This window comes from Myripristis murdjan, chromosome 24 (genome assembly GCF_902150065.1).
Source record: "Myripristis murdjan chromosome 24, fMyrMur1.1, whole genome shotgun sequence".
NCBI classification, from domain to species: Eukaryota; Metazoa; Chordata; class Actinopteri; order Holocentriformes; family Holocentridae; genus Myripristis; species Myripristis murdjan.
This window is the reverse complement of record NC_044003.1, coordinates 67,376-119,760: the sequence shown is the minus strand read 5'-3', so window position 1 is coordinate 119,760 and position 52,385 is coordinate 67,376. Positions and strand designations below refer to the sequence as shown.

Here is a 52,385-nt window from a genome sequence, read left to right as displayed (position 1 = left end):
GTCCCTCAGGTGTAGGTAAACTGCAGAGTAAACTCACACACAACACACAACTCACACAACTCACACACAGCAAGTAATGTTGTGAGTACTTGCTTCCCTTATGGGGGCCTTGGTGAGGGTTGTGATTTAGGAAGTAATGAGCAGATGGATCAGAGGGAGGTGCTCTCTCTCATGCCAGCCGCACAGTATTGGGAAACTCTGCCCTGGGATAGGGGATGTTGCGGTATCTCTTTGTGGGAAGGCCCTATTTGGTTTGGTTTTAGGGTGTGGATTTAGATGTTAGGGTCAGGGTGAGGAAAGGAGGTGAGGGTTAAGGTTAGAGTGAGAGAAGGGTTAGGGTTATAGGCAGAGCTGCCAAGTGTCACGCTTTGAGTGTGACAGTCACGCAGTTTGACCCATTCTCACCCCACACGCCACACTTGACATTTCTTGCACTTATATTTCCCCATTCAATACTCTATATTTATTTTTTCATGATAATAAACTTTGGTCCTCGCAGCTTGCCGTAGTTTGAGTAACTCTGATTGACTGACCAAGATAACCAATCCCAGACCAAGTCATCAGTCCTTTGTGCCTAAATTTAACCAACCACGGAAAGTACCACGCAATATAAACCAATCAGCAGCAACGTAAGGCGGGTCTTGGCATCTCTAACCGCACACCTGTCAGATCCGGCAGACCCGTCGGTGTGCACGGCCACCCGGTCAGGTCAGGTCTGCTGGATCTGACAGGTGCCGCTCCGGCTGTCAGCTGGACGCTTTCTGAAGGAGGAAGTTACCTCCGAAACTGTCAAGGTAAATAAACATCCCATGTCTGATTAAAAGGAACAAAAACGTCTTTTAGTTAAAAGGAAGACATGATGAATGTATTTGAACTATACTGACTTATGATGACGTCGAAACATTGTGAAATTTTGGGGGAGCGGTGCCTGCTCGGTGCTGGCCAGCCCCGCGCAGTGGGCGTGGCCACCCGGTCAGGTCTGCCGGATCTGGTTGATTATTATTATCAGTTGATTATTGATTTTGCAATGCTGCAATTTGCAGTTAATCGCGCTGCGCGCATTAAACTATTTTGCAGAAGCAGGAGGACGACATGATTTACGTCGTATCCACATTCACGCGCTGCATGCATGACCGTGCACGTGCTCGTGCATGAGCGCCCGTACCGTACTGGAGCACACCCCCTCCAACCGTGCCAGAGTCATTTTAAGTTGATTAAACAGTCAAACGTTACTTTGGTGGTCTGTGGATTAATTTTTATGATGTTGATTGAAGTTTGCGTAGCCCATATAAATGCTCGGGAAATCTGTTGTTCAAATGAGATTAACCTGATCCATCGGGGCGTTTTATGTAAATATCCTACATTAAGATATTAATGGTATCCGTGTGCACCCGTGCGCAGCAAATTTTCTCTTTATAATAATCCTATGTCTGTTCTGTTGTAGGATATTAATGCAACGACCAGCAGTTATACAGCGTTAGTGAGTAATAACCATGTGGCTACTCCTGATGCCCGGGTGGCAGGACCTGTCACTGTTGGTTTAGTTTTATGCGATCACATCATCCTCATAGCTTTTGTATGTTACAAAAGATTGAGGCCCTTTCTCCCATCTGATTGGCTGCACCTATTGTTGGTTGTTTAATATAAAGGTTATTATTCAGTAGTTCTGAATCTGGGTCTGAGTCAAATTATGGCTACAATTCTACTCTAAACGGGTTAAGGTTGGGATTAAGGATGCTTTTGGCCTAGTTTGAGAGTAAATAGGGATCTAATTGTGGTTTTGTGCTTATATAATACTAAGATTATTTTCAGTTGCTTGGGATCAGGTTTTTGATTTGATTTGGGTTTAAAATTCATTAATGACCTGTGCATAACCTAAATAGACAAATTAACAGAAAAATAAAGGCTTTTTATTTTCAATTTTCAAAGATCGCACAAGCTAATTCTCTGTGGTGTCAAGTGTTTTGGCCGTTCACACACTTGACCCACTGGGCTGATCAAATCCCATTTGTTTGCATTAGGGTTAGTTTCGCCTCAGTTATAGAGACAAAAAGCAAGTTCCCTTAGTGAAAATAATTAACCTCTGACCCCTTAGTAACTTGATGTTAAATTAAATTATGTGATGTGTTCAGGTATCTCCAGACTGTCAGACATTTTGCATCTTCATACTGACATTGGTGTGAGTTTGGATTCTACCGACGCCGACGACCTGCAGCACCACTGATATAAACCACATCATGCTAACGTCATGGAAACATCTCAATCTGCTGACGTCATGGAAACATCTCAATCTGCTGACGTCATGGAAACATCTCAATCTGCTGACGTCATGGAAACATTTCGATCTGCGTATGCAGAAGCAGAACATTATAAGGCGGCTGTTTCAACCAGAGATTCATTTTGATTCTATGTTGTGAAATCTCTAGTTCCTCTGCAGGATTTGCTAACTGGTACAGAACAAGTCAACAGAGCATAGAAAAAACAAACAAACAGAGGAAGCGGCTCAGTTTGTCGCACCTGTCTGGTTGACAGTGGAAACTTCTGGAACTCTGCATCTATAACAAATCAGCATCCAGATAAACATCCATTCCATCTCCTGGAGTTTGCTCATCCATTTCCAGGCTCTGGAGAACTTTTCTTTTAGTTTGTGTGTCCAGCTGCAGTTGCTCTTGTTGTGTTTTGGAGTTGCAGGGCAGCAGCTGCTGTTCACCTGCCAAGGAGCCACAGGAGGAACACCGTCATGCTTCTGGTTTTCCAGATACATTAGAAATGCTGCAATGGGGGGCATGCAAGCACACAGCGGCTTTGCTCTGGTTGATTTTTGTTTTTGTGTTGTGGTGTGTTTGTTTGTTTGTTGACCAGCAAATCTACATAAAGCTGAGAACAACAGACTATAGATGACTACACAGCCACTGTCCTGTCTTACATAAAGTGTAATCTACTGTGTAGATTGTGTTACAGTTGAAAAATGCATCAGGTCCTTTCCAAACAATAAGACTAGGGACATTAAACCTCTGCTGCTGGAACATAACTGCCAGGTCCAACCTGAAGAGAGCCATCAGGGGGGCTAAGGCAGACAACAGGCAGAAGATAGACGGACATTTTAATGACAGAGACCCACAGTGGGCATGGGAAGGCATCCAGCAACTTACAAAGTACAAAGTCAGCAATGACAATGAGCAGCAGTGACTCTCTAGCAGAGGAGCTGAATAATTTCTTTGCTCACCTTGAGGTGAACAATGCAGACACCAGGAATAGGCTGATAACAACATCTGACAGCCCGACACTGCCAGCACTGATGATGTCAGGAGGGCGCTCCATGGCATGAACCCTGTAGTCCAGACTAGGGGGTTCAGTGGGTCCAGACTTTTTAACCAACCGTTCACAGATGGTCAGGATGGGGACTCACCATTCTTCCTTCCTGATAATCAACACTGGGGCCACACAAGGATCCTCTCCTGTTTTCACTTTGCACATGACTGCACACCAGCTCACAGCACAAATACCATAATCAAATTTGCAGATGACACAACTGTAGTTGGCCTGATACACAACGGTGATGAATCTGCATACAGGGATGAGGTCTGCAGACTGACGGATTGGTGCTCCACCAACAACCTGGCACTCAACATCCCCAAAACAAAGGAGACAGAAGGAGGAACCAGCTCCCAGAGGAGGCCCAGTGGAGAGAGCCCTCCTTTAAAATCCTGGGTGCACATGTCTCACAGGACCTCACGTGGACAAACATCACCTCCGGTAAAGAAAGCACCACCGCGGCTGTATTTCCTTTAGGCAATGAAAAAGCTGGACTTATCGTACCACATTCTTCTTTCTTTCTACGAGTGCTACACGGAAAGCATTCTCACCTACAGCAGACAAGAAAGCTCTTCAGAGTGTAATTAAATCAGCACAAAAAAATCATTGGCACTCGGTTGCAAACACCAGAGGATATTTACAGAACATGGTGCCTTTGCTGGGCAACAAATATCAGAGACTCATCACACCCTGGACACCACCTTTTCACCACCTTTTCTCCTTGCACTTGCACCTCCAGATACAAGAACAGGTTTTTTTTTGTTTTTTTTTAATCCAAATGCCATTAGAGAACTTAACTCTAATAACTGACCACACACTATTTCCGGTATGTGTGATATGCTCTGGCATGTGCAGTATGTGCAGGAATGTACAATATGTTTGTATTGTCTTTGTTTATAGACTTGTCTTACTACAGACTCTATATTTTAAACTTCTATTAATTATAGCCTTTCATGTGTATGTGTTTTTTATGTGATCCATTGAAGAGACCAATTACAGTGTACACTGTGCAATGACAATGAAGGCATTGAATTGTTTCCATATTTCAGCTAGAGTGCGGATACCCGACCCCGTCTGAACCCGCTGGGGTGGGTTCAGACAAAAATTTAGAAAATATGTTTGGGTGCAGTCACATTGGCGTTATTTTAGTGAAAAATGTTGGACCTGCTGTCTGCTCTGGGCAACTTCCTGTATAGTTCTGGAGTTTATATGACGACCCTGAAGGCAACACCAGGTGGTAACAACAATATTTAATTTATTTTTCAAATGCTGGAAAGCTCAGCATGAGGACTTCAAGACAATCTGGCAAATAGTGACTTCACCAGGAGCTGCTTATCCACTGACGGAGAACAGGAGTGACTGATTACTGGCAGGAACTGGCGGAAGTGAAGGGATACGATGAGGATACACACAGAAATACAAAATACAACAGGAAATGCACAAGAAACACAGAGTCCTTCAAAATTACGTCCAAAATCATGACAGTGTCTTTACTATTTATTACGTCTTTTTAATCTTTATTATTACGACCGTGTGTTTCAGGCTGTCTTTAAATGGTTTTATGTGTTTCATGCACAAGCCTCCCTCCACTGCCACCAGATTAATAACTGATTTACATTTACAAATGTCTATAAAACAACAACAAATAAGTACAGAATGTATTTTCTATACTGAGCTGTTTTATATTTGAATTAAAAAGTAATTTAATTTGAAAAGTGTCTGACAGTCCAGCCGCTGCTGGGTCAGTCTGACCTCCACTGACTGACCTCCTCTTGTTTTGTATTTGTGGTCTGAAGGTCTGAAGGTCTGCAGGTCTAGGCGTCTGGGGGTCTGATCGTCTGGGGGTCTGAGGGTCTGAGGGTCTGAGGGTCTGATGGTCTGAGGGTCTGGGGGTCTGAGGGTCTGAGGGTCTGGGGGTCTGAGGGTCTGAGGGTCTGGGGGTCTGAGGATCTGAGGGTCTGGGGGTCTGGGGGTCTGAGGGTCTGATGGTCTGGGGGTCCGGGGGTCTGAGGGTCTGGGGGTCCGGGGGTCCGGGGATCTGAGGGTCTGAGGGTCTGAGGGTCTGGGGGTCTGAGGGTCTGGGGGTCTGAGGATCTGAGGGTCTGGGGGTCTGGGGGTCTGAGGGTCTGATGGTCTGGGGGTCCGGGGGTCTGGGGGTCTGGGGGTCTGAGGGTCTGAGGGTCTGGGGGTCTGGGGGTCTGAGGGTCTGATGGTCTGGGGGTCCGGGGGTCTGAGGGTCTGGGGGTCTGAGGGTCTGAGGATCTGAGGGTCTGGGGGTCTGGGGGTCTGAGGGTCTGGAGGTCTGGGGGTCTGAGGGTCTGGGGGTCTGGGGGTCTGAGGGTCTGATGGTCTGGGGGTCTGAGGATCTGAGGGTCTGGGGGTCTGAGGGTCTGAGGATCTGAGGGTCTGGGGGTCTGAGGGTCTGAGGATCTGAGGGTCTGGAGGTCTGGGGGTCCGGGGGTCTGAGGGTCTGAGGGTCTGGGGGTCTGAAGGTCTGATGGTCTGGGGGTCCGGGGGTCTGAGGGTCTGGGGGTCCGGGGGTCTGAGGGTCTGGGGGTCCGGGGGTCTGAGGGTCTGGGGGTCTGGGGGAGCAGGGCTCCATGTGAGCAGCGGTGTCCTTCAGCAGGTCACAGTCAGCAGACAAATGGCCTCGTCGATCTAAATGAAATCTTGCAGCAAGGCTTATCGGCACTAATGAAATCAGCCTGAGAGCCGAGGGCTGCCGCGAGCCACGCCGTGTTTCTGTCAGGCCGCCGCCGGATCGAGTTAGCGGAAGGACAGGAAGAGGCGGAGTCACACACATCAACATCAGCTGTTCTTCATGCATGAAGCTGAGTCAGCAGATTCAAAGCTAAGGCACAGAGTTTACGCTTGTTCAGGAAGAAACACTGGTAAAGGAAATCCAGCCATTTTCCAACCCATTTACACACACACACACACACGCACATTTACACCTAGCAGCAACTTTTCATCTCTAGTCCACACGACTGAAGTCTGAAGAAGAAACAGAAAAACATTTAAACTAATTCTTGTGTTACCGCGGAGCCTCAAGGGCCCCTGCACTCGTGTCTCTTTACAATTTAACAAATTTATTACAAAAGCAAATGAATAAACAAATCTGTGGAAATTATTACAAAATGAGGAGTAGATGTTTTTTTGTTTTTTTTTGTCTCATTTAATACACCTCTATATGGGCACCATTAGCTGCACGAAGCACATCCAGACGGTGGTCGATGTCTTGCCATGTCGGCTGCAGCAGAGCCTCATCAGTGGTGGCCTCAGTGATCTTTAGCTGAAATACACAGAAGCATGTTTGCATGCATACACACGTTTAAAAACTTTGATAGCCACTGAGTAGATAGAACAAATCTGATTAACATATCTCATCAATTGCTTTTGTAATAGATTTTTTAAATTGTAAAGAGACTTTGTGGAAACCCTGTATTTCTGAATCTTTGACAAGGAGTCTGGACTGATCCTGGAACAGCTGTTATCCCAGCGCCTCTAAAACCTTTTCATGTCCCAGAGCTGCAGACGCCCATCTGAACTACCAGGGAATTACGAACAATAGGCAAAAGAATAAAAGAAATGATCTAAAATTAGGCCAAAAGTATTTTTTAAATTATACTGAATCAGATTTCTTGTGTTTAAATGGAAGGATCCCTGAGTTCTGCGGATCCTGGATCAGCTTCATAAAAGTGATGAATGCTGCACGGCTGCAGCAGCTGAGCTGCTCTCTGATTGGACAGCTGCTCGGCTCCATGGAGACCCATCTCTTATCGCAGCACAGGGACGCCAACCTGCAGCCCTCCTGGCCTGGGGAGAAGGTGTGCGTGTGTGTGTGTGTGTGTGTGTGTGTGTGTGTGTGTGTGTGTGTGTGTGTGTGCGTGTGTGTGTGTGTGTGTGTGTGTGTGCGCAGTGGGGTGATGGATGGTGTTGTGACAGGCCTTTGTCGTTTCTCTTTGGCCTGTTTTTTTTTTTTTTCCAGTGGGAGTCAGCAGGACACACACACACCCTGACCCACATATCACTAGATACCTCTTCACAAACACACACACGCACACACACACGCACACACACACACACACACACACACACACACACACACACACACACACACAGCAGGTGTTTATATTCAAAGCCAAGATGCCATTGTTTTGTTTTATGGCTGCAGAATTACATCAAATAGAAAAGATCTGCATGCTCATGTTTGCAATCTGAACTAGAATTTACAGTAAATTTCGGGGTTATCCCTAACCCTAACCCTAACCCTAACCCTAACACAGAGCAGAGCACACACACACACACACACACACACACACACACAATTCCTCAAACTGCCACACAGGGGTCCAGGGGTCGGGGGGGCTCGGTGCAGACTGGAGGATGGATTGGAAGGGTTCCAGGGTTCCTCAGGAAACGGGGCGTGGAGGATGGCGGGCCCCTGGGGGCCGTCCAGCAGGTGGCTCGCTCTAATCCCTCGCTCTCCACGGAGCCGCCTGTCAGTTGTGTCGTTACGGGCGTTTAATTATTGCCACGGCGGCGCCAGCGCGGCCATCAGAGACGGCTAATGGAGGTGATTTCATACATCGTGATGTCATATTAAGTCCCGAGACAGTTTCCAGGTTCAGGTTTTATCTACTGACTCTGGACCAGCTTCATCACAGCAGCATGATCAGAGAAACCACAACATTTAACACATTTAAAATGTTTAAAATAGTTTAAATGTAACATTTTAACATGTTAAACTTTAAAACATTTTAAACATGTAAAACGTGTAAAACATAAAAAACAAAATCTAAAACATTTAAAAGCAGTTTGTGTTGGAGCCATATGCCACATGTGAATGGTATGTGAATACTGTTTATGTTGCACATTTATCATGTCCTTTACGGTAGCTGGCCCGTCACGTGGGCGTGGCCGTGGTGCTGTTTCAGAGTTACACCTGTGCACCTGTGTGTCAGTGTGGAGAGGGGCGGAGCAGGGAGAGCATCTTTTGTTGATCGCTTCGCTCTGCGTTTGTCAGCCTGTCGACATAAAACAGTTTCATATGAGAAGAATAAACATCAAACAACCTCTGTACCCAAACCCTGACCCCTAAACCCTAAACCCTAACCCTGACCCCTAAACCCTAACCCTGACCCCTAAACCCTAACCCTAACCCTGACCCCCAAACCCTAACCCTGACCCCTAAACCCTAACCCTAACCCTCCGTACCATAACCCTAACCCTGACCCCTAAACCCTAACCCTAACCCTAACCCTGACCCCTAAACCCTAACCCTAACCCTAACCCTGACCCCTAAACCCTAACCCTAACCCTCGCAGCTTCTGCTGGTGAAGACTGTAGCCGTAATGTAATGTTAGCTAAAGTCAGCTAATGTCAGCTAATGTCGGCTAATGTCGGCTAATGTCGGCTAATGTCGCTAATGTCGGCTAATGTCGCTAATGTCGGCTAATGTCGGCTAATGTTAGCTAATGTCAGCTAATGTCAGCTAATGTCGGCTAATGTTAGCTAATGTCAGCTAGCGGCTGTTTGCAATGTAAAAACAAACTCTGCTCTGATCTCAGGTCAGCTGCGTGCTGATTGGCCCACCAGCTCTGTGTGTGAGTGGTTTGTGTCTGTGTCACTGCATCAGTGCACCTGGTTCTGCTGTACCTGCTACACCTGCTACACCTGGTCCTGCTGCACCTGGTCCTGCTGTACCTGCTGTACCTGCTGTACCTGGTCCTGCTGTACCTGGTCCTGCTGTACCTGCTGTACCTGGTCCTGCTGCACCTGGTCCTGCTGTACCTGGTCCTGTTGTACCTGCTGTACCTGCTGTACCTGGTCCTGCTGTGCCTGGTCCTGCTGTACCTGCTGTACCTGGTCCTGCTGCACCTGGTCCTGCTGTACCTGCTGTACCTGGTCCTGCTGCACATGGTCCTGCTGTACCTGCTGTACCTGGTCCTGCTGCACCTGCTGTACCTGTTGTACCTGCTGTACCTGCTGTACCTGGTCCTGTTGTACCTTCTGTACCTGGTCCTGCTGTACCTGGTCCTGCTGCACCTGCTGTACCTGGTCCTGCTGTACCTGCTGTACCTGCTGTACCTGGTCCTGCTGTACCTGCTGTACCTGGTCCTGCTGTACCTGGTCCTGCTGCACCTGCTGTACCTGGTCCTGCTGTACCTGCTGTACCTGGTCCTGCTGTACCTGGTCCTGCTGTACCTGCTGTACCTGGTCCTGTTGTACCTGCTGTACCTGGTCCTGCTGTACCTGCTGTACCTGGTCCTGCTGTACCTGGTCCTGCTGTACCTGGTCCTGCTGTACCTGCTGTACCTGGTCCTGCTGTACCTGCTGTACCTGGTCCTGCTGTACCTGGTCCTGCTGTACCTGCTGTACCTGGTCCTGCTGTACCTGCTGTACCTGGTCCTGCTGTACCTGCTGTACCTGGTCCTGCTGTACCTGCTGTACCTGGTCCTGCTGTACCTGGTCCTGCTGCACCTGCTGTACCTGGTCCTGCTGTACCTGCTGTACCTGGTCCTGCTGTACCTGCTGTACCTGGTCCTGCTGTACCTGGTCCTGCTGTACCTGCTGTACCTGGTCCTGCTGTACCTGCTGTACCTGGTCCTGCTGTACCTGCTGTACCTGGTCCTGCTGTACCTGGTCCTGCTGCACCTGGTCCTGCTGTACCTGTTGGCCTTGCTTACGGCTGTGCCTTCCACTGGATCTTTGTCTTGATCCCACTAATGTTCTCCCCCTTTCTCCCCCCTGAATAAGCACGCGCGCGCTTGCTTGTGTGTGTGTGTGTGTGTGTGTGTGTGTGTGTGTGTGTGTGTGTGTGTCTGCTGCCTCAGCCAGCCCTCAGTACATCACAGAGTTGTTATGTACATGACCACTAGAGGGCGCTTCACTTTAAAACGACCCTGCAGGTGGTGATAAAACATCTAATGAGGTGAAGCTGACAAAGTGGAGCTGCAGCGCCTCCTCCTCCTGAGCTGCAGCGCCTCCTCCTGAGCTGCAGCGTCTCCTCCTCCTGAGCTGCAGCGCCTCCTCCTCCCGAGCTGCAGCGCCTCCTCCTCCCGAGCTGCAGCGCCTCCTCCTCCCGAGCTGCAGCGTCTCCTCCTCCCGAGCTGCAGCGTCTCCTCCTGAGCTGCAGCGTCTCCTCCTCCCGAGCTGCAGCGTCTCCTCCTCCCGAGCTGCAGCGTCTCCTCCTGAGCTGCAGCGCCTCCTCCTCCTGAGCTGCAGCGCCTCCTCCTCCCGAGCTGCAGCGCCTCCTCCTCCCGAGCTGCAGTGCCTCGTTCTGAGCTGCAGCGCCTCGTCCTGAGCTGCAGCGCCTCCTCCCGAGCTGCAGCGCCTCCTCCTCCCGAGCTGCAGCGCCTCCTCCTCCTGAGCTGCAGCGCCTCCTCCTCCCGAGCTGCAGCGCCTCCTCCTCCTGAGCTGCAGCGCCTCCTCCTCCTGAGCTGCAGCACCTCCTCCTGATGCAGCTCAGCTCAGCAGCTCCAACAGAAACAGCTGTCAGTAAAGTGCAGCACTAACTATGAGCTCAATGCCAAACATAGACGTGAATGAACACCTCTGTTACCGTGACAACAAGACAAGCTGAGCGTTACAGGCAGCAGGAGAGGAAACTGTATGGCACCACATCTGGATTAGATTAGATTAGATTGGTTGGATTAGACAGGTGGAGCTGATAAAGAGTGCAGATGAACACCTGAAGGGGACAGGAGAGGGTGCAGCAGAGCTGAAGGGGTTAAACTGAGCTGATCGTGAGTCAGTCTGATAAAGATGCCTGTTAATCTCCAGGTCACAAACACACACCTTTAATAATCTCTGTCTTCATTAATAATCTCTGTCTTCATTAATAATCTCTGTCTTCATTAATAATCTCTGTGCTGCAACATGAAACTCTTCATTTGAACTGAAGGCAAAATGTTTCCTCAAATCTCTTAAAGCAGGTCTCATGTGGAAATGACAGAAAATACGTTAATATGAACTGAACATGTTATCTTTTGTTTTAATGCATTTCAGGGATAATTCCGGAATAATATTATAAAATCATAAAAGCAGGAGTTAGTAAGTGGAATCAGTTTTCTTGATTTCCTGTCAACATTTTAAAAAGGAACCTGCGTCACTTCAACCTGTTTTCCCAGAGAGGCTTTTAAAAAGGTGGCGTCTGCTCTCATTTAACAACTGAAAGCAGCAACTTTGCACACACACACACACACACACACACACACACACACACACACACACACACACACACACACACACACACACACGCCTCCTTCTCTCCTCCGTGCGGGGCGGAGCTGCAGAGCTGCGGGATTCTTCCTGCGGGACGGACACAAAACAAACTCCTGCAAGCTTCGGATGCGGGAGGCTGCGTGCCTCCACACCCCCTCCCCCCGATCCGACCCCAAACACACCGCAGCACCCCTCCCCCCCTGGGATGACGAGTGGGTCCCGGTCCGGGTTCGGGTTCGGGTCCGGGCGGCTCCGCTGAGTCCGAGGTGAACCAGAGCAAAACGGGATGCCGCCCCCTCCGCGGTCCGGACCGCGTCTCCTGCTGCTGCTGCTCCTCCAGGTGGGTCTTCACCTGAAACACACACACACACACACACACACACACACACACACACACACACACACACACACACACACACACACACACCTCTGCTCTGCTCTGCTCCGCTAAAACACACTTTAGTAAGCACTTTAATGTTAAGGATTTATTATGGAAAGCCTCCATGTTATTGATAATCTTTGTTTTCAAGCATGTGAGAAGACCACAACGCGCGCGCTGACATGCACGCGCGCACGCACGACAGTGGGTCTCTGTTACTTTTCCTGTTACTTTCTGCACATATTTCTTTGTGCAGGAGTGAAGCCTGAATAAAGCTCTATAGTAACATCAGCTAACACACACACACACACACACACACACACACACACACACACACACACACACACACGGTGACCTGAGCAGTAAATCAGTTTGAATCATTTACAGCACAACTTGTGCTGTAAATTTGTTGATCAGGATCAAAACCAGGATTTATAAAACACAACCCGTCAGTTGCAGGGCATCGGTGGTTACCATGGTAACCGCCTCTCTCTCTGAGTGGAGGATGAGTGAGTGGATGCTCGTTGCGTGCTGGTTGAATGTTTTTTTCTTCACTTTTTATCTATTTTTTCTGTATTTGTTCGGGGTTACAGTTTTAGTCTCTGATAGCTGCTTGGTCCCTCGCTCTAACGCCGGTCACCGCTTCGCTGTTTCGCGGATTTTTTTAGCGCAATTTTGCATGCTTTTTTTTTTTTTTTTTTTTTTTTTTTTTACAGCGCATTGTGTTCTGCGTCCTGATTGGCTAAGGCTGAGCCCGTGCATTGTGTTCTGCGTCCTGATTGGCTAAGGCTGAGCCGTGCATTGTGTTCTGCGTCCTGATTGGCTAAGGGACTGTAGACCATTGTCAATCAGTCTCCTCCGTGCCGTGTCTCCTGTACAGTACAGAATGCGTTCATTCTATAATACTGGACTTATTTTTCTACGAAGGTTTGAACTTTGAGAGTTTAAACAAGAGAGAAAAGTGAGAAAATGTTAATGCCTGTCTGAGAAAAGTGTATAAAGTGTGTAGTGAGGGCTTTTACAGCCTTAAAACATCTAGAATAATTGTAAAAAATAAAGCTGACTACTTCGCGGATTTCGCCTATTGTGGGTTATTTTTAGAACGTAACTCCCGCGGTAAACGAGGCACCACTGTAATGTAAATCCAGCTGGAAGTTAAGATTCAGGGTTCAGGGTTTCGGGTTCAAGATTTCAGTTTCGGTGTTCAAAGTTTCGGGTTCAGGGTTTCGGGTTCAGGGCTCAGTTTGCAGGGACGTACAGCCGCCATGGTTTTTGTTGATGAGGTTGGAAGCAAGGCGGTTTACTGACTGCACCAGCTGACAGGGTCACGATATCGAACACCTCGCCCTTCATCAGTGATGATCAGCTGATCAGGTCCGGACATGTGAAGACTTTCTCCTGTCAGGGTGTAAAGACGTTGGGTCTCTGAATGAGAGAGATGAGGAAGCTGAGCCAAGCGAACCCAAACCCTCTGCTGAGATGGACTCAGACTCCGACTCAGACTCAGTCAGAGTCAGAGTTAGAGTCAGACTCAGAGTCAGAGTCAGACTCAGAGTCAGACTCAGACTCAGACTCAGACTCAGACTCAGACTCAGAGTCAGAGTCAGACTCAGAGTCAGACTCAGACTCAGACTCAGACTCAGACTCAGAGTCAGAATCAGCCTGGACCCACGGCACAAAATCAGAAACAAGAACAGACCAGCTGAGCCACAGAAACACAACCAGTCAGAAACAGAGTCTGATACCAGTCTGAGCCAACAAACAGGGAAGAAAAAATCAGTGGTAAAAAAAAGTTAAAAAAGTGCAAAAGGACAGACGGACAAACGATGACATCAGCAAAATGTTTGGAAATGACTTCAGAAAGTCAAAGAAGATGTGAAGCATCTCAGCGCGAGTGTTGGTCAAGCTGCAGCGTTTCACTGTGACTTTTCTACACGGTCAGCTTGATTGATTGATTGATTGATTGATGGTAAGAACTGCATCACAAGAGAAGGCAACACGTTCCACAGCAGGGAGGACATCAGTGGACAGACTCAGAGCGTAAAGGACGGATCATTCAATGGATATTGGTAATAATATTAAATATAAATATATTAAATATAATATTAAATAATAGTAAATATAAAGGTTCCCATTAGCATTTTAACACTGACCTGCTGATGCTAAAGATTTATTTATTATTATTATTATTATTATTATTATTATTTTATTTAGAGCCAGAAAATCAGTTTCATTCTTTAAGACCATGATGCCCAAGTGTGTGTGTGTGTGTGTGTGTGTGTGTGTGTGTGTGTGTGTGAGACAATAAAACAGCTTCCTTTCTTCTTCTTTGCTCTCTCAGGTGAGTCAGGTGGAAGTGCAGTGGGCGTGTCCAGGTGGCGCCGTGGAGCTGAGCTGCCGCTGCCGTCCTTACTTCCTGTTGCCTCCGCCCCCCCCTCCACCTCCCCCTCCCCCTCCCCCGCCCAGACTCATGGTCATCACAGGTGAGACACACCTGAACACACAACACACACAAACACACACACACACACAACACACAACACACACACAACACACACACACTCTCAATTAAAAGACACTGCAGCTCGGGGAGGAGGGCTCGGGGAGGAGGGCTCGGGGGGGGGGGGCTCAGCGTCTTCCTGTGTTTCGCTGTTTAAATGTTTAAATGTTTAACGAGTCAGTGCATCAGCCGTGTTTCCTCTGTCCTGTGGGAGGGATTAGGATTAGGAATAAGTTCAGTCTGAGTGGGTGGAAAGCCTGACTGACAGGCAGCGGGGGGGCTAGCTAAGTGTAATCCAAGTCATTTCCAGGATTTAACTCATCCAGAGGCACAGAGATTACACCCTGTTTGATTAGAGCTCAGGTTAGAGGAGGAGGTCCCACTTTATTCAGATCCTCAGATTCTGGCTGCAGCCTCTTTACGGACCTTAAGGTGTGTGACCAGGTAAACAGGACGACGCCCCCTGGAGGCAGAAACTCCCAAAACCCACAGAGGAAACAGGGAAAGAAATGCTGAGAAGAGCCGGAGCGAGGAGCTACCGTCCAATCATCACGTTAAATCACACAGAGCCGACGCCCACTTCAGGTCAGACACGCCCCCTCCCCGCCCAGCAGGATCCATATGACCAATCACTGACCTGCGTTGTAACATTCAACCCAGACAGGAAGTGGGGGAGGAAAAGGAGGTGAAGGCAGGAAGGCAGGTGTTTCTGAGTTGTGACATCAGCAGCGTTTGACCAATCAGAGCTCTTAGATATGATGATGTCATTTAAAGTTTCCCTCTCTGTTCGTCAGTATCACATGTTTACATTAAAACATCCCTTTTGCCTAAATCTCGCCCTCATTAGATCATGAATATGCAAATAGGCCCCACCCACCTGTGAATCATGACCACAGGTGTGTTTACACGAGCGGGACGTCCCGCACACGGAGCCTCCTGGGGGACAATCACACGGCTGACAAGGCAGCGGATTGGCTGAGGAAACAGACCAATCAGGGCTGTGATCCTCAGGACAGGTGTGATCCCCGGGACAGGTGTGATCCTCAGGACAGGTGTGATCCTCAGGACAGGTGTGATCCCCGGGACAGGTGTGATCCCCGGGACAGGTGTGATCCTCGGGACAGGTGTGATCCTCAGGACAGGTGTGATCCTCAGGACAGGTGTGATCCTCAGGACAGGTGTGATCCTCAGGACAGGTGTGATCCCCAGGACAGGTGTGATCCCCGGGACAGGTGTGATCCTCAGGACAGGTGTGATCCTCGGGACAGGTGTGATCCCCGGGACAGGTGTGATCCTCAGGACAGGTGTGATCCCCGGGACAGGTGTGATCCTCAGGACAGGTGTGATCCTCAGGACAGGTGTGATCCCCGGGACAGGTGTGATCCTCAGGACAGGTGTGATCCCCGGGACAGGTGTGATCCTCGGGACAGGTGTGATCCTTAGGACAGGTGTGATCCCCGGGACAGGTGTGATCCTCAGGACAGGTGTGAGAAGCTGGGAGGGCCAATGAGGCTCAGGTGAAACAAAACCAAACACTGAGCTGACCAATCACCTGACAGGGGCTTTTATTGTGTATTTTAGACGCTGCTGGGTTATATTTGAGTTATACAGGCCTTTTATTTTGAAAAGTGTTTGGAACATCCAAACTGTAGAGAATCTATAGTGTCACACACACACACACACACACACACACACACACACACACACACACACACATACAAACACACACACACACACACACACACACACACTCACACTCACACACACACACACACACACATACAAACACAGACACACACACACACACACACACACACACACACACACATACAAACACAGACACACACACACACACACACACACACACACACACACACACACACACACATACAAACACAGACACACACACACACACACACACACTCACACTCACACACACACACACACACACATACAAACACAGACACACACACACACACACACACACACACACACACACACACACACACACACACACATACAAACACAGACACACACACACACACACACACACACACACACACACACACACACACACACACATACAAACACAGACACACACACACACACACACACACACAGGCTGAGCACTTCCTTCTTTGATATGACAGTCTGTCTCCCCGGCGGCCTGTCAGCTTCACTAATGTGTGTGTGTGTGTGAGTGTGTGTGTGTGTGTGTGTGTGTGTGTGTGTGTGTGAGTGTGTGTGTGTGTGTGTGTGTGTGTGTGTGTGTGTGTGTGTGTGTGTGTGTGTGTGTGTGTGTGTCAGCAGGCTGTTCTGGCTGCTGTGTTTCAGATAATTCAGACTGTGTCAGAAAGAATTAAGATCCAGCTCCTGTAGGAAGTAATTAGTCTTGTGTGTGTGTGTGTGTGTGTGTGTGTGTGTGTGTGTGTGTGTGTGTGACTGTGTGTGTGTGTGTGTGTGTGACTGTGTGTGTGTGTGTGTGTGTGTGTGTGTGAGTGCTCTGTCTCTCTGTCGTGTCTCAACGTTAAAAACAGAAAATCAATTCTAAACTCTTCTGGTTGTTTGTGTTTGAACAGATTCTCTGATATCACACACACACACACACACACACACACACACACACACACACACACACACACTCAGACACACACACACACACACACACACACACACACACACACACACTCACACACACACACACTCACACACACACACACACACACTCACACACACACACACACACACACACACACACACACACTCACACACACACACACTCACACACACACACACACACACACTCACACACACTCACACACACACACACACACACACACACACACACACACACACACACACACACACACACACACACTCACACACACACACACACACACACTCAGACATATATGTATGTATGTGTGTGTCTGTCTGCTGGATGCTATCAGCCCCCCCTCTCCTATAAATAGCCTGATCTAATAAGCCAGGCTCAGGGGGCGGGGCTCTGCCGACTCACAGGCTCTGAGGGGGGGGGGGGGGGGGGGGGGGGGGGGGGGATTCCATGAATCACATGACACAGTGTTTCTGTTGATGGTTTGGATGTGACGACCTTTCAGATTCTTTATTGTTACAAATATTTGGGATTACGGCACAAACTCCCTGAAGACCTGAGGGTCAAAGGTCAAAGGTCAAAGGTCTCTCACCTGATTGGCTCATAAAACATGAAGAGAATATTTTGTTCATTCAGATTCAGTTTTAAGTTTTGAAACATTTCCTCACACAATCAACAAAGTAAACAAAGTAAACAAAGTAAACAAAGTAAACAAAACAAAGAGATCAAAGCAGATCAGATGCCTCTTGTCCTGCAGTGGCGCCCTCTGCTGTCCCGGAGCTCAGGGCCTGGTGGAGGCAGCTGCTGCTGCTCAGCCTGGTGGGCGGAGCCTCACTGCTGCTGCTCGCCGCCGCCGCCACCGCCGCCAGGGCCAGGAGCAGGTCAGTCCCCATGAGGGGGTGAGTCTGTGTGAGGGGGTGAGTCTGTGAGGGGGTGAGTGTGTGTGAGGGGGTGAGTGTGTGTGAGGGGGTGAGTGTGTGTGAGGGGGTGAGTCTGTGTGAGGGGGTGAGTCTGTGTGAAGGGGTGAGTCTGTGTGAAGGGGTGAGTCTGTGTGAGGGGGTGAGTCTGTGTGACGGGGTGAGTGTGTGTGAGGGGATGAGTCTGTGTGACGGGGTGAGTGTGTGTGAGGGGGTGAGTGTGTGTGAAGGGGTGAGTCTGTGTGAAGGGGTGACTCTGTGAGGGGGTGAGTGTGTGTGAGGGGGTGAGTCTGTGTGAAGGGGTGACTCTGTGAGGGGGTGAGTGTGTGTGAGGGGGTGAGTCTGTGTGAAGGGGTGAGTCTGGGATTTCTTGTTACAAAATGTAAAGTTTGTCGTCGTAGAAACAAGAAAATGCTTCTGGATCAAAGATAAAACACAAAGGAAACAAAGGGAAATCCAGCAGCTGGATTATTAGAGCAGGATTATTAGATTATTAGAGAGAATATTTCTTAGAGAAGACAACGTGGATCAAAATAAAGAAGCAAAAAGAAACAATGAAGTGATTCAGCTGCACCCTGTGATTCCAACGTGGTTTTAAATAATAATAAGACTTTTATTTTCTAAAGTCTTGTTTTGGTCAGACTCGGTGGAGGAGCAGGTGGACCGGCTGCCCAGGTAAAGGTTGGATATTTTTGTTTTTGCACATGTGACTGTCCCCCTGCAGCAGGACACCCTCTCTTCCATCAGGAAAATGAAAAAAGCTGTACCTTTCTTCTATTTGTGTCTCCTTCGTGTTTGATTCATGTTTGTTTTTAATGAGCAGCTGCTGCTCGTCTTCACAGTAAATCCATTTATTCTTCAATATGTTTTATTTAAAAATTAATCATTATTAATTTCATTATGTTTAATTCATCTGGGAAGAGGTCTGAGTCTTGAGGAGTTTTCTAGGTGTTGTAGTTGTTCTCAGGTGAGGATAATGAAGAGGCTCACTGACTAAACTGAAGTAAGACATGATGAGAACACCAAGGGAAAAAAAACAAACAAAAAAAAAAAAAACGCTGTCAGTTGCTAACAAACAGCAAGACGTCACTTTAATGTTTGTGATGCAGAGTCAACTGGTAGAATCCACTTTCTTACACCGTCTGGTCTGATCTCAAAGCCACGCCAGTTTTCCAGCTGCAAGAATCGTCTCAGTCAAACTGAATCTCAGCTGGGTCAGCCGTCGTTTGCAGCACCAGAGCAGCAAGAACCAACCACAAGAACCAACCACAAGAACCAACCACAAGAACCACCCACAAGAACCACCCACAAGAACCACCCACATGAACCAACCACAAGAACCAACCACAAGAACCACCCACAAGAACCACCCACAAGAACCAACCACAAGAACCAACCACAAGAACCACCCACAAGAACCACCTACAAGAACCAACCACAAGAACCACCCACAAGAACCACCTACAAGAACCAACCACAAGAACCACCCACAAGAACCACCTACAAGAACCAACCACAAGAACCAACCACAAGAACCAACCACAAGAACCAACCACAAGAACCACCCACAAGAACCACCCACAAGAACCCCAGCCCTGACACACTGAGGTGCATTTCTGACATGTCAGAGGCGGGACCATGAGCACCTGGGACATGACAACAGGACCATGAGCACCTGGGACATGACGCACCTGGGACATGACGCACCTGGGACATGACAACAGGACCATGAGCACCTGGGACATGACGCACCTGGGACATGACGACAGGACCATGAGCACCTGGGACATGACGACAGGACCATGAGCACCTGGGACATGACGCACCTGGGACATGACGACAGGACCATGAGCACCTGGGACATGAAACAGAGCTCACGGCATCGTTTTCCACTCTGAGACACGATAACTGGTGAAAGGACACTGGTAACTAGTAACTGGACACTGATAACTGGTGACTGGTCGCTGGTGACTGGAGAATGGAAACTGGTAACTAGTGACGGGTAACTGGACACTAGTAACTGGTAATTGCTACCCGGTGATTGGTAACTGGTGACTCGTAACTGTTAACATGTGACTGGAAACTAGACATGGGTAACTGGCATTAATAACTGGTAACTGGTAACTGGACAGTATTAACTGGTACCGGTAACCAGTAACTGGTGACTGGTAACTGGACACTGGTAACTGGTAACTGGATACTGGTAACTGGTGACGGTCCTACAAAGACAAAAAGTTCAGGTGAACACTGCAGCTCTGGTTAAACGAAGCCACTCAGGAGTTAACGGGGATCTGTAAGAAAAAGGAGAGCAAATGAAAAATAAAATAGGTTTAAATGTATTTTATATAGGGAAAGATAAAATGAAAAATTATTATAGTTAAAGAAGCACAAACATCCTTTTTCTCTGATTTAATTTCAGTAAATCTTTCAAATCCAATAATTTTATTCAAGATAATAGACTCAGTCATCACCGTCTCTACCTGTCATCTTACCAACACCTCACAAGAGGTGCATGAGATTTTTTTTTGATTTTTTTTTTTTTATAAATAGAGTCGAGGATTTAATGCAACAAATGACCCCCCAGACAGTGTTTTACATTCACTAGGGACATTCATAGCCATTTTAGCCTTAGCCTTTTTAGCTTAAATCATATCCCATATGAAATCATCACAACCACTTGCAGCCTTGATATTATCCCCTCCAAATTCCTTAAAGAGGTTATTGACACAGTTGGGCCCAGTATTTTATTGATTATTAATAGCTCCTTAGAGACAGGAATTTTAACATTTATTTTTAAACATGCTGTGGCCCAAACTCTTTAAAGAAACCTAACCTTAAGCCCTCTATTCTTAACAATTTTAGACCATTTTTATCAAAAGTTTTATAAAAGGTGGTTTCTGCTCAACTTATGGCTTTTATATGTCAGTCATGTTTTAGAGCTTTACAAACCGCAGAAACTGCCTTCCTCACAGTATTTCCTGCCATTGAAACTAACCGCCTCAAAACCTGGGTTGGCATCAAGGACACGGCATGAGGATGGTTTTATTCATACCTTTTAGAAAGAACCTACACAGTCATCATGGTAATTAACCATCTTCTACAGCTCACTATACCTGTGGTGTTCTGCAAGGTGCTTCCACTTGGCCACATCATCCACACAGATATGATTTTCCTTGAGACTTAATGGCCCAGAAAGCCTTGCTGCTGCCACAGGTCGTATCAGTGATATCAACAGCTGGGTGGCACAAAATTATCTTCAACTCAATAAGTCAAAATCAAAAATCATATCATTCAGTCCCCAAAAAGAGCAGCCTTTGCCCCTTGACTGCTGATGTGAAGCTGGCTGCCAGAAATTTGGGAGTTGAATTTGTTTCAGACTTGCGTTTTCTTCCCCAGATTTAAAAGTTGTACAGTCCTACTTCCTTCCAGAATTAAACCAGTGCTTTTTGTCACTGTTATGTCACTGTCTCTGTCGATGTTGTAAATGTTGTCTGTTTGTGTGTAAGCAGCCAACTCTTAACTGCAACCAAATCTACCCTTGGGTACAAATAAAGTTACCTTACCTTACCTTACCTCTCACACTCTGACCTGGAGAAGGTAATCCATGCATTAATCTTCTCTAGCCTCCTGTAACTCCCTCCTCTCTGGCAGAAACCGGAGAAATGTTGACCAGATATGAGCCAGTTCACAGCCTCAGATCCTCAGGTTGGCCTTTGTGGCCAAGTTTAAATCTACAGGTGACTGTGCTTTTGCCGTCAGGACCCCTCGACTTTGGGGCATCCTGCCTGAGGACTTCCCTCTCTCTCTGGTCCTTTCCTCTTTGTTCTCCTTTTGGCTTCTGGATTTTGTTTTTTTCCTTGCCTGCTTTGAGGGTCCAGGTCAGGTGGGACATTTTACTTTCTGCAAACTATAAAGTCACAGAGACTGGATCTGTGATGAAGAATTTGATGAATATTCACAAAGAACAGCTGCTTTATAAATTTGGTTAATTTTTTTTATTTTATTTATTTTTTTTACACTTCATATCATATGCACTGTGTTTAGATTGAAAGCAACAATGTGATATGTGATGCCTCTTTAGCCAAGAATCATGATTCATGTTCATGAAACAGAGTTGGTCCTGAGCTCTTTGCAGGTGTCAGTGTAAACAGGTTTAGGGTTAGGAGTTTGAAATGTTACTGACCATCGCTTCCCGATGCAGGAAACCTCCGCGGAGGGAGGAGAACGGGACGAGCCGGGCCGAGCACGCCATGAGCCGCCTGACGACAGTGGACAGCAACAACGCTGGAGCGTAGAGAGGCTCCGCCCACAGGGAGGAGAACTGGCAGCTGACTTAGGCGGAGCCCAGACATCCAGTCAGAGAGAATTCTGGGAATTTGACTTGATATGCAATTTGACGAGCTATGACAGATGAAGCGGTATGGCTTGATTAAATTGTGTTACTCTTTCCACTACAAATAAATACTGACTGATAATAGAAACCAGGCACTTCAATTATAAGATTATTCATTATTAAATCCATAAGTTATGGATCATTATCAGGCTAAACACGAGGCCAAGGTCATGTGACTCTTCTGTTTCCAGTGAAAGTTGGAAGATCTCCTTCGTATGAACTTCACATTTAGGAGTTTTGTTCCTGGAAGAAAAGTTTGTGTGAAGTTTAACATGAATCCTGTTGTAATCTGCTGGATTAGCTTCACACTGTGCTGCACTGAGCTGCAGACTCACAAAACAAACGGCATGTGATAATCTGACCTCTGTGGGCTGTAATCTACAAACTGCATGACTGTGTGTTGGATATGCTACCACTTTAAGATGTAAATGTGTCAGGAATAAGCCATTACTATTACTGTTGTTTATGCATCACATATAGAACATAAGCATAAAAATAGATATATAGTGTATGTTGTTAATTTTAATTAGTATTTAAATTGCAACCTGATGACTTTTTTTAGTTTTGAATAAAACTTATAATAACTTGCTGTTATCTATGTGTGTGTGGGTTTTTTTTGTTTGTTTGTTTGTTTGTTTTTTGGGGTTTTTTGCAACATCACCTTAGTAATCTAGTACAGGGCTACTCAACCCCCAGCCCGCCACTGTCATATAATAAAAATATTATTATTCTAATTATTACAAAGCTTACATGGCTGATGTACAAGCCCACACTGGTCGCGGTAGTGTCAGGAGGCGGGAGGAGGTGTGGGAGTGTGATATGGGCTAATTTCAGTATTACAGGGCTTTCACATAGCGCATGCCCAAGTTGAAAATGTTTTAACTTGGGCGCAGCATCCTCTGACATCACCTCGGCACGTCCAATAGGAGGGAAGAGTGGAATCAGAAAAAAATCTGGCGGATTTTGGCAGAACGGCACATCAACAATGGAGGAAAGCCTCACTGTGGCTGTCTCTCTGTGTGCAGAGCTGTGGGACAGCAGACTGCAGGCCTACTGGGAGCTCATTTTAAAAAGACCAACCATGGAGAGAGAATTGGGACAATTTGGGAAAACCAGGTGTGTTTAAAAACTGGCAGAGATATATGATGTTTTTGCTTTCCACTATAGGCGAAATTCTTTTTTCTTTTTTTCTGCAATCACAGACCAATACTGTTGTAAACTGAAGCAAATGATTTACTACACGGACAGGAGGTGTGTGGATTTGGAAGTGCATGCTGCTCTGCGCCCAAACCGCCCGCTGTGTGAAAGGCCCTTTAACCTCTGAGCAACTTGATCATTTCATCATGAATCATTGTAGGACAATCTTTTATTCAGTGAGGTTTGGCCTTGGATGGAAATGGAGCTGTTTTCTGTGTGTTTCATTCATTTTTAGACTAGTCGTGTAGCCTGTGAAAAAACAGGACAGCCATGTTTAGCTTGTGGCCCTCGGACACAGCTGAGTTTTGTTGCGTGGCCCCTGAGCTGTCTGAACCTGAGTGGCCCTGATCTAGTATAATCTAATATAATAAAAATCTAATGTAACCCACATTAGATTTTAGTCAAACCTAAAATTAAATTATAAAGTTTCAGTAAACTGACTAACCGTGTTCACTCAAAGCCAATCAGAGCTGCTTCCTCAGTAAAGGGGCGGGCCTTTGCTAGTCCAGTGATGAGGGACAGCTCATCCTATCAATGTGTCTGCCACCCTATCAGTGTGTGTGTGTGTGTGTGTGTGTGTGTGTGTGTATGGTGGATTGTCTGATTGGCTGGTGAAACTGTCAGTCAGGTCTCTTTCTGCAGCTCTGCATCAACCTCATTATGGTTGTCAAGGTGATGTCACGGCGTCGTTATGGTCGTCATGGTGATGTCAAAGCTGACATTGTTTTCCTCTGCTGGAATCTTATGGAGAAGAGTTTTCAACACAGTATTTGATGAAACCTTGGATAGATGGCCTCCCAGAACCAAACATATGACAGAATTGGAAAATATTTGCCTCAGAATGAGCTTGATTGACATATGGAGACAGACACCTACAGGAAAAAGTATACACTTGGAGCAATAAGGACAGATCCCTCCAATCCCACATAGATTTTTGGTTAATGTCAGCAGAACTAGAAAATAAGGGAAACTTAATCAAAATAGAACCCACAATACTGACAGATCGCAAAGCTAGAACAATTCAATTCCATGTTGGATCTGATAGGCAGAAGTCAAAGAGAGAAATTAAACCAAATGCTGTTGAAAAATAAAGAATTTGTAAAGGAAAGCCAAAAAAATCATTGATAAATGCTGGCGACAAGCAAACATGCTAAAAAAATTTGGGCCATATTGGGAACTAATGAAATATGAAATAAGAAACATAGCCATACGATTAAGCAGAAGGATCAGCAGATACAATAAAGAAAAAGAACTACACCTTATCACCCAAATTATTCTATTATCAGAGAAAACTGACCCCACCAGCAATGAAGTGGAAGAATGGGATTACTTGCAGACTAAATTGGATAATATTTATAAGGAAAAGGCTGGAGGTGCCTTCATCAGATCCAGAAGGAAATGGCTTGAACAGGGGGAAAAGTGCCCAAAATATTTCTTCAATTTAGAAAAAAGAAATCATGAAATATCTTCCCTGAGCAAACTTAAAATTAATGATATTGTATGTGAAGATGAAAAATTAGTTTCACAATATGTAGTGAGCTTTTATGAGAAGCTGTATCGGGCTGACCCCTTGAACCAAGATAAGATGACATTATTCCTTCAAACCATACAACCAGATAGTAGAAGAATAACTGAAGTTTTCCAATTAAGATGTGATCAGAAAATAAGTATAACAGAGGTGCAAAAATGTATTGACGCCCTTAAGGATAACAAAGCTCCGGGGAATGACGGGTTAATAGGGTAATTTTATAAATGCTTTAAACAATCAATTGTTCCATTTTTAGTTGGACTGTTTGAAGAGGCTATAGAGAAAGAGGAACTCCCCCACACTCTGAGACAGGGGTTGATAAAACTAATCCCAAAGCCAAAAAAAAGATAAGTTAAGCATTAGTCTATTGAATAATGATGCAAAGCAGTTCACTTTCCCCTTTGCCAAAAGATTAAAAACAGGACTAGCTGATATTATTGATGATGAACAACCTGGGTTTATGCCAGGAAGGAGCATTGCTAATAATATTCGTCTGATATTAGATTTGATAGATTATAATGAAATTATACCAGATGAAATTTGTATTCTATTTGTTGACTTTTATAAATTTGATACAGTCAGTCACCAGTTTATTTTTAAAGTCACTGAAAGCTTTAGCTTTGGAAATAGATTTCTAAGGGCATTAAAAACACTTTATAAAGGAATTAACAGCTCCATTAAGGTAACAAATGGTACAACGCCCAGATTTAATATCAGTCGTGGAATCAGACAAGGACGCCCATTAAGTCCATTTTTGTTCTTGCTGGTCACACAGGTCATGGCAACACATATTAAAAGAAGCCACTTTCAGGGTATAATGGCGTTAGGTAGAGAATTCAAATTAGCTCAATTAGCGGATGACACAACAATTTTTCTGTCCAATCAAAATGAACTTGACACAGCTGTGCACTGCATCAAGGAATTTTCTGAGGTCTCTGGTTTGACAATGAACCTTATCAAATCTGTGCTGTTTCCCCTGAAGCACTGTGATCTGGTAGAGCTGAGTGAGATTCCCATAAAACACACTGTGACATACCTGGGTGTAGTACTTGACAAAAATGAAAACAGGCACTTGGAGGCAAACATTGAGCCAATAACTCAACAAATAGAAAGAAAATTCAATATGTGGTTAATGAGGGATCTGTCCTTAAAGGGCCGGACGCTGCTATCTAAAGCGGAAGGAATATCAAGATCTGTATATTTGTCTGTAGGACTAGAAATGCCTGCTGCAGTCTCCAAGAAACTAGATCAGATATTATTTAACTTTATCTGGAAGAACAGGAATCATTACCTAAAAAACATATTCTGTGTAACACCAAGAAGGATGGTGGCTTGGATGTCTTAACTTTTGAAACACTGAACAGTTCTTTTAAGATTAACTGGTTAATTAACTTAAGCAGACAAAAGAATAACTTCTGGAACTCTTTTTCCACACATGTATTTAATTCATTAGGCGGAATACAGTTTTTATTGAAATGTAACTATAAAGTTGTAAAGCTTCCTGTCACTTTCAAACTATCACAAACAAGCTCTGCTGGCCTGGAAACTGATCTATAAACATAACTTCTCACCAACCAGCTACTACATATGGAATAATGAAGACATCCTTTATAAAAATAAATCACTGCTTTATAAGGATTGGATGGAGCATGGGATTTTATTAGTTAATCAACTTCTTAATGACCAAGGCCTTTTACTTTCTTATGAAGAATTTTTGTTAAAATTTCAGTTGCTGAACTTTAGGTGATGTAATGGAAGAAAAAGGCCTGTGCTCCTTTCACGATCTTTGTAAAAAGTTCAGTGTTCCTTCTAATTCATTTTTTCTCTATCTTCAGCTGCGCTCAGCCTTACAGAGGGTTTGAATACCTATTAATGCTCCACCTACTAGTCACCTTTATGCATATGTTCTGGGATTTCCCAGAGGTCAAGACCTTCTGGGAAAATGTGTCTTGTAAAATGTCTACCATGTTGTAAGTGGAGTTGGACTGTTCACCCCGTCTGTTATTGTTGAATGATGATTCATATCTAACCCTTAACTTAGTACAGAGGCGGCTTTTGTTTTTAGGAATAACTGTTGCTAAGAAGATGGTAGCAGTAAGATGGCTACCCTCTAATACACTGTCAATCAATCAGTGGTATCAGTCTTTGTCAAACAATATTTCCATGGAGCTTTCCATAGTAAGGTTGAACCGCGTGGGTCACAAAGGTCTTGAGGCCTGGAAGGAAGTGTTAGTTCTAGTGAGAAATAAATCACAACGTTTGTTTTTATTCCATGCAAAACAGTATCTAATTTTGGTCAATTATAGTCAATTGACAGTGAAGATCGTTGCGGATAGCAGGGGCGGGGGTTACTAGGGATGTAGGCATGTAGGTGCTGTGTGAAGGCCGGATTATGGTTCTCATGCAGGGCGTGTGTGCCCAACATACCTCTGCGTTAAACGCTAAGCAATTCTCCGACAGAACGCTGTGGGGTGCGTTTTTTTTTTTTTTCTGCAGACCTACAGACCCCGTGGCATCTGGTCGCTGCTCTTCCTGTTGTTTTGCCGGCAGCGCCATTTTTAAAAGGAGCAGCAGATCCAGATCCAGCAGGATCCAAACTTTCCAAACAATTTGAAATCAACTGACGAGTCGAGATGCGATCCCAGCAGCAGTTCTTTTAAAAATGACGCTGCCGGCACAACAACAGGACGTGACTCTGGAGGGGCGAAATGCCGGAAATGATGTAGTTCGGCGGACCAATCACAGCTCTTGTTGTAAGTGGGGGGCTGGCGTTGGGGGCTACGTGGGGTCTGCGTAGTTACAATTTTTCGGAGGCAAGGCTCTGCGGCGGTCGCACAACCCCGTACGCTCCGCTTACGCAGAAGCATAATCTGGCCTTGAGAATGTATGTGTAGTTATGCAGATCAGACTAATGTGTGTGTGTGTGTGTGTGTGTGTGTGTGTGTGTGTAGCTCTGCATTAATGATCTACAGTAAATGAACCACATGAATCAAGGCTTGATTTATGTGATAGATGTATGTGAACGTATGTACAGAGGTGTGGATGTGGGTACGCGTGAATATATGCTATTTCGAATAATGTATGTTTTTATTTATACTCACATTGTTATTGGTTGTTTGTTTTCTTGTTTTTCTCTTTTTTTCTTGTTTTTGGTTGTTGTTTTATCTATTTCTGTATTATGTCTAATGCTTCATCCCACACACTGGGTGTTGTAAAAGAAAAACAAATAATAAAAAAAAAAAAGTTACTGTAGAGGCGACTATCCAAAAGGCAAATATAGTCGCCAAGAGGCTAAGCAGGGGAGAAGATCTTACCTGCCGGACGCGCTGGCTTGTCAATAAATCTTCGCTTCAAAGGCGTTGCGTTTTGATTATTTATTGCTGATAAAAACACACAGTGAAAACAACCTTCCAAAGCTTAAAAAAGGCACAATCCATTCGACACTGGTGAGCGATCAAAAACCATTCGAGGCATTCAAAAGGTGTCCAAAAGCGGTCAGCAAAAGTGAGACCTCCCCTCTCACCCTCTCAGTTCATTCAAAAAAGCCCGCTCCAGAACAGCTGATTTTACTATGCTGCTGACGTACCACCAACACCACGTGACTCACCTTGAAAGTGACCAAATATGGCATGCAAAGAAAATCCAATACAAAACACCACAACAACAATAGCTGGCACTTACAGTTACCCTGAAGAATTATGCTGTGCACTACCACAGGGGGCGCTGCAGCTTCTGAAGGGGACTGAAAGAAACACTGCTGTTACAGAAAATTACAAATGTGAGATTTTGGTTGGTGAAGTAGACGTTACAAAGAAATCCTGCTCTAACAGATCACAGAAGTTGCTTACATTCTTCAACTTTGCCCAGAGGGCAAATTTACTGGTCTGCTCGATTTGGAGAGATGAACTGGCATAAAGTGTGGCCGGCTGATGATAATTCTGTTTTAATAACAAGGTGAAAGAAGTCTTGTTTAAAATATTGCATCAAATCTACCCTGCAAAGAAAACATTTGAAAGATTTAAAATAGATATTGAATATTTGTGCGATTTCTGTGGACGTGAAGATGAAACCATCGCTCACTTATTCTATCAATGCACTTACAGCAGAACCTTTTAGGAAGATGTCCAGCATTTTGACAAGAAAAAAACAGGAAGAACGATCAGTTTCCAGGAAAAAAAAAAATATATATATATTTTGATGATCAGACTGTAGACAAAGATTTGTGTTTTTTCTGTCAGTTAATCTTGAGTTTGGGGAAATTTCATATTCATAAAAACAAATGGACCAAATCTAAACCAAACATTGTACTCTTTAGGAAAGAACTGCTCCGCTATGCTGCCACAATCAAAGACATTAGAAATCAGAAGGCTGCTAAGGCAAACGCTATCATGGAGACATTTTGTGGAAGTGATCTGTAAAGTCCTTTTGTTTTGGTTGTCACTCTCTTGTTTATGGTACCCAGAACCCCTTGTGTGCTTATAAATATGTATTGTTGTTATGCATGTATTGTTTGTGTCTGTATAAATAGATAGATAGTCTTTATTGTCCCAAAGGGAAATTCTGTATGTAAGGAAAAATTATAATTAAAAAAAGGGGGAAAAAATGATGTGAAAGCTGCTAGGTAAAAAGGACTCAGTGCTCTGCTGCCACCTGGTGGCCAGGTTACACCTGTGACATTTCAATCAAAAGAAATAAAAATGAAATAAAAATAAAAGTAAAATAAAAGTGAAGTTTCCACGTCCAGCAGGAGGATCCCTCCTCTGCTGCTCAGGCTGGGGGGAGTTTTTGTTTGTTTGTTTGTTTTTCAGAGGGACAGAGGTTGTGTTGCTGTAGAGCCTCAAGAAAAAAGCAAGTCATAATTTTTGGCTGCACAAATAAAAACTGAGTTGAAATAAAAAGATCAGAGTTCAAAGTCACACCTCACACCTTCTGTCTGTTCATTTACAGAAATAAATCCCTGGAAAGTCAAACTGCATAAAAACTAACCACAACAGCAATAACTAATAATAATAATGAGAAGAATTTGATGGTCTTTATCACTTTATTCTAATGACAGTAATAATGAGAACAGACCGTCATAAGAGCAGAAGGTCTCTGTGCTGGCTGTCCTGCAGGCTTTCTCCTGTAAACAAACCGTTTCCATGGGAATTCCTTTCCTCAAACAGGAAGTAATTAACATCCAAATCCAAAACCAAACAAATGAAGCCACAGAGAAACTTTTCCCAGCAAAACCAGAAGAAGCAGCAGAGCCGGCCATCTGACCTGCACTCAGTGGAATCTGTTTTTTTTTTTGTTTTGTTTTGTTTTTTTGCTCAAAGTCACATTTTGGTCTCAAGTGAAAGATGAAAGTAAAAATCCCAGCTTGTACTTCACAATAAAAGCTCTGCTTCAGACTGACTCTGTTCTCTTCCTGTTTTGTTTGATTTGGATTTGATCTGAAAAGACTCCTTACATTCTGATTATATTACAGCTGTTTTTATGATCTTAAAGTTTTCTTGACTCTTCCTCCCTGCAGGTTCAGGTTTACCTGTGGACACCAAGGGGCTCAGGGCGCTCAGAGACTTCAGGTGTTTGTTTCCAGCAGGTGCTCTTTTGCATCGGCTGGAGTTATGATTCCAAAAGAAATGTTGCAAAGGCACTCCGCCTCTTAATATTCTCATGGCAAACGGGTAAAAAACACATGGGCCTACGCGTGGCAGCCATTTTGGTCTTCATCAGGGCAATGCAACAGGAAGCTGAACAATGTTTTAAATGGGCCGTCCATTGGAGTTCAGTGGGTGGGGCCTTCCCATTATGTCACAAATCATGTGACTAACAACAAACACAGTCCATTGTTTGGTATCCTGCTTGTTGTTGGTCACATGACGCAGCGCGTAGGCCCACGTGCTTCTAACCTAACCTTTGACCTTTAACCTTTGACCTTTTGTCATGTGAATATGAACAAACTGAGTGCCTTTGCAACATTTCTTTTTGAATTACCTGTATTTATATTTTTCTTCCTCCCATCGTTTTATATTCACTTTCATTGTTCCATGTCAGTCTTCATTCAGACCTCGTCTCTGACCTGATCAGGATATTGATCAGTGATCAAGCTTCAGGTTTTATGATAAAACCAAGAAGAAATTTTGTTTTTTAAAATGAAGTAATAAAATGACAAACAGCTCCACTTTCATAAACTCCACATTAATTGATTTTTCTTTCTTTTTTCTTGGTTTTGAAGCGGTCGACAGTTTATCAGCCAATAAAGTTTTTATGATTCTGATTCGGTGTCCACGAACTTCTTCCTCACACCTTTTTATTTTTTTTTTTTTTTTCTTTCCAACTAACAATTTGGTCATTTCTGGTATCACAGCTATACAAAATATTCACAACACAAATTAAAAACAAACAATATAGTTACATGTATGTGTGTGTGTGTTAATAATATTTATTGATCAGTACAAGCAGGAAGAGCTCAGTGAGTTTTCATTTATTGACACTTTCATCATCATCATGATACATAATCAGTTTTATTGTTGTTGTTAAATCTTGTTATTTCTCAGTATCAGTTATTCTTTATATTTATTGTCGCTTTATGTTTTAAAGTAGAAAATGTTTTCTTGATTGCTGTTTGGCTGCAGGTGAAGATGCAGGTGAAGATGAAGATGCAGATGAAGACGAAGATGCAGGCGGAGCTCAGGCTTTTGGAGTCGAGCGGCTCCTCTGACGATATTCTGGCAGGTGATGCAGGATCCAGGCCGCTGGAGCCAACATGGCCACCGCAAACACCGACATGATGAAGAAGCTTTGCTGTAAAACACAGAGAAGGCCCATAATCTGGATTAATATCCTTCTGTAAACGTCTAATCTGGATCAATGTCCTCCTGTAATCGTGTAATCTGGATTAATATCCCTCTGTAAACGTCTAATCTGGATTAATGTCCTCATGTAATCATGTAATCTGGATTAATGTCCTCATGTAAATGTAATCTGGATTAATGTCCTCCTGTAAATGTGTAATCTAGATTAATGTCCTCCTGTAATCATCTAATTTGGATTAATGTCCTCCTGTAATCGTCTAATCTGGATTAATGTCCTCCTGTAAACGTGTAATCTGGATTAATGTCCTCCTGTATACATCTAATCTGGATTAATGTCCTCCTGTATACATCTAATCTGGATTAATGTCCTCCTGTAATCGTCTAATCTTCAGACTATAAACTCTGGAGAACCGAAACCTCCAGAGATTTAAATCAGACACCGGCTTTAAACAGAGTGCAGTTCAGTGTTTTGTCCATTGGGGGCAGCACACAGCACTCTCAGGTGAGGTCAGGTAAGGTCAAACCTTCACGTCCCCATGGAGCAACTTGGGTTGCAGCCAGGAGCAAAAAATACAGCATCCACCTGCTGACAAGGCACAGAGCCTAACCCTGACCCAACCCAAACCCTGAGATTAACCAAACCCAAGATACACCCTAAATCCTTCCCTCTAACCTAAATCCTCTAAGCTCAACCTTAGTCCCGCCCACTATAAATAACTAAAAATAAGAATAAACTATCTCTAGCCATAACCCCTTAAAGAACATATTGCAGGTTAAAATTTTTACAAAATTTATACTTAACCTTGTGTGAAAATGACCATGTGAAAGGTTAATGCAGGATTTCATATGTTTTACAAGACATAAGGGCACGTATTCAGAAGAAAAAGTGGCCGTTTTGAGCAAAGCTCCTAAAAACGCTCTTTTTCCAACATGGCGTCATATGACGTAACAAGAGGGAGTCGGTCTCCTCAGCTCTGCTCCAGCTCAGTGCGCAGTAGTAGGTGGTTGTGAGTCTGAGCGGTCTTGGTCTAATGAGTTGGTCTGTTTTCAGTAGTTTTACATAGCATTTATTTATCATGATCATGGTAAATTATTGTGTTTGTGCTGGCTGCACAAACTCCAACCTGTCAGGACGTCGACTCCACCGTTTTCGAGGAGAGAAACTCAGTGCGACCATAAATGACAGCAAAACACAGTAGACGCTCACACTGAGCCTAAATGAAACAAGTTCACATAAATTAGGTAAATAACATAAATAAACAGGCACTATCGTTTTGCTGTCATTTATGATTGAGCTGAGTTTCTCTCCTCTCCTCTGTTTGACCGCGGGCAGAGCTGAGCTCCGTGTGTCTCCACGGAGCGAAGCAGAGCAGAGACAGTGAACCGGGTTGGGTTACAATAATACAATACAACTTTATTTGTATAGCACATTTAAAAAGAACCACGGGGGTAGCCAAAGTGCTGCACAGTAAAAACATATAGATAAAACATTTGCAAAGAAAGCAAAGCAAACAAGCAAACATACAAATAAAGAAACAGACAAGCTCACGGCAAGTGCCTTTATACAGGATCCCTGACATGATAAATTATAAGATATTAAAGGCCACGGAGTAAAAGTGTGTTTTTAAGAGGGATTTAAAAACAGGAAGTGAGGAGGCCTGTCTGACCTTTAAAGGCAGCTCGTTCCAAAGCTTGGGGGCAGCGGCGGCAAAAGCTCTGTCACCTCTGAGCTTTAGCCGTGTCTTAGGGACTGCCAGCAACAGCTGATCGGCTGATCTTAGGGATCGAGGCGGACAGTAAGGCTGAAGCAGGTCAGAGAGATAAGGAGGGGCAAGGTTGTTCAGACATTTAAAAACAAGTAGCAGAATTTTGAAGTTGATTCTATAGTGCACAGGGAGCCAGTGTAGGGACGCCAAAATGGGAGTGATGTGCTCACGCCTACGGGTCTGGGTTAGCAGACGTGCAGCAGAATTCTGCACGAGTTGGAGACGGGCAAGGGAAGCCTGGCTAATTCCTATGTACAAGGAGTTGCAATAATCAAGGATGGTTGTAATAAAGGCGTGGATTAATTTCTCCAAGTCGGGTTTAGAAAGAATGGGCTTCACCTTTGCTATTTGGCGTAGCTGATAAAAGCTTTTTTGCACTACACTGCTGATCTGTTTCTCAAATTTAAAATCAGAATCAAACTTGACCCCCAGATTAGTGACACAGTCCTTGAGAAACGGTGATAGTGAGCCAAGGTCAACGTTGGGGAGGGAACAGCTACTTGGTCCAAACAACATTACTTCAGTCTTCTTCTCATTTAGACTCAGGAAGTTAAGTGAAAGCCAGGCTTTAACATCACTGAGACAATCAATGAGTGGCTGGACTGAGTGGACAGCATTATGTGCCAAAGGAACATAGATCTGGCAATCATCAGCATAAAAATGAAATGAAACACTGTGCTTCCTAAAAACAGAACCAAGGGGGAGTAGGTACAGTGCAAATAACAGAGGGGCGAGGATTGAACCCTGAGGGACCCCATAAGGGTTGACAACAACTACACTCGTTACTTTACTGTAAAGGGCTGCTCACACAGGGCAGTCACATTACCTAAAGCCATCGCCCCGGGAATGCACGTCATCACGTTGAAATACGACAACAGGCATGGTCCGATGTCATCATAAATCAATATAGTTCAAATACATTCATCATGTCTTCCTTTTAGCTAAAAGACGTTTTTGTTTCTCTTAATCAGACATGGGATGTTTATTTACCTTGACAGTTTCGGAGGTAACTTCCTCCTTCTTCAGAAAGCGTCCGACTGACAGCTGGAGCGGCACCTGTCAGATCCGGCAGACCGGGTGCCGCGGACCGGGGGAGCGCGGTGCCGGAGCAGCATGTCAGCTGGCTGCTACTTTAAACCGGGTGGCGGCGCACACCGGCCGGCCCACCTGATGCCAGCCAGCACCGCGCCAGGTCAGGTGTGCCGGATCTGACAGGTGCGCGGCGCACAGAGACAGAGCCATATATACCTTTCATCATAAATCAACTTTTGTTCATACGCAGCTGCAGCAGCACGACAGCGACAGACGACAAGGCGGGGGCTTTAAAATCAGTTTATCGTTTATCAGGAAGCTGTTTCTCTCTCTCTCTCCTGCGGTGACGGTAAAGCGCTATACCACGCAGTGTGGAGTTATATGATGCAGTGCGAAATACGACTGATAGAAGCTCATTAGTTTCCGTTACAGGTAAGTATCAATACTCCTGCTGGTATTAGACGATCATTACTAGTTATAGGCTGATACGTGATAGCAAACTTTACAGTGTTGTGATGTGAACACAGAAGGAACAGTTTGACACACACAGTGTGAACAGACTCACCCCTCGATGTGTGTGTGTGTGTGTGAACAGACTCACCCCTCGATGTGTGTGTGTGTGTGTGTGTGTGTGTGTGTGTGAACAGACTCACCCCTCGATGTGTGTGTGTGTGTGTGTGTGTGTGTGTGTGTGTGTGTGTGTGTGAACAGACTCACCCCTCGATGTGTGTGTGTGTGTGTGTGTGTGTGTGTGAACAGACTCACCCCGGCTCCGATCTTGTCTTTGGGAGGTTTGCTGTAGATGTTGGATCTCCGGATCTTCACGAGTTTGTTTGGTCGGATCAGAAGCGCTGAGCCGCCGAGGATCCTGAGGACAGACATGCTGCGTCTGTCTGTCTGTCTGTCTGTCTGTCCGTCTGCCTGTCTGTCTGCCTGCCTGTCTGTCTGTCTCTCAGTCCGTCTGCCTGTCTGTTTGCCTCTCTGCCTCCTGCCTGTCTGCCTGCAGGATTCGTCAGTCTGAGCAGACCCTCAATGTGTGTGTGTGTGTGTGTGTGTGTGTGTGTGTGTGTGTGTGGGTGTCTCTGTTTATTTGCAGAGTATCAGATTGTTTCCTCTTGGCCCCTCCCTGCCCTGAGTGTGTTTGTGACCAATGTGTGTGTGTGTGTGTGTGTGTGTGTGTGTGTGTGTGTTTTTGTGATGTGTGTGTGTGTGTGTGTGTGTGTGTGTGTGTGTTTGTGACATGTGCGTGTGTGTTTGTGACGTGTGTGTGTGTTTCAGCAGCTGCACCTGCACAATGCAGCTGATTGAGTTTCCTGCAGATCAAAGAGTGACATCACAGCGTCTGGAGGCCTGCAGGCCGCCGGCTCCCATCACAAGATCAACGCTTGTTCCTTCAGGCTGAAACGTTCTGCTGTGTAACAGATCGATGATCAATCAATGACAGCTACATGATCAATACTGAGAACTGTGGCAGGGCATCCCCCCCCCCCCGGTGAACAGGCACTCAGGCTCGAATCCACTGCCGTGAGGAGAGCCCTGAGGGAGGTCAACACACAGAAAGCTGCAGGCCCTGACAACATTGCAGGACGGCTGATCAAGGAACATGCAGACCAGCTGGTCCACGAGCTCACAGACATTTCCAACACCTCACTGAACCAGGCTGTCGTCCCCCCGTGTTTCAAGTCAGCCACAATAATTCCAGTGCTCAAGAAACCAGCCATCACATGCCTGAATGACTTTCACCCCGTTGCACTCACATCCACCATCATGAAGTGCTTCGAGAGGGTGGTTAAGGACCACATCATCTCCATACTCCCCCCGTCATTCGACCCGTTCCAGTTTGCATATCAGCCAAACCGCTCCACGGAGGATGCCATCTCCACTGCTCTCCACCTGAGCCTGGAGCACCTGGAAGGAAAGAACACCCACGTACGGATGCTGTTCCTGGACTTCAGCTCAGCATTCAATACGATCATCCCCCAGGACCTGATATGCAAACTGGAGCCCCTGGGCCTCAAAACCTCCCTGTGTAACTGGCTGCTGGACTTCCTCACCGACAGAACCCAGTCTGTCCGAGTGGGGAACAACACCTCCAGTGTCATCTCCCTGAACACCGGCTCCCCCCAGGGATGTGTTCTGAGCCCCCTGCTGTTCACCCTGATGACCCACGACTGTCGCCCCAGGTACAGCAGCAACCACATCCTGAAGTACGCGGACGACACAATAGTTGTGGGCCTCATTCAGGACGACAACGAACTGGCTTACAGGGAGGAAGTGCAGCATCTTGTGGACTGGTGTAAGGTGAACAACCTGGTCCTGAATGTCGATAAAACTAAGGAGATCATCGTGGACTTCAGGAGATCCAGACCCAGCCACACACCCCTCCTCATCAACGACACAGCCGTGGAAGTCGTGAGCACTACCAAGTACCTGGGGGTGCACATCACCGACAACCTCGGCTGGTCACTCCACACCTCCTCCCTGGCCAAGAAGGCACAGCAGCGCCTGCACTTCCTGCGGCGGATGAGAAGAGCCTCCCTCCCCCTCCCATCCTAACCCCCCCCCCCCCCCCTCCCATCCTAACCACCTTCCACAGAGGGACCATCGAGAGCCTGCTGACCAGCTGCATCTCCGTCTGGTCTGGGAGCTGCAGGGCCTCAGACTGGAAGTCTCTGCAGAGAGCATCGGGACCCACACACACACACACACACACACCCCAACCCTAACCCTTTCTGATGGACAGATATTTCTTGGTGCAATATTTTCATATGGACAAGACATTTCTGTGCAATGTGTTTATGGAGGTATGGTTTCTCCAGGTCCAGGACCCTGAGACCCCCTGGGAGGAGGAGACTTACCTCCTATTGTGAGATACTCTCCACCCTGCTGCCACGGTGTTTCTGCTGTTTACACTGTTTATTCTGTTGTTTACATTTTGTTTTATCTATTTATTCTCTCTTGCACTCATTATTATTTCGCTCTTGTTTTTTACACACTAGTTATATAGATTATATTTTAATTATTTAAACTGCCCCACAATTCCATCTCTGTTGTAATCCGGAAGCCAAGCAACATTTTGTTGTAAAAAAAACTCACTTCTGTTTTTTTGTGCCATGACAATAAAGAAAGTCTAAGTCTAATAAGAGAGTCAAGCAGCAGATCTCAGACCAGCTGTTAACCCTTTCAGGGTTTAAGCAAAATGAACTTCCTGTTTTCTTTCATAATTTTCTCTGGTCAGCCAGCTGGACTGAGCACGCTCGGCGAGCCCAGGCCCCGCCCCCTTTTCACTCTTTCCAAACCCGGGATTATAAACATGTTCTCAACTTCCTGTCTCCTGTGTGAACAGGTTTTGTTGCCTAGCAACATCTCTGCAGCAGGGGGCGCCACCAGACAGCAGGTCTGAGACTGATTCACCGTTTGTTTGAAAAATAAAAATAAATTTAAAATTGTGTGGAATTTGGATTTTTCACTGAATTCTGACCTGAGACCCGCCAGCAGAACCCAACAGAACCAAATCAGAACACACAAGAACCTGAGAACCATAGGAACTGAGCATGCTCAGACACACACACACACACACACACACACACACACACACACACACACACACACAGAGGTGTGTTTAGATGTTTGATTTCCAAACAAAGTGTGATGATGTCAGTAAAACCTGCACAGAACCAGAACCTCCAGATCTCCTGTTCGTTTCCTGGCCACAAAACGTTCCTCATTTTTACATTTTCTGCTCAAACCCAAATTCTTTGTGTTCTGCTGCTTTGCACTTCCAACAAGCTGGAAAGTATTTAAGTGACTGATGTCCTCTATGTTTTGTAAGAAAAATGTTTGGTCAGATTAAAAAGAACCAGATTCTCATTTCAAACAATAAAAAGTTAATAAGCACATTTTTACACTCAAACGGTGAAACAACAGTGAAGCTACGCAGTGGTATGCAGTTTCATTTGGACAATCTGTTTTATTTCAGAGGAGATACAAGACAGTTTACTGGGTCAGGAACAACAAGAGCAGACAGGAAACTGAACTTCCAGCCAGGAAGACACTACATCTACTGTCCAAAGGCTTTTATTCTCTTTAGAACGTCAACTAGAATTCAGTCCCGGGAAATCAGCGACTCACTGATCTGAAAGTAGTAAAAGTCATTCAATCCTGCAAAGTTTTCAGTTAAAAAAGTAAAAGCAAAGCAAGAGGAAGAGTCGGGGGGGTGAAGGTGGTCTGCGGTCGGACATCAGCTGCAGTAGAACTGGCCGGAGTTGAACCGTCGCCTCTTGCGACTCTGTTGCTGCTCGAAGAACTGACGGATGTCATCAGGAGTCACAACCTGTCAGAGGACAGATGAGGGTTAGGATTAAGCTTTACCCTCCTGTCCAGGCTCTGCCAGTGCCTTGCTCAGGGGCGCTGACAGGAGAAGCTAGTATACGTGGGGTTTTTTTAAATGGTGGGGGAAACCGGAGGGAACCCACACAAACGCGGGGAGAACACGAGCACTTCCTGAACAGTCCCATCAAATAAAATGTACTAATGACTTTTTAACGGAGAACACATTCAAGGGTCAGGCTCAGGCCCGGCTCGCCTCCACAGGAGGAGCCCGGCGGGCCGGCGTCTCCACCCTGCAGAGGAACTTCATCTCTGTTCTGATCCTCCGTCTGGTTCCTTCTTCACCCAGAGCTCCTGAACACGTGAGAGGAACCCAGAACCCGTGGAACACTGAGAGCTTTGCCTTCAGGCTCAGCTTTTTCTGGCTTTTAGCTTTTATGCTGCCCACTGAGCTCAGCTGGAAAATGACTTTAACGCAAAGTTCAACATTTTGGTTGGTTTTAGGAAACTCACCTTTCCTTCTGCTGCAAATCCCTGCAGGAAGTCCTTCAGCTCCGTTTTCATGTCGTTGTATTCTGAGAAACGACATTAACACATTCATTCAGGCAGAGAAATGCATGTTTAGCATCTCAGCCGACACAAACCTAACCCCAACCCGGTGACTCGGACAGAACCAAACAAACTGCCGCTGTTAAAAACACCGAGCCGTTACCGTGAATGATCTCCAGCTGCTGAACTCTGTTCAGGTTGTCCAGAGCCGACATCAGGGGGTCGTGTCCTCCCCGCTCCTGCTCGCTGTTCTTGCCTTTGTTCTCGTAAGCCAGGACGGTGTCCGACTCGTCCAGCAGGAAGCAAAGTCCTGCGGCAGCCAGAGATTTCTGCAGAGGAAACGCTGCTGTTAAAGCATCACAGCACAACTCAAACATTTGTTAGGGCTGGGACCACTTATTGATGATTACTGATCGTTTAAAAACAAGTGCGTAATTAACAAGTAAAACATCCTTACTAGGGTTAGGGTTAGTGCAAGATGCAAGTTTCTCAACAAACAACCAAAAAAACTAGTTTTAAAAAACTGCCGTCCTGCTTACTTGGCAGCTGATGCAGGAACAGAGTTTAGATCGCCATGGTGACGGCCAGAACACAGCTCCTGATTGGACAATTTTCTGACCGATGGCCTGCAGCTCCTTCAGCCTGCACCCCCCCTCTGACTCCTGACGGCTTCGTTTACAGCTCGGACCGTCGCTCGCTTCTGCCTGGAAGCAAACACAGAATCACATCTTTCAGTTCAGTTCATATCTGCACCATCTAAAAACCATCAGGTGTTCTGCTTTATTTCTCTCTCCAAGCTCTTAGAAGCCTTTATTATCATTGTACTTTGCAATATGTGGTGCACAACATTAATAAAATTATATCATGCACAGAACATGAACTTAAATGTACAGGTGAGGCTGTGAACACACTAAACTCTACTTTACTGCTCTGCAGGTCACTGCTGCTGTTCCCCTAACCCTAACCCTAACCCTAACGCTGGACTAAAGGCTGTTTGCTCCAGGCTCCTGGCTCTAAAGGCTTGTCCTGAGTCTCTTCATTAATCCTGGCTGTGTTTTGGGCGCAACATGCAGTGAACCAATCAGAGGCCGTCTCCCGTCCCCTCTAACAGCCAGGTGTGTCCCACCTTGGTGGGCTGCTGTTCTAATGGAGGATTCTCCAGGTAAGAAGGAAGGAGACGGATCTGCTCCGAGGGCAACAAGAATCACCAGGGACCCCTCTCACCCCTGTCATGGACTGTTTTCTCTCTGACCTTCAGGCAGAAGATACCGCAGCCTGCCGTGCCTGACGGCTTCTACCCAACCGCCATCAGACCTTTGAACACCTGCAAGACTCTAGCAGCACATAAAGAACACTCACATTGTGCAATATGCTGAGCAGACCTCAGCCACACTGTTTACCTCCACTATCTATTTATTACGTTTTGGTTCTGCACATAAATCTTGCACATATATTTTTGTACATACATATTTATATATTTATCTCTCTGATTCTTTTATCCTTGTTCTTTTTATTCCTTTACTTTTTATGGTGTTTATCCAATCTTTTTATTGTGACCAATGCATCGTTTTTTCGTTTCACAGTGCATCTCTGATGTAATGTCGAAATGACAATAAAGGAATCTGAATCTGAACCGAGTGAAAGCTCCCGAGCAGATCATCTCCGGCGACAGCAGGACTCCATCTGAGCTCCCTGAGGTGAAGCAGCGTCCCTGCCCTGTGTGTGGGACAAGCAGAGCGGACGCTCGCCGGCGCCCCCTATGGAGGCCACCATCACTGTCTGATGATGAGCTTCAGACAGCAGAGAGACCTGCAGCACTGACCTCAGAGCTGCTGTTTGCTGCTCAGTCACTTTCAGCAGCGCAGCAACACTGCTCTGAGGTCAGCTCATTTTCAGAGCAACAGGCCCATGGAGCTCAGAGGGACAGGAGACACTCTGCTGTTTCCACCAGGGGGCGCTGCAGGGGGACATGACTGCTGAGGGGCGCTCGGAGCTGCTTTGAGCCGGAGAGTTGATGCTTCCTGTGTGGTTGTTTTATTGTCCCATCTGCAGGACTTGTTACACACCAACCAACACACACCTACTCACCTGAACCCAGAATTTCCCTGGTTGGGATCAATAAAGTATATCTATCTATCTATCTAACTCACCTGAGGGCTGTTCCATGAAAGCAGCTAAAGAAAGCTGCGCTTATGTGATATAGCCTGGCTTGAATTAGCGTCAACTTTCACTAAAGCCTCCACCCGTTCCACTAACGTGATTCAGCCGCGTCAAGTCAACGCTAATTCTAACCACGTTTGAACAAGCTTCAGGTGCGCGCGTTCACGGGGCACATAAGCAGCCCAGAACAGTCGATTGTCGAAATGAAGATACAAACGTCTCAAAAGGAGGGGAAAAGGAGAGCCTCGACATTTTCAGCGGCGGAGCAGACACTGCTGATGGAACTATATGAAGAATATAGAGAAATCATCACAAACAGGGCCGGCTTTTAGCATAGGCAGTATAGGCAACTGCCTAGGGCGCCATCTGCTTGAGGGGCGCCGCTAGCGGCCAGAGGGGCACCAGAAGCGGGATTGTTGACCGGCGCGACACCGTCGGGATATGGAAATCAAAAAACTGGAGAAGGAAGTAAGTATAAATTTAAACACAACAGAAAGCCATGGTTTGGACTGTATTTAATGCTTTCATTCTTTGTCTTCACAGCTTGAACAAAACTATGATGATTGAGTTTTTTGTTTTTTTGAATGGTTAATAAATGATTTCAAAACTTGGGCACAGTCTTTCTGAAATTATACATGCAACAATCCAAATAAAAAGGGATCATTCCAAAAGTGGGATGACCATGAATCCAATTTGGATTAATTGAAATATGTGTTCTTGTAAACGTCCCTCACCTGTGTCCACTAACCTATTGGCTTCGGGCAGAAGAGAGGCGGGTCATCGCAAATTGCGGGTGGGAAATAAATCATTGGGGGTCTGTTTCCGTCCGTCGGACATTCTCTGACAGCAGCTGAGCTAAGCTTGGCTGTAAGCCTGCCACGGAGCAGGCTAGTTCTGCTGACTAAGTTGCCATGGTTACTGAGCTGCAACTCATACAAGCCACTTTGATGGAACGGAGCTCTCACTTAAATTAGAGAGGCTCATCGAAATAAGCCAGGCCATCCCGTTAGCCAGCTGGATGGAACAGGCCCCTGAAACTAAACCTACCAAAACAAAATCAGCATGTTTAGTACTATCAGCATTTAGTTCTCTATGTACTAATACTTCACTTCATGTTAATGCTGCCATGTCTAAAATCAAAATGCTCAAATCAAGGGTTATTTCTCTAGCTAAACTGTATTTTGGGACAGGGTGAAGAAGCAGGAGGTCAGAGGTCAGAGGTCAGAGATGTGAACCTTGCTGTCGTTGCTGGTCGACTCCTCCTCCTCCTTCGCTTCTCGTTTCACCTCCTCACCGCTCGACTCCTCCTTCACCTGCTGCTCTTCCTCTGCTGCTCTGGGAACTGAAAGGACATCACAGCAGACAAGTAAACAAGTTGAACATCAATGTTTAGTGTCTTTCAGCAGAGATACAGACATTAACAGGAAGTACATGAGCTCACAGAGTCCCACACTGCTGAGAGAGAGAGAGAGAGAGAGAGAGAGAGAGAGAGAAAGAGGAGGAAGGGGTTTAGAGGAGGAGGGAAGAGGAAGAGGACCAGCGTACCTGCCAAGTGAGCGGCGTACGTCCATAGAAAGGGATGATGGTTCATGCAAGCCTCACAAATCATTTCCTGCAGCTCCACACAATCTGGAACGACACAACCCAGGTGCTGTGGGAGAGATCACTGACATCACCACAGACTCCACCGACACCATCACTGACATCACCACCGACACCATCACTGACATCACCACCGACACCATCACTGACATCACCACAGACTCCACCGACACCATCACTGACATCACCACAGACTCCACCGACACCATCACTGACATCACCACCGACACCATCACTGACATCACCACAGACTCCACCGACACCATCACTGACATCACCACCGACTCCACCGACACCATCACTGACATCACCACCGACACATCGACAGAGATAAGACTCACCCGGCCGTGAAGCCAGTCCTCACAGACGATACACTGGATCATCTCATCCTCCACCTGAAAAACATTAAATGGACCTTAAGGTCTGTTCGCACATGGGACGGTAACAGGACAGTAGCGGGACACTGACAGGACAGTAACAGGACAGTAACAGGACAGTAGTGGGATACTGACAGGACAGTAACAGGACACTGACAGGACAGTAACAGGACACTGACAGGACAGTAACAGGACAGTAGTGGGACACTGACAGGACAGTAACAGGACAGTAACAGGACAGTAGCGGGACACTGACAGGACAGTAGTGGGACACTGACAGGACAGTAACAGGACAGTAGCAGGACACTGACAGGACAGTAGCGGGACACTGACGGGACACTGACAGGACAGTAACAGGACAGTAGTGGGACACTGACAGGACAGTAACACGACAGTAGTGGGACACTGACAGGACAGTAACAGGACAGTAGCGGGACACTGACAAGGACAGTAGCGGGACACTGACAGGACAGTAGCGGGACACTGACGGGACACTGACAGGACAGTAGCGGGACACTGACAGGACAGTAGCGGGACACTGACGGGACAGTAGCGGGACACTAGTGGGACACTGACAGGACAGTAGCGGTACACTGACAGGACAGTAACAGGACAGTAGCGGGACACTGACAGGACAGTAGCGGGACACTGACAGGACAGTAACAGGACAGTAGTGGGACACTGACAGGACAGTAACAGGACAGTAGCAGGACACTGACAGGACAGTAGCGGGACACTGACGGGACACTGACAGGACAGTAGCGGGACACTGACGGGACAGTAGCGGGACACTAGTGGGACATTGACAGGACAGTAACAGGACAGTAGCAGTACACTGACAGGACAGTAGCGGTACACTGACAGGACAGTAGCGGGACACTGACAGGACAGTAACAGGACAGTAGCGGGACACTGACAGGACAGTAGCGGGACACTGATAGGATAGTAACAGGACAGTAGCGGGACACTGACAGGACAGTAGCGGGACACTGACAGGACAGTAGCGGGACACTAGTGGGACACTGACAGGACAGTAGCGGGACACTGACAGGACAGTAGCGGGACACTAGTGGGACACTGACAGGACAGTAGTGGGACACTGACAGGACAGTAGCAGGACAGCAGCAGGACACTGACAGGACAGTAACGGGACACTGACAGGACAGTAGCGGGACACTGACAGGACAGTAGCAGGACACTGACGGGACAGTAGCAGGACACTGACGGGACAGTAGCGGGACAGTAACAGGACAGTAGTGGGACACTGACAGGACAGTAGCGGGACAGTAGCGGGACAGTAACAGGACAGTAGCGGGACACTGATGGGACAGTAGCGGGACAGTAACAGGACAGTAGTGGGACACTGACAGGACAGTAGTGGGACACTGACAGGACAGTAACAGGACAGTAGTGGGACACTGACAGGACAGTAGCAGGACACTGACGGGACAGTAGCGGGACAGTAACAGGACAGTAGTGGGACACTGACAGGACAGTAGCAGGACACTGACGGGACAGTAGCGGGACACTGACGGGACAGTAGCAGGACACTGACAGGACAGTAGCGGGACACTGACAGGACAGTAGTGGGACACTGACAGGACAGTAGCGGGACACTGACGGGACAGTAGTGGGACACTGACAGGACAGTAGTGGGACACTGACAGGACAGTAGCGGGACACTGACAGGACACTGACGGGACAGTAGCGGGACACTGACGGGACAGTAGCAGGACACTGACAGGACAGCAGCGGGACACTGACAGGACAGTAGTGGGACACTGACTGGACAGTAGCGGGACACTGACAGGACAGTAACAGGACAGTAGCGGGACACTGACAGGACACTGACGGGACAGTAGCGGGACACTGACAGGACAGTAGCGGGACACTGACGGGACAGTAGCGGGACACTGACCTGGTCCTCGGGGTCAGGGTAAGGTCTGTTGCAGGTGCAATAAACACCAAAGAAGTTGTGGCTGTATTTGTTTTTGCTGTTGGCCGCCTCCTTCTCCTGAAACACAGCAGAGATAATTAACATGTAATAAATTAACTCAGGCATAATTAGCATGCGTAATTAAGGAGTAATTAGCAGCCTCACCGGGAAGAGCTTGCACTGCAGGTTTGTGAATTTGCTGTTTCCACAGTCGCAGCGGAAGTTCCTGTGGAGGAAAAACACCATGTGATTGGTGCTCATGAAGTCATGTGACCATATTTATTATAGTTAGAGTTCCAGCTGCTGCTGTAGTCACTGAGTCCAGGTGATGCAGGTCCAGGTGATGCAGGGCTGCGCCACACGACCACAAACACACTCACAGCTAGTTACAGCTAGTTAGTTAGTTAGTTAGGCACAGCTAGTTAATTAGTTCCAGTTAGTTAGTAGGTCACAGTAACAGTTAGTTTGTTGCAGTGAGTTCCAGCTGGAGTTTTTACCTCTTGGTGTAGAGCTCGAAGAGGTCGTGACCTTCGTGACATTTGTAGGAACAGGCCAGGCAGATTCCTGCTTCCTCTCCTCCTTTTGGAGTGCAGGTGTTACAGGCATACAGAGCCTGCCGCTTCACATAGCCCTAACACACACACACACACACACACACACACACACACACACACACACACACACACACACACACACAGAGAGAGAGGGGTGTGGAGGGGGTGTTTGTCTGATTTTCACCACTAAACTGACCCAGACGGTGTACTTCAGATCCGTAGTTCACTGTGTGTGTGTGTGTGTGTGTGTGTGTGTGTGTGTGTGTGAGTGTGTGTGTGTGTGTGTGTGTGTTGGGGGGAAGGGTCTCACAGTGATAACTCGAGGGTTGTCACGGTAAAGGTATTAAAGTACAATCTGTAATCCTACCTGTGGATGGGAGTGTCCCAGGACTATAATCTGATATATTCTGTGATAATCTGTAATCTGACCTGCGGGTAGGAGCAGTGGTCGGAGTCGGAGCCTCCGAGCACAGCAGAAGCTTCCTCCTCCAGCTGCTCGTCCTCCTGCAGGACGTCCACCAGAGACACGGTGTCCTCCCGCGGAGAGCCGCTGTGCTCCGCAGACATGTTTACCTGCTGTTTACCTGCTGCCTCTCACCTGAGACGGGAGGCTAGCGTTAGCTCGCTGTTAGCTCCGCTGCTAACCCAAACCCGGGGATCGCAGCCGCTCAGGGAGCGCAGCTGCCGGCTCGCAGCTGAAGCGGCAGCTGCGTGCTCACCTGCGAGCGGCTGGAAGGTAAATTTGGATTAAAGTCAGACTCACCGGTTCAAAAAGCGGCGGCTCTCTTTGTTATTCAACCCGCTAGCTTGGTAGCTACTGATGACGACTTCCGCTTTACTTCCGCAGGTTGTATTTGGCGGGAGCCCGGGGTCAGCGGTGCTGCGTTCTGGTGGCCTCGGAAAGCGCAGCCTCAGTCACTCGGCTCCGTACAGACACAGTGTCCTGGTACACACACGTGTGCGCTCCGGCAGCGGAGGGTCCCAGCGCCAGAGAAGGGCCCAATCCCAGTGTCCACCCTCACACACTCACTGACTTTGAGGCGCGCTCCCGTTAAGTCAGTGAGGGCTCAGGGCTCAGGGCTTAGGGAGGAGATTGAGATTCAGCCAAGGTGTGGCGAAGCGGGATGGTTATCTGCACGTAAGGTCACGTGTTGTTGTTATTGTTGTTGTTTTCGTCATCACGCTCACAGCTGCTGCACCAGGACAAACTTCATGCTCAAACGTCAGGTGGATATTTATCTGAATGTGTCTGATCGCTTGAGGTTAATCAATAACTGATGATCGATGGAACAGAGCTTGAGAACAACCAGGGCGTCCAAAGGCGGCAGTGAGTTAGAGTCGCCTGGTGATGACGACAGCAGCAGTGGTGGCGCTCCAACATGGCGGATGTTACCCTGCAGGCCGTGCTAACTCGCAGAGACGGAGTGAAACTGAAGCTTGACGTTAAAACAGAACAGAATCTGACCTCCATCTTGGCGGGAATCAGGAGCTTACAGGCGGAAGTGTCGGAGCTGCTGACCGAGCTCGTGGAGCGGGAAAAACACGACGGCGGCTGTGACGGTGAGCTGATGACGTCACCGGGGTAGCCACTCGGCGCGCTCTCCTAACAGGATGCAGTTTGTGGTTCAGGTTGTTGTTGTTGTTGTTGTTTTTAGGTGTTTTATTTTGACATGATAAACATGACAGCATCATCACAACACTTACAGACATACACGGACTGACACACAACAGAAACCAGGAGACTGAGACACAACGAGACATCAGAGGATCTCTAACAGGGAGAAGCAGAGCTGGGCGGCAGGGACCAAAAGTCATATCCCGATATCTTTAGGCTGAATATCGATATACGATATATATCCCGATATTTTTTCCGCAATGTGAGAGCAAATGTTCAGTCAAAGTCAAAGCCAAATATGACATGACGGGGCTGGGGCTTCTGCCGTGTTCCTGTCCCGGGGCAGAAAGTGTGGGGATCCAGGGTCGGGACTAGAGTTCTCATCGGGCCTGAAAATTAAGACCCGACCCGACCCGGGCGCGACTGGGCCAGCCCGAGGCCCGACCCGACCCGACTAATTAGCCGAACTTTAGGCCCAACAGCCCGATAAAGCCCGAAAAAAAAAATCGCCAAATTCGCCATTATTTAGCAGAGCCGGTCGGCCGCGGCACCGGGGCACCATCAGGCAGCTCACCTGTCAGATCCGGCAGACCTGACGGGTGGGCGCGGTATCGGACGGTGCCGCGTCCGGCCCGCCTGATGCCGACTGATGGTGCCGCGGCATGTGCGGGTCAATACGGTAGTCTAGAAAACTGGAGATTTTTTTTTTTTTTTTTTTCCTCGTGCGCCCCCAAGTAGATTGCGCCCTGGGCAGCTGCACTGCCCATAGCAGAAACCGTCCCTGCTGCCGAGTCTGCCAGCACAGCGGGATGCTGCTGCAACTCTCTCTCACTTGTTTGCTCTGCGCTCGCACAGCTGGTTGTCTGTCTGTCACTGAAAGTTTAGCCTCCAAATCCAATCCAGTCTCTCACTCTCTCCACCAGTCACAGAAAAATGAAACGTCATAATCAATAACAGAACACATAATTCTATTTTTTTATTACAAAAAAAAAAAAAAAAATCCCCCACAGAACCCGAAGCCCGACCCGACCCGCCCAATTCACGTAAATTTTAGGCCCGACCCGACCCGAAAATGTCGGGTCGGGTCGGGCCGGGTCGGGTTCGGGCAGAATATGAGAACTCTAGTCGGGACATGAGCAGCTCCACAGCATGCCAAATCAAAATGAATGTCATGCAATACTACTACTACTACTACTACTACTGATACTACTACTACTACTACTACTACTACTACTAATAATAATAATAATAATAAAATATTATTATTTATTTTTAATTTTTATAGACATATCTTATAAGATACTATACTCACCAGCATTCACATACTATAGTCAATGACTTTCACAAAAATATAAACAGTAAGACTTTAATTGTCTTTTTTCCTTGGGTGGTTGAAATTGACAAGTGCCTCCACTTCAAAATCAATACTCAAAACCAGTACTATCTTGTAGAAAATAGCACAATTACAATATCAAGTGACTTTAGAGTAGAGTGTAGAGCAAGAAGATAACAACACGTACATCATGATTTCTAAAAACTGAATAAATAACAAACATGGCAAAAAAAACTGCTTTGCTAACTCAATCATGTCGTAACTAGAATATCCGCTGGAAAAAATATTTATTTCATGGACTGATAGTTATACTCCTGCCGACTTCTCAGTCATTTTTAATCTAACAGTTGCCGTGACAGCAGCTGATCTTTAACTACAACCAACTGATATTAACAGTTATATTTAAATACAGGCTACTGCTTTCCAGTGTCAGAAAACATCTGTCTTTTCATAAACTCACCGGCAGATGTTTTATTTCAGCTGGGGGTGTGTCACTCCAATTTAACGTCAGCTCTGATTAATGTGGCTAAGCAGCAAAAGTAACAGTAAGCAGTCACATTAAGGCTGAACAGAGTTATAGAATCACCTTTTCAGGCTGTTATCAATTTACCTCTGAAATAAAGACCACAGTTTTCACAGATGTGTTGATTTATTAAATGTTCATTTCAATGTACAGATGCAAACAAATTGACAAATTGATTAAATCAATGGTCTTGGCAACTCATAAAGACTAAACAAATGAATAAAGATTGTTAGGCTAATTAATAACTGATAACATTAACACATTAATAACAAGAACAAAGTTATAGCCGCACATCTCCGTGGAAAATCCTACAGGTACTGTCCGTGGTGCTGAATCTGCCTCAGCAGGTACTGTCCGTGGTGCTGAATCTTCTGAGGCATTTCATTCTCTTTATTATAGAAATTAAAGCTCCATAAAATTCACGGAGGATCTTGTTTAGCTCTTCTTTCCTTACAGGTGAGAAATCACCTGTTTGCCAGGTGTTTGTCAGGTAGTCTTGCAGACATTTGACGGCCCAAGACGTTGACCGGGCCGTACCGGCTTCATTTCCTAAGTTCACCCATCTGTTCTAAAAAGCCGTTCAAAAAGTGTGATGACGTCACACATTTCATATCGCAAGAGGTGCTGCTTTACGGCGATTTCCAGAGCCTGTCTCCGGAGAGCAGACGGAGACACTCGAGACACTTTGGCCAGAGCTCGTCTGTGATATATTAGACATTCTCTGTGTACACAGATATGAACTCTGATGGAAAAGTCCTCCTTAAGAGTGGTGTTTCCAGATTCTCTTGGTCTTCAGGTGCCATCAGGTGGGATCCCTGGTCGTAAACAGCCACAAGTCCGTCACTGACCAATCAGCATTCATTAGTAAATGCTAGCGTGTTATGGCCAATAACAGCCCAACCTGTAGGAAATCGAAAGGATATAAGTTAATAAGTAAAGTAAGTTAAGGAGATAAGGTTAAGTAAGTTAATAAGTAAATGATAGGCTAATTTCACTTTTAACCTATAATCCATATTGAACTTTCAGAAACTACAACAATATTTGCAATTTTTCAACCATAAACAGGTGTAATAGACAAATTTAGCCTTCTGGCTCCATAGAGCCCCATTCATTCTGCACTAACCCGCCATCGCCCCCAGTAGAATTACGGTGGAACTGCAACCAAGTTCGATAAACTGGGAGTTAATGAAGAGTGGCAAGGCCTGCCGTAGACGGGCTCTGTGAGACATAATGTTTGTGGTTCGGGTTGGAGACGCAGCTGGTGACGTGTTGACGTCACACTGACGGCAGTAAGGCCATGTTGAGGCAGTTTCCAGTCCACCATTTGGATATTAGTTATGTACATTTCTGGCAATGTCTCCTGTTTCTGTCTTTGTTTTGTTCTCTGTTTTTTTCTTTTTCTTTTTATTCTTGTCTCTCATTATGTCTCAGTCTCCTGTTTCCCCAGTTTCTGTTGTATGTATGTTAGTCCATGTATAAAGTGTATCCCCTAAGTGTTTTGATGATGCTGTCATGTTTATCATGCCTAAATAAAACCCCTAAAAAAAAAACACCTTGTGTGTTTTGTCTAAGTACTGTGTGTGCATGTAACAGAGCATGCGCAGTAAGTACATGTATGTGTGATCTGTGTGTGTGTGTGTGTGTGTGTGTGTGTGTATTTATTGTTTCACTAATGGCGCTTTTCCACTAGTACCTACTCGGCTCAACTCGACTCGGTTTGAGAGCTTTTCCATCACGTGGTAGTTCCTGATAGCAGGTCCCATTTCAGTACTGACTCAGCCGGGGTTCCAGGCGAGCTGAGTCGAGCTGAAATGTGACGTAAACGCCGTGCAGGCCACTGATTGGACGACACGAGAGCGACTCCTGCACGAAAACCAAACGCAGCATTTAAAAAAAACACACAAAAACAAAACAAAACAGCAGCAGCGAGCGTGCGCATTGATCATCGCTGAAGTCGTCAAAGTCGGGAAATGGCGAGCAAACCGGCACCGCGGTCAAATAAAGACGTGGAGACTTTCCTGTGCTCGGTGGCCCAAAGAATCCAGAGGAAGCTGGACGTTGCGCTGCGTTGCTATGACGACTCCACCCACGGCGAGGTGGGACTCAACTGTCATGGAAAACCACCGAAACCGAGGCGAGGCGAGTCGAGGCGAGTAGAGTTGAGCTGAGTAGGTACCAGTGGAAAAGCGCCATAAGTGGTTGCTAAGTGATAACTGGAGGGTTGTCATAGTAACCTACCATTGTGGTGTTGTTGTGCAGATGGAGATGAGGAAGACAGTGAGGAAGATGAGGCGGGAACGTGGAACCCTGTTCCTGAACCTCCGGCTAAAAGACCCAGACCCCCCCGCACCTGACGCCGACCCACTTCCTGCTTCCTGCTTCCTGCTTCCTGCTGCCACTGAACTGGACAAACTGAATGCAGTATTTTTTTCTCTAGGATGGCGAAATCAAGACCTAAAAGCCTTTCACTCATTTTAGCCCTAACCCACAATGACCACTCAAATGTCTTCGCCATGCTAAGAAGAAAATGGTTTACTGTATCCCCATCTCCATGGCAACTGTTTTGGCAATTTGATTGACATTCAACACGCTGCACCACTTTCTAGAAACAGGAAGTGATGCAACAGGTCATGTGACCTGCGTCTGAGCTCCGCCTGTCTAAGCCCTGTACTGCATTGTGGGAGAGCAGCAAACAGGAAGTGCAGTTTTACAGTGACCTCACCACAGACTCACCTGTCAG

General features: G+C 46.4%; 3 protein-coding genes across 3 annotated transcripts; all 3 read right to left on the bottom strand.

Moving 5' to 3' along the window:
- Nucleotides 1-5,129: 5,129 nt before the first annotated feature.
- On the bottom strand, nt 5,130-7,088 carry LOC115356545 (proteoglycan 4-like). Its single transcript, XM_030047758.1, has 2 exons — nt 7,030-7,088; nt 5,130-5,481 (listed from the first exon to the last, which is right to left on the bottom strand). The coding sequence occupies exons 1-2, from the start codon at nt 7,086-7,088 to the stop codon at nt 5,130-5,132; spliced, it is 411 nt and encodes a 136-aa protein (XP_029903618.1).
- Nucleotides 7,089-31,523: 24,435 nt separating this feature from the next.
- On the bottom strand, nt 31,524-35,609 carry LOC115356237 (cytochrome c oxidase subunit 8A, mitochondrial). Its single transcript, XM_030047324.1, has 2 exons — nt 35,433-35,609; nt 31,524-31,858 (listed from the first exon to the last, which is right to left on the bottom strand). Exons 1-2 carry the CDS (start codon nt 35,547-35,549, stop codon nt 31,745-31,747), a joined length of 231 nt encoding a protein of 76 aa, XP_029903184.1. The 5' UTR covers nt 35,550-35,609; the 3' UTR covers nt 31,524-31,744.
- Nucleotides 35,610-38,612: 3,003 nt separating this feature from the next.
- Nucleotides 38,613-47,074, bottom strand: ubr7 (ubiquitin protein ligase E3 component n-recognin 7). The gene is made up of 12 exons (XM_030047069.1): nt 46,938-47,074; nt 46,604-46,772; nt 46,118-46,251; nt 45,786-45,846; nt 45,603-45,698; nt 43,649-43,702; nt 43,251-43,356; nt 42,941-43,047; nt 40,085-40,249; nt 39,709-39,874; nt 39,510-39,571; nt 38,613-39,000 (listed from the first exon to the last, which is right to left on the bottom strand). The coding sequence occupies exons 2-12, from the start codon at nt 46,739-46,741 to the stop codon at nt 38,908-38,910; spliced, it is 1,182 nt and encodes a 393-aa protein (XP_029902929.1). The 5' UTR covers nt 46,742-46,772; nt 46,938-47,074; the 3' UTR covers nt 38,613-38,907.
- Between the last annotated feature and the right edge of the window lie 5,311 nt (nt 47,075-52,385).

Excerpts from the sequence above, each read along its gene's own strand:
- LOC115356237 (XM_030047324.1), bottom strand. The coding sequence starts at position 35,549 with ATGTCTGTCCTCAGGATCCTCGGCGGCTCAGCGCTTCTGATCCGACCA. Across the intron at positions 31,859-35,432 it reads AAGACAAGATCGGAGCCGGG|CAAAGCTTCTTCATCATGTC; the intron begins GTGAGTCTGTTC and ends TGTGTTTTACAG.
- ubr7 (XM_030047069.1), bottom strand. The coding sequence starts at position 46,741 with ATGTCTGCGGAGCACAGCGGCTCTCCGCGGGAGGACACCGTGTCTCTG. Across the intron at positions 43,357-43,648 it reads AGGACTGGCTTCACGGCCGG|CACCTGGGTTGTGTCGTTCC; the intron begins GTGAGTCTTATC and ends TCTCTCCCACAG. Across the intron at positions 39,001-39,509 it reads GATTTGCAGCAGAAGGAAAG|GTTGTGACTCCTGATGACAT; the intron begins GTGAGTTTCCTA and ends GTCCTCTGACAG.
- LOC115356545 (XM_030047758.1), bottom strand. The coding sequence starts at position 7,088 with ATGGGTCTCCATGGAGCCGAGCAGCTGTCCAATCAGAGAGCAGCTCAG. Across the intron at positions 5,482-7,029 it reads GCAGCTCAGCTGCTGCAGCC|ACCCCCAGACCCCCAGACCC; the intron begins GTGCAGCATTCA and ends TCAGACCCTCAG.